Genomic DNA, 67531 nt, shown 5'->3' with positions numbered 1-67531 from the left:
TCCCATCTTGGAAGGCCAGAGGGAAATGAGGGGCACCACAAGCACTGCTGCAAAACGAAAAACCTTTTATTTTTAACAAAACAGCGGATGGCAGGATCAGAAGAGAACTCTCAAGGTGAATACTTGTCCCTCGGCTTGATTATTCCCTTCCTTTTGACCAGGTGTCTGGTCTGCGTTCCCTCGCTAGTTCTAGGAGTGAGTGAGTGGGGGGGGGGCAGGAAAGGAGGCTGGTGGTGTTGGGGGGTGGGGGTCTGAGGAGTGGTGGGCTGTGGTGGGTTGGCCTGTTCCCATCTCTCCCTGGCCTCCATGAGGACCACAATCCTCTTCACAGGTCTCTCCTCCTCCTCCTCCTCCTCCCTTGACAATTCATCTGCAAATCAAACAAAGATTCTATTGGGTTGTGTGTCTGCGTCTTTGTGTGTGTGTGTGTGGGGGGGGTGGAATCAATACTCCACACAGCAACCCCCTCACTGAAAAAGCTTGCCCTCACTCACCACACATTCCTTGCCCTCTTCCCTGAGGAGAGACGGCCACATTCTCAGTGCCACGTCCTGGATGACCTCCTGGTTTCTGTGGGAGGCGTTAAAGGCATTTTGAACCTTCTCCTTTGCAAAGATGGCGAGAAGGTCCCTGACCTCAGCATCCTTCCAAGGAGGTCCCCTGCCAGGGAAGTCTGCTGTGAGGGGACGCCATCTCATCCTGGGCTCGAAAGCCAGAAGATGGCCGGCCACGGAAGCCGCTTTAATTTTTCTTGCTTCCCACCTTGGTGCACACAAAAAAACGTGCTGCTTTCGTGATGCCGTGAGAAGTTTAAAATGCTTTAGGATGGTTAGGGCTGACCCTGCGTTGAGCAGGGGGTGGACTGGATGGCCTCCATGGCCCCTTCCAACTCTGGGATTCTGTGATTCTAAAATGTTCATCGCTTTGTGAAGCAAAAGACGTTTGAGAACCAAGCCTTGTGACACGTCACCGAATAAAATGTGCTTCTGTGTATCGCTAGCCTCTCCTTGTGCATATTCGCATATTTGTTGCTCCAGGTCCCATTTTTAAAAAGAACTGATGCTGAGGAGGACCCTGAAATAAGCGGAGGGCAAGTGGGAGTGCTGCTGCTGCTGCTGCTGCTGCTGCCGTTCCGGCATCATCTGGGCTCCTCAGAGTCTTTTGAGTGAGACTATTCTGAGGATCCTGCTGGAGATCTGCTTGGTTTTGATGCTGTAGATGACAGGGTTCATCATGGGGGGGAAGAGGATGTAGACGTTGCCCATGATGATGTGGAGAAGGGGAGAGGCATGCTGGCCAAACCGGTGCACAATGGAGAGGCCGAGCACGGGCACGTAGAAGACCAGCACGGCGCAGAGGTGGGAGACGCAGGTGCCCATTGCCCTGTGGTGGCCTTCGTCCCCCGAGGTCATGCCCAGGACGGTCTTCAGGATCAGGCTGTAGGAGACGAGGATGAAGAGGAGATCGGAGCCCATGGTGAGGAGGATGAGGGTGAGGCCATAGTAGCTGGTGATGGTTGTGTTGGCGCATGCCAGCCGAATCACGTCTTGGTGCACACAGTAGGAGTGAGAAAGGACGGCAGTCGGGCAGTAGGGAAACTGCAGGAGGAAGTACAGGGAGGGGATTAAGAGCAGGGTGCTTCTCAGCAGGAGGACCACACCAATCCTGGCCACTCTACTGGTGGTCAGCAGAGATGCGTACCTCAGTGGGAAGCAGATGGCCAGGAAGCGGTCCAGCGCCATGGCGAAGAGCACCGCTGACTCCATGAAGGAGAAGGTGTGGATGATGAAAATCTGAGTGAGGCAGCTGTGTCTGCTGATCTTCTGCAGTTGGAACCAGAGGACTCCCATGACGGTGGGCACGGTGGTGAGGCAGAGGCCCAGGTCGGTGGTGGCCAGCATGGCCAGGAAATAATACATGGGCTGGTGCAGGCCGGGCTCCGTCCAGATGATGTACAGAATGGTGCAGTTGCCCAGCATGGCAAACAGGTAGGCGGAAAAGATGGGGATGCCGATCCAGCCGTGTGCCGCCTCCAGCCCTGGGAAGCCACGCAGGGTGAAAAGGACGGTGCTGTGGTTGGCAGGAGCTAACAGGGCCATGATGAGTCCCAAGCTGCTGTGATTGGTTTTGCTGCCAAGTCACCGCTGGCACAAGGCGACCCCGTGTGGCTTTCAAGGCAAGAGATAGCCAGAGGTGGTTTGCCAGGGCCTGCCCCTCTCTAGGGAGCTGCACGTCCTCTGAGGTCTCCCATCCATGTACCAAGCAGGACCGACCCTGCTTAGCTTCTGAGATCTGACCTAACCAGGTCAGGGTGAGCCACAAGTGGTACTTCCAAGTTATGTGAAAGGCAAAGATGTACTGAAGCCCCAGTCACTCTGGATTTCAGTGGGGCAGGGGTCTCACCCTCGGCACTCCAGGGACCTGCTTAGATGACCCTTAACACTGGTGACCTGAAGAGAGTCCGTAGATGGTGACAGAGAGGCAGGGCCCCTTGAGGCCACTGGGAATCTCTCTTCCAGGGAAGGGAGTCTCCATTGAGTGGTATTCCACTTTCAAAGGAGCCCAGACCCACTCGCCTGGTTGGAAGGTCCACTGGAGAGCTGACCTGAAGCTCTGGGTGCTTCATGGGCCTTCACAGGAACAGGCAGAAGAGACGGGGACGCTGATCCAGTGGGGCACCATCTCCGGCCCTGGGAAGCCGCTCAGGCCCAGCAGTGGGCTGCTGACATTGGAAGGGGTGAAGGGGGCCGTGCTGGTTCACACAGAACGCTTCCTCTCAGTTACTCTGTGGAAGGCAAAGACAGGGGGGGGCATGGAGGGAAAAGTCACCTTCAGAAACTGGAACCCACCAGGGCAACCCCCAGCCAGATATTCACATTCCTCTCTCTCAAAATCCCTCTAGTGGTACAGAGCTCTTGACCTCAGGAGAGGCTGGTTCTGAAATGCCAGAGAATCTGCATAGGCCTTGAAAAGGCAACGATGAGGACCAGAGAAGGGAGACCGGCTTCTGTCTGGGGCAACCGCCCGGTTTAACATTGTGTGTGGCTCAAAGGCAGTAATGCCCATTTGGGTGGGGGCATATTCCCTTTTCTTGGATGGAAATCTCTTTTTTCGAGTGTTCAGTTTTCTCTCTCTAGGGAAGGAGGCCAGGGGAGTTCCAGATGGGCTTATGAAAAACCCATCTGGAGATCCACTGGCCGAATGACCCGGAGCACTGGTTGCTTTGGCTGGCTTTTCCCAGGGGTGCCTCTTTTCAAAGAGAGCCAGGTCCTTTTGAGCTCCACCCCTGCAAATCTGTTTCCAGAGAGTCCAGCTTCCACCGGAATGGAACTCGCCCTTCCGTAGCGCCTGCAAGATGGAGCTCTTCCGCCAGGCTTAACGTTGAGGCCCAGATAACATCCTTCCCCCACCCCCACCCCCGAATCCCTGGCCAGTCGGACCTGGAAGAAATCCGCCTCCCAACCCCAAAGTGGCGATCGGCATTTCCCTGGGCGTGTCAGTGAAGGACACAAGAGCCCAGCAGGGACACAACCCCTTCTGCCCACCCACTCACCATCTGCCTAAATTCACAGATTGAGCATTTAATTATTGTCTTAATTATCTTCACTGATATTGTGTTTAGCAATGTTGTCAACTTCCCCGAGGCGGCAGGGCCGATAGAGGCAGCAGTCTAGAAATGCAGAAGTAAAAGCCAGCAAGCAGACCGGGGGAGCTGCTTTCCCTGCAAGGCCTTCGACTCGGGCGCAGAGGCTTAGCATCTTCGGGAGGGGCCCTCCAGTGGTGGCCCCACGGTGGGACTCCTGCTCCCCGGTGTTGAGCGCTGGGAGAACTGCCCCAACTGCCTTCTTCCAGGAAGGAGATGAACTGGCCTTTCTTCCCCTGGATCTGCCCCCTCCTGGGAAATGGGGGCTGTTTCATGGAGATGGGGACAGGGTGGTCCAGGCGGGAAGGTGCAAGGAAGCTTCCTTGCAAGACAGAAAGAGCCTTGAACAGTCTGGCCTGGAGGATCCTTCTGGCCACTTCTGCAAGGATCCTGTCTTTGCTGAGGAAGGCCGCTCTCTTACCTGGAACGATGGAGAGATCCTGCCAGCCCAGGGCAGGTCCCTTCTCGCCATGCTTCCTTGACCCGTTCTGGATGGCTCTGAGACGCGCAGTCAGTGCTGTCTGTGCCGGCGGCTTGAGTCCCTTGGAGAGGGGCCGGCTCTCGCCAAGCACCGGAGGACTGCCTCAGCTGAGCTGCCGGGAGCTGCCTGGGAGGATTTATGGACTGGGGCCCCTGGAGAGATGCTGCTGTTGGGGGAGGCTCAACTAGCTGGGGAGGCAGAAAACCCGCAAAAGTGACTGCCCCCCCAGAGGAGTCTCATCTGAGCAAGCTGCCTTGCCCACCAGGGGCTCCTTCAGACGCCCTGGACAGGGACTGGGCCTCCGGGGGCTGGGTGGCCCTTCCGCCCCCAGAGATCAGGGGAAATGGACCTTCAGGGCCAGGGCCAGGGCCAGGGGCAGAGGCCTCGCTGGTGAGAGGGCTAGAGCCATTCTGACCGCAAAAGGGAAGGGGATCCTTCTCAGGCACACACACACACACACATGTGGGAAGACACATTTGTGATGCACACTTGTTTTATTTAGTGTTTAGATATGTTTGCCCAACTTTCCCCAGTGGGAGCCCAAAATGGCTTGGAATGTTCCCCTCCCCCCACCTGCTGTCCCAGCCTTGTGAACGCCTGGGGAAGTGAGGTTGCCGCCTCCGGATGAATTTCCATTTGCCGTGGCTGACCCCGTGTGCACTGAGGGACAGGAGAGGAGAGATTTGGAAAGGTTGCTTGTGCAAAGAGGGACAATTGATACATTCAGACTTAACACCACATGGATTCAATAATTAAACTGACTACCCTTGCTTTTTGTAACTTTGCTCCTGAAGAGCTGCACCTGAGCTGTTCCCAGTGCCTTTCTGAGCTGGCTCAGGGCTCTTTCTGGCATTTTAGAGCTCCAGAGCACATCCACAATAATATGGGATTTGACTTGCAGGAGGGCCTCTTGGGTTCAAGGAAGACACACACACACACTTCGACTGGCTTAGACAAGGCCAGCTCTATTATTACTCCTCAGGTGTGTTGGTGCAGCATGGGGGAGGGAGCCTGAGTTGCAGTCGGCTGATCACAGGAGCCCAGACTCCAGCGGCACCTGTAGCCCTCTCAGTTCCCCCACTGGGGACTCGGGTCTCCTTGCAGCTGGATTCCTACCAAAGGGAAATGTTCACCTGGGGTGCCAAGAGGAAGCACTTGCCTTGATATCTCCACCCCAGACCGTCCAGCACGGTAAACCCTGGGGTGCCAAGGAGAGGCCTTCTTGGTCCCACCCCAGGCTACATGGCACTGTGAGCCCATGCCTCCTCAGCCGGACATCAAAGTAAAATCAGCTGTACTGCTTGGTTAGCCAAATAAGAACCCCCTACTGCTGTATTTGGGGGGGGGGGTTTGGGGGGGAGGGGGATTTGCAATTGATATTCAGTATTGTTGTGATGCTCATTGAAGAAGAAGAGTTGGTTCTTAGATGCCGCTTTTCTCTACCCGAAGGAGGCTCAAAGCGGCTTCCAGTCACCTTCCCATTCCTCTCCCCACAACAGACACCCTGTGGGGTGGGTGAAGCTGAGAGAGCCCTGAGATTCCTGCTCGGTCAGAACAGCTTTATCAGTGACGTGGCAAGCCCAAGGTCACCCAGCTGGCTGCATGTGAGGGAGTGGGGAATCAAACCCAGCTCACCAGATTAGAAGTCCGCACTCCTAACCACTACACCAAACTGGCTCTCATTGGCCCCAACCAAATGACTGACAGAAGAGCTCCATTTCCTGCTGAACTGGTTCAGTTCCATCGGGGCCCTGATCTCCTCCTCCTTCCACCAAGTAGGGGTCGGGCTTGAAAAGGTCCTGGCCGTGGTGGAGGCCAGAGATACTTCTGTTGGGCCAGGGAAATTAGACTAAGGTCCTTTTGGGGGTATAGTCAGTCAAGCGGTCCCTCAGATATGCTGGGCCCAGGCTACATGTTAGCACCAGTCTCTCAAAGCAGATCCAGAATTCAACTGGGAGGCAGAGCAGTTGCCTCAGAGCGGGCTCTCCACAGTATCTGTGTGAGGCCTCATGCTGCATTCTGGACCAGTCACAGTTCCTGGATCGCTGTCAAGGGAAGGCCCACATGGAAGGTGTTACAGAAATCTGATTTGGAGGTGACCACTGCCGGGGTCACTGTGGCCAGGTGCTTGTGGCCAAGCAGGGTGCTGGTAGCTTTACCTGGCAATGATGGTAGAAAGTCAGTCGAGCTACCTTGGTGACCTGCATCTCCATTGACAGGAAGGCATTGACGATTATGCCCAAATCCCTAGCAGGCTGAGCAGACGTAATCCGAATACCATCTAGGCAGGGGAATTGTGCTTCCTTTCCCACCCAGCCATCGTGGAAGGAGAGTTTTAGATGGCTCTGCTTGATTCTCAACAAACTCTTGGATGCTGGCAGATATGGTTTCCTGTTTTTTCAGTTTTAATTAATATATAGCAAATAGGTAGGCAGTGTGCTCATTAATTTTATATTGTTTGATTTCCAAATATTGCAGTAGGTTCTGATAAGGAATTAATTTGAAAACAGTTTTATGCTGGATGCTGTTCAATTGGCTTTTGAAAATGCATTTCTTTCCATTCTGGAACAGGAATGATATTCTTATTGGATTTCCAGAGGGCAGACAGGTTGGTCCGTGGGAGAAGAGCTCAATACGAGTCCAGAAACCACTTAGTAACTGAGAAGTGTTACCCCAATAGCCAGTCTCCTCTTTAGTGGGGGGGAAATTAGCTTCACGGAGACAAAGCAAGAGAGGATAACTGCGATTCTCCTCCTATGTGTACGGGGAGTGTTCCATCAAGACCGAACTGAACCAGGCTAGGTGCCCTGGAGTGGGTTTATTGAAAAGAAATATAAAAGGACAAAGCACACACAGAAATACTGAAAACACACACATGGCTAGCTGAGAGGAAATCAGGGAGGAGAGGGGAGAAAGCCGTTTTGGGGGAGGGAATATTGAACAATCTCAACAATGAGAGCCAGACTCAGTCACCATGCAGGTAGATAGGTGTGAGGCTGGGGTAGCCCCCCCTGCTGGCTTGGTGGGGGGCAGTGTCAGAGGGGCACCCCCTATTGATCAAGGGCTACTACTGAAGGGCTCAAGGATGAAGCTGACATAGTAAATTGGGGCTGCCACCCCCGTGGGTCTTTCCTTTTTGTTAAAGTTGCAGGAGGGGTTACCGAAGAAAAGAAGGGATGAGGGCCTGGGCCCTTTATCACGCTCCCCCTGGAGCTCTTGAGGAGCCTTCTGCCATACCATCGTCTTCCTCCTCCTCCTCCTCTGGACCGATGCTTCCCAACTGTGTCTTGGCCCTCTGCCTGGGCTGTCTGTCTGTCACTCTGCCATTCTGCCTCTTGGCCTCCCTCTTCCTTCTCCTCCGTCCTGCTTGAGCTCCATGTGGCCCCCCTCCTCCCTCACTTGCTTGTCACCACCCAACCCCCACGTAGACTGGGGCCTCCCTCCTTCTCTCTCCTCCCTGCCACCACCTCCAGTGACTTGGCTCCCCTTTCGTCCTTTCTTTAGCCTCCCGACACCCCCCACCGGTCAGCTCCAAGAGAGGTGGTCCATGCCCATGTCTTGTCCCCCACTGCCAGCCTCACTCATCCTGTGTGCCGGGAGCCAGGGCATCCACTCTGCTCCCGGGCTCTCCCTGCCTCCAGCCTCACTCCTGTCCACTCGATGTCGTTCTTTGGCCCCATCAGGGGTGCCCGGGTAAGGCTGGTGTCTGGCGGTCGGTCTGTGCTGGTGCTTGGTTGAGTGTTGCTGCTGAGTTGTGTGTGTGTGTGTGTGTGGGGGGGGTGCCGGCTGACCAGTCCTCTGCCTGCCTGCATCTGATGCTGCAGTGGGAGCTCTGTGGCCCACTGTGGCCATGCCAAGACCAGTTCATCTTCGGGGACATTGGAAGAAGCCTCACCCCTCAGCCCCCTGGGAGCCCAGTGCCCTGATGTGGGGAGAACAGGGGGTGACGGGAGGTCCAGGCTCCCAGTCTGGAGGCCCAGGAGGGTCACCAGGTCCTGGTGGTCCAGACAACATGAGAGAAGATGGCCTAGTCCTAAACCATGTGAAGTTCAAAAACAACACCAGTCAAGACTTCTGAATCACTCTGATGGCTTCTTAAGACTTTCATTCCTATTTAACCTTTTAACAGAACTTTTACAAAATCAACTCCGAATTTCCTTTCGCTGGAACATTTTGCGTATCCTTTGCCGAATCTGCTGTGTTTTCACGCTGTACACAATGGGATTAAGGGTGGGCGGGACAACAATGTAAATGTTGGCCATCATCATGTGTAGGAGGGGAGGGAGGTGCCTTCCAAACCGATGAACTACGCTGGCACCAATCATTGGGACATAAAAGATCAAGATGGCGCACACATGGGAGGCGCAGGTGTTCAGAGCCCTGGAACGCTCCTCACGGGAGGCGATGCTCAGAACGGTCTTCAGAATCAGGATATATGAGACTAGGATGAGCACGACATCTAGACCTAATGTGCAAATGACGGCAACCAATCCATACAGCATACTGATGGTGGTGTCTGCACAGGCCAAATGCATCAGGTCCTGGTGGAGGCAGTAGGAGTGAGAGAGGACGTGGCACCCACAGAAGGGCAGGCGTCCAATAAGGAAGGCGGGAGGGAAGCAGACACAGAAGCCTCTGGCCAATATGCCTAGTCCAATTTTTACAATGACTGTATTTGGGAGAAGTAAAGTGTATCTTAGAGGGTTTTGTATGGCCATGAATCGGTCAAAGGCCATGGCCACGAGGATCCCAGACTCTGTCCATTGAAACAGATGGATGAAGAACATCTGAGTGAGGCAGGAAGTGAATGAGATTTCCCGGTAGTCAAACCAGTAAACGCCCAGCATCGTTGGCATGGTGGAGACGGCGAGTCCCAGGTCTGAGCAGGCGAGGATGGAGAGGAAGAGGTACATGGGCTCGTGGAGGCTTTGCTCGGTCTTGATGACAAAGAGGATCATGAGGTTTCCAACGATGGTCAGGATGTAGAGCAAGCAGAGAGGAAAGGCCATCAAAGAGTTGTGCTCCTGCATGCCGGGAATGCCAACGAGGATGAAAGAATGGCTGTCATTGAAGCTGATGGTTGATCTCATCCTCCAAAGGACTTATGGTTCTGTGAGGATGTGGGATTTAAAAAAACTGTGAATATGAACATAAGAATATGAAGAGAGCTGGATCATACCAGTGGTCAATCCAGTCCAGCCTCCATTCTCACCCAGGAGCCAGCCAGTTCCTCTGCAGGGCCAGCAACAGGGATGACTAGAATCTTAAAAAGCCCTACAGGTTCAGACCAGGGAGGGTCTATCTAGTCCAGCATCCAATCTCTCACAATGGCCAATCAGTTCCTCTGGAGGGCCAACAGCCGGGCAGAGAAACCAAGGCCTTCTCCATACTAGAACCTCGGAAGAGCCCTGTTGGATCAGACCAGGGAGGGTCCCTCCAATCCCATCTTCCACTGGGACCAAACAGGGAACCAATGTAGAGGTTTCGTGTCTGACTGCAGAGGTTCCCCTCAGACCCTGTGGCTAGTAGCCACTGAAGGACCATCCTCCATGAACCTATCTAGTCTCCATTTAAAGCAGCTTATTCTCGTGGCCATCACTACATCCTCTGGCAGTGAATTCCACATTATAACCACTCTCTCTGCAAAGTAGCATTCCTTGAACCTACTGATCCATCAGAGTTGTTCTGATGTTTGTATGTTCCAGAGGGGGGTCTTACTCTGTTTTCAGTGAGGCAAACCTGTCCCTCTCTGAACAAGTAAAGAGTTCTGCAGTGTTTTCAGTCCCACATTATGTCTTCAAGAAGCGGGTCCAGATAGTATCTAAAAGTGCCTTTTGTTGGATACATATGAATAAAATAATTTAGACTAGGTCTGTCTTTCTATGCTTATCCTCCTTTTATTGGATTAGTGCCGTGGGCTTGGTGGGGCTTCACTTGAGGACAACTCAGAAGCTTGAGACATTTTGGGGCTGGCTGTGGCATCCATCTAGCAACCTTGGCAAAGGGGATGGGCTCAGAAAGGTGAGGGTTTAATAGAATCATGGAATCCTAGAGTTGGAAGGGACCTCATGGGTCATCTAGTCCAACCCCCTGCACTAGGCAGGACACTCACATCCCAATCGCTCACCCACTGTCACCTGCCACCCCCTTGAACCTTCACAGAATAAGCCTCTCCATCAGATGGCTCTCCATCAAATAGCTTCAAAATCTCCAAAGATGGAGAACCCACCACCTCCCGAGGAAGCCTGTTCCACTGAGAAACCGCTCTAACTGTCAGGAACTTCTTCCGGATGTTGAGATGGAATTTCTTTTGAATTAATTTCATCCCATTCGTTCTGGTCCGTCCCTCCGGGGCAAGAGAGAACAACTCTGCTCCATCCTCTACATGGCTGCCTTTTAAATACTTGAACATGGCTATCAGATCCCCTCTCAGTGGCTATCAGATCCCCTCCTCTCCCGGCTGAACAGACCCAGATCCCCCAGCCTTTCCTCATCCACTCCAGACGTGTAGCCCAGGAGCCCACTCACCGCAGTTAAGTCAGAGCAAGGGAGGGTCTCGTGGCCCTTCCCCCAGCACTCCTTGCCTGTTCTGCTACTTTCGGTCTTGGGCACCTTTCCCTCCCTAGCCTGGCACCCTTTGCCCCGAGGTGCCCATTCCTCCTGCTCCATCATGGAATGTGTTCCTGGTGTGGGACCATTCCTGGACTGAACACAAGGAAGAGGAGAGAGAGACTTCCCCAAAACTCTTTCCTTTCATTCTGCTGGCTGCAGGTTTTGGTCAGTCCAGACCTTCCGTGTTCCACTCCTGATGAAAGCCCACGAACCCGAGCATTTTGTCTTCCTGATGCTTCCTGATGCTCCTTGCGCTTACCTGGCTTTGCAAGCCTGCCTTGCCGTCCCTGGGTGGCAGAAAGTGACTCTGCTGGAGCTGCAGCAAGGGCGATCCTGGACAGGGCTGTTTATGGCCCTTGAGCTTCAGCCCACACAGGGCTGTTTCTCATGCAGGGAGGGAGTTGGTCCAAACTACTGAAAGGAAAGCCCCAGTGGGAGGAGGCTCCTTCAGTCCCAGCAGTGGGGCCAACCAACCTCCAGGAGAGCTTTCCTTCAACAGAAGAATCACCAAGAGCCAGTTTGCTGTAGTGGTCAGGAGTGCAGACTTCTAATCTGGTGATCCAGGTTTGATTCCCCGCTGCTCCCCCACATGCAGCCAGCTGGGAGACCTTGGGCCAGTCACAGTCCTGATAGAGCTGTTCTGGCCGAGCAGGAATCTCAAGGCTCTCTCAGCCTCCCCTCCCTCACAGGGTGTCTATTGTGGGGAGAGGAAGGGAAGGTGATTGGAAGCCGCTTTGAGACTCCTTTGAGTAGAGAAAAGCGGCATCTAACAACCAGCTCTGCAAGCAGGCAGGGAGGCAAGCGAATGAGGGGGGGCAGGGGAGGCAGGCGTTTCACCTGGGGGGCGGGGAGCGAAGATGAACAGAAGAAGAAGAAGAGTTGGTTCTTCTATGCCGCTTTTCTCTACCTGAAAGAGTCTCAAAACTACTTACAGTCGCCTTCCCTTCCTCTCCCCACAACAGACACCCTGTGAGGGAGGGGAGGCTGAGAGAGCCCTGAGATTACTGAAGAAGAAGAGCTGGTCCTTATATGCCACTTTTCTCTACCCAAAGGAGTCTCAAAGTGGCTTCCAATCGCCTTCCCTTTCCTCTCCCCACAACAGACACCCTGACAGGTGGGTGAGGCTGAGATAGCCCTGATATCACTGATCGGTCAGAATAACCTTATCAGTGCTGTGGGGAGCGCAAGGTCACCCAGCTGGCTGCATGTGGGGGAGTGCAGATTCAAAGCCGGCTTGCCAGATTAGAAGTCTATGCTCCTAACCACTACACCAAGATGGCTCTCACAGAATGAGGCAAATCTCTGCTGTAGTGAGAAGTGTGGATTCTGGAGCACAGTCACCTTAAACCTTAAAAATAAATCTTGCAACTGGGAACTATGAATTATTTGAACTGGCACCCAGCCAATCAGGGACAGACTGCCTTGTTACAGCATTGGATTCATGAGGCAGCAACAAGTTATTTCAGGGAACGCAGACAGCTGCATGCGTATTCATGCCGATTTTTCAATAAAATCAGAGTCCAGTAGCACTTCAGACCAAAATGGCTACTCATTTGAATCTGCCGATTTTTCAAATATTGAGGGGATATTCCCTCAGGGTAACATTGGGAAAAAGTAGGGTCACTTTGGCTCAATCATGCTTGTTTCAGATGAAAAATTTAAATTGCTCAAAGTCAAAATGGAAATTGCATTCAAGGTAGATGAGAGCCAGTTGGGTGTAGTGGTTAGGAGTGCGGACTTCTAATCTGGCATGCCGGGTTCGATTCTGCACTCCCCACATGCAACCAGCTGGGTGACCTTGGGCTCGCCACGGCACTGATAAAACTGTTCTGACCGAGCAGGAATATATCAGTAATATCAGGGCAATCTCAGCCTCACCCACCTCACAGGGAGAGGAAAGGGAAGGTGATTGTGAGCTGCTTAGAGACTCCTTTGGGTAGAGAAAAGCGGCATATAAGAGCCAACTTTTCTTCTTCTGTTCTGACCGAGCAGTGATATCAGGGCTCTCTCAGCCTCACCCACCCCACAGGGTGTCTGTTGTGGGGAGAGGAAAGGAAAGGCAACTGTAAGCCTCTATGAGCCTCCTTTGGGTAGGGAAAAGCAGCATATAAGAGCCAACTCTTCTTCTAGATGGCAGGGATTTAATCGACCTGGGATTGTAATAAAAGCTCTATGCAGATTCAGCAGTGGTGACCCCTTATTGCCTCTTCTAATGCAACATCTCACCAATACACACTTTTCTTGGATGCTTTAGGATACTTTGGGCTGATCCGGCGTTGAGCAGGGGGTGGGACTAGATGGCCTGCATGGCCCCTCCCAACTCTGTGATTCTATGATTCTATGATTCAATGTCCCGGAGTGAGACGTTTGCCCTTTGAATCTTGTGTGACATTTGTCCCTATACTCAAAAAGGAAGACCCCGGACAAAATGCATGGGTTAAACAAGGGGCTTATTTATTAGAATGTACTTCCCGTTAAACTCATGCTCTGCCTCCCATTGTGGGGATGGCCAGAAAGGTTTCCCATCGTGGGGACATGACACGAGGGGAAGAGCCCTAAGAGTGGAACGTCTTTTGGGGGCACAGCCTCTGGAGTATGCGCCCCCGGATCTGCTTCGTTTTGATGCTGTACACAATGGGGTTCATCAGAGGTGGGGCCAGCAAGTAGACGTAGGACATGAGTATGTGGACGATGTGTGGGGCCCGTTCCCCGAAGCGATGGATTAAGGAGAGCCCAATCATTGGGATGTAGAACAAGAGGACAGCACAGATGTGGGAGATGCAGGTGTTGAAGGCCTTCTGGCGCCCCTCTGGGGAGGCGATGCCCAGGACCGTCTTCAGGATGAAGACGTAAGAGATGAGGATCAGGAGAGAGTCTGTTCCCACGGTGAAGGCGACCACCGTGAGGCCGTAGATGTGGTTGACGATGATATCCGAGCAGGCCAGCTTCATGATCTCGAGGTGCAAGCAATAGGAGTGTGAGAGGACGGTTGTTCGGCAGTACTGGAACCGGCGGAGGAGGAAAGGCAGGGGGAAAATCAGCGCAAAGCTCCGGGAGACGAAAGCCAGACCCACCTTCAAGATCCTCCGCGTGGTCAGGATGGAGGCGTATCTCAGCGGGTTGCAGATGGCCACGAAGCGGTCAAAGGCCATGGAGAGGAGCACGGAGGATTCCACCAGGGAGAGGGAGTGGATGAAGAACAGCTGGACGAAACAAGCATTGAACGGGATCTCGCGGGAGTCGAACCAGTAGATGGCCAGCACCGTGGGGAGGGTGCTGAGGCACAAGCCCAGGTCCGTCAGGGCCAGCATGGCCAGGAAATAGTACATGGGCGCATGCAGGCTTGATTCTGTCCGTATGACGTGGAGGATCAGGCCGTTCCCGAGGAAGACGGTCACATAGATGAAGCAGAAGGGGAGGGAGATCCAGCGGTGGGCGTATTCCAGGCCCGGGAAGCCCGTCAGAAGGAACGTTGTGGGGCTGAGGCTGGTGTTACCCGAAGGCGAGAGGCTCATCTTGCTCCCAAGAGGGTGGTCTTGTGGGATCCTGAAAGGCCACAGATGCAATAAGCCTTCCTCGGCTGGCTATTAAGGCTTGGGGATCACTGGGCTGCCTAACGTCTTTCATCTTTATAGGAAGACTCTGGTTTGTCTTCAGCCGTTGGTGTGTGAAGGGAAGGCTTTTTCCCTTATGGCTCCCGCTCGGTAGCCCTTCCTGCCCCCCTCTGCCCTTCCCATAAGCATTCAAGGCCGCTGGACCCACAGGGAGGAGCAGTGACACGGTTGCTACCCTGGGACAAGGGGTGACCTGACTCCTGTCCCTCTGTTCTGGGAGCGCAGCCTGGGAGGGGGGGGGGTGATGTCAGCTCATTTCCTCTCCTTTTCCAAGGCCCCTGATTCCACCAGCAAGTTCTCCCTATAGATTCCAAGATGCCAGGAATGGCCTTTCTGGGGGCTGGAGGGAGAGAGGAGCACAGGAAAGGTCTGCCTGCCTTCCATGCATGGATGCAAGGCCTGAATTATGGGATGCCTTGTAAAATGCCTTGGAGCACTGTCCAGGAGCAAGTGGGAGACCAAACCAACCCTGTCTCTTGAGCACTCCTAAACGCTATTCACTACCCTCCCTGAAAGATTTCCCCTGCTTCTGTGGGTGTCTTTCTGACCTCCTCCTCTTAGAAGAGAACCAGAGAGTGAGAAGGGGCAATCGAGACCCCCTAGTCCCCCCCCCCTGCTCAGTGCAGGATCAGCCTCAACCATCCAGGTGAAGGATCTGTCCAGCCGCTGCTTGAAGATGGCCAGTGAGGGGGAGCTCCCCACCTCCTCAGGCAGCCCCTTCCACGGCTGAACTAGACTCCTAGAATCCTAGAGTGGGAAGGGGCCATGCAGGCCATCTAGTCCCACCCCCTGCTCAGTGCAGGGTCAGCCTCCAGCATCCAGGAGAAGGATCTGTCCAGCCGCTGCTTGAAGATGGCCAGTGAGGGGGAGCTCCCCACCTCCTTAGGCAGCCCCTTCCACTGCTGAACTGGACTCCTAGAATCCCAGAGTGGGAAGGGGCCATGCAGGCCATCCAGTCCCACCCCCTGCTCAGTGCAGGATCAGCCTCCAGCATCCAGGAGAAGGATCTGTCCAGCCGCTGCTTGAAGACCCCCAGTGAGGGGGAGCTCCCCACCTCCTCAGGCAGCCCCTTCCCCGGCTGAACTAGACTCCTAGAATCCTAGAGTGGGAAGGGGCCATGCAGGCCATCTAGTCCCACCCCCTGCTCAGTGCAGGGTCAGCCTCCAGCATCCAGGAGAAGGATCTGTCCAGCCGCTGCTTGAAGATGGCCAGTGAGGGGGAGCTCCCCACCTCCTTAGGCAGCCCCTTCCACTGCTGAACTGGACTCCTAGAATCCCAGAGTGGGAAGGGGCCATGCAGGCCATCCAGTCCCACCCCCTGCTCAGTGCAGGATCAGCCTCCAGCATCCAGGAGAAGGATCTGTCCAGCCGCTGCTTGAAGACCCCCAGTGAGGGGGAGCTCCCCATCTCCTTAGGCAGCCCCTTCCACGGCTGAACTAGACTCTTAGAATCCTAGAGTGGGAAGGTTTCCTGGATAAGAGCATTTGTAATGGGAATTAACATGTTCCCCTAAGCAGAGAAGGTGCAAGGGAGGTGTGGATCTTCAAGAGCAAAACGAGTCTTCCTGCCACTTTCCCAGTAGCTCTATGACAAATGGTTGAGACGGAGCTGACCCCACAGAGCCAGCGAAGGAGGAAGAGCCCAAGTGCATCATGGCGCATCTCTGCTTATTCTGCCTCTGCTGCCAGTGGGAGGGGGATGCAGACCTTGCCTCTCCTCCGCCCCACTCGGACGAGCATAACCCACTCCTGCCCCCACATTGCCCGGGTGCTCACGCCGAGGCCGTCTCCACCACCATGAAACTCACCACGGTTCTTCAGTCCCTCCACTCTTCCACGCAGGCAAGCCCCTCTACAGACACCGCCCGGGCAAGGACGCCAGCCTCCCCCAGCAGGGCTTCTGGGGACCGATCCTCCCCACTTACTCATGCCCAGGAGAGAGAGATGGGGAGCAGCTGCACACAGATCCTCCCAAATGGAGGGCGGGAGAGCAAAAGAGAGCATGTGGGAGGGCATCTTTATGGAGGCGGCACGGGAGGCCCTCTGGGAATGCAGGGCTGGATGGGAGGCTCCTGGGGCCGGCGGACGGGGGACTTGGGGATTACTGTGGCTTGCCTGGCGGAACCCAACCACGGCTCTTTCAGAAGTCAAACTGGCACAGTCTCCTCGGGAGCCAGGGCTTCCCAACCCCAGGGGAGACCTGCTGTTATCCCGCTTGCTGCCCATTCTGAAACTGATGCCAAATTCTGTCCAACCTCTGCCAGGGACTTGGTATGAAAATGTGGTGCCTTCTACAAGTCATTTAGAAATTCCCCAAGGGCTTGATCCTGATTGGACCCCTCCCTCCCACAGACACTGTGATTCTCTTCCCCTCCAGCTCCCTTCCAGCACTGCAGAGGGAGAGCCTTTCAGCACTTGGTAGGACATGGGGGGTCCCTCAGCCTGGACGCTCACTGCCCAGTCAGGATCAGACCTTCATGGCATTTCTTAATAACTTTAAAATGGCGAAGGCATTGCATCTAGTTTGGCCTTCAGACTTGCAGAAGATTCTTAGAACAGGGAACAACGCCTTCAAATAATGACCTTCTAGGATTGATTGTGTGGCTTCACAGCCTCCACCCCCCTATATTTCTATAAGTGAATGTCGGTCACTGTAGAATCCTAGAATCATAGACTTGGAAGGGGACATACAGGCCATCTAGTCCAACCCCCTGCTCAACGCAGGATCAGCCCTAAGCATCCTAAAGCATCCAAGAAAAGTGTGTATCCAGCCTTTGCTTGAAGACTGCCGGTGAGGGGGAGCTCACCACCTCCTTAGGCAGCCTATTCCACTGCTGAACTAGAATCATAGAATCATAGAGTTGGAAGGGGCCATGCAGGCCATCTAGTCCAACCCCCTGCTCAACGCAGGATCAGCCCAGAGCATCCTAAAGCATCCAAGAAAAGTGTGTATCCAACCTTTGCTTGAAGACTGCCAGTGAGGGGGAGCTCACCACCACCTTAGGCAGCCTATTCCACTGCTGAACTACTCTGACTGTGAAAATTTTTTTCCTGATATCTAGCCTATATCGTTGTACTTGTAGTTTAAACCCATTACTGTGTGTCCTTTCCTCTGCAGTCAATGGGAACAGCATCCTGCCCTCCTCCAAATGAGAACCTTTCAAATACTTAAAGAGGGCTATCATGTCCCCTCTCAACCTCCTTTTCTCCAGGCTGAACATTCCCAAGTCCCTCAACCTATCTTCATAGAGCTTGGTCCCTTGGCCCCAGATCATCCTCGTCGCTCTCCTCTGTACCCTTTCAATTTTATCTACGTCCTTCTTGAAGTGAGGCCTCCAGAACTGCACACAGTACTCCAGGTGTTGTCTGACCTGTGCCGTAGACAATGGGACTATGCCATCTTGTGATTTTGATGTGATGCCCCTGTTGATGCAGCCCAAAATGGCATTCGCCTTTTTTACCACTGCATCACACCGCCTGCCCACACGTTTAGTTTACAATCCACAAGTACCCCAAGGTCTCATTCACACACAATGTTACCTAGAAGCGTATCCCCCATCCAGTAGGCATGCTTTTCATTTTTCTGACCCAGATGCAGAACTTTACACTTATCTTTATTAAATTGCATCTTGTTCTCATTTGCCCATTTTTCCATTGTGTTCAGATCTCATTGAACTATGTCTCTATCTTCTGGAGCATTTGCCAGTCCTCCCAATTTGGTGTCATCTGCAAACTTGATGAGTAGTCCTTCCACCCCCTCATCTAGATCATTAATAAATATGTTAAAAAGTACCGGACCGAACACCTGAGTTACCCCGCTACTCACCTCCCTACAATCTGATGAAACACCATTGACAACAACCCTTTGAGTGCGGTTCTCTAACCAATTCCCTATCCACCTGACTATCTGAAAATCCAGATTGCAGTCCTTCAACTTATCCATCAGAACATTATGGGGAACCTTGTCAAAAGCTTTACTAAAATCCAAGTAAATGACATCAACCGAATTTCCCTGATCCAGCAAACCTGTTACTTGGTCAAAAAAGGAAACCAGGTTGGTCTGATAGGACCTGTTGGAGACAGATCCATGCTGACTTCCTTGGATCACCAAATTGTCCTCCAGATGTTTGCAGATCGCTCCCTTTAATATCTGCTCCATTATTTCCCCCACACCAGAGGTCAGACTCACTGGTCTGTAGTTTCCCGGGTCATCCTTCCTCCCTTTTTTGAAGATTGGAATAACGTTTGCTCTCTTCCAGTCCTCTGGGACATCTCCTGTCCTTAAAGAGGTTCCGAAGATGATGGAAAAGGGTTGTGCAAGTTCTCCGGAAGTGAGGCAGGATGCTGGACTAGATGGACCACTGGTCTGATCCTCTTCTGAGGTTTGTATCAGGAGAAGGACTGCTCTGCCCTGTTCTTGGCCCTGCAGAGGAACTGGCTGGCCCCTGTGTGAGATTGGAGGCTGGACTGGCCCTTCACTGGCCTGACCCAGCAGGGCTCTTCTGAGGGTCTTCTCGGGGGAAGGCCTCGGCCTCTCTGCCCTGTAGCTGGCCCTGCAGAGGAACTGGCTGGCCCCTGGGTGAGACGGGAGGCTAGACTGGAGGGACCCTCCCTGGCCTGACCCAGCAGGGCTCTTCTGAGGGTCTTCTCAGGTGAAGGCCTCGGCCTCTCTGCCCTGTGGCTGGCCCTGCAAAGGAACAGGCTGGCCCCTGGGTGAGACGGGAGGCTGGACTGGAGGGACCCTCCCTGGCCTGACCCAGCAGGGCTCTTCTGAGGGGCTTCTCAGGGGAAGGCCTCGGCCTCTCTGCCCTGTGGCTGGCCCTGCAGAGGAACTGGCTGGCCCCTGGGTGAGACGGGAGGCTGGACTGGAGGGACCCTCCCTGGCTTGACCCAGCAGGGCTCTTCTGAGGGTCTTCTCAGGGGAAAGCCTCGGCCTCTCTGCCCTGTGGCTGGCCCTGCAGAGGAACTGGCTGGCCCCTGGGTGAGACGGGAGGCTGGACTGGAGGGACCCTCCCTGGCCTGACCCAGCAGGGCTCTTCTGAGGGTCTTCTCAGGGGAAAGCCTCGGCCTCTCTGCCCTGTGGCTGGCCCTGCAGAGGAACTGGCTGGCCCCTGGGTGAGAGGGGAGGCTGGACTGGAGGGACCCTCCCTGGCCTGACCCAGCAGGGCTCTTCTGAGGGTCTTCTCAGGGGAAGGCCTCGGCCTCTCTGCCCTGTGGCTGGCCCTGCAGAGGAACTGGCTGGCCCCTGGGTGAGACGGGAGGCTGGACTGGAGGGACCCTCCCTGGCCTGACCCAGCAGGGCTCTTCTGAGGGTCTTCTCAGGGGGAGGCCTCGGCCCCTCTGCCCTGTGGCTGGCCCGGCAGAGGAACTGGCTGGCCCCTGTGTGAGGTGGGAGGCTGGACTGGAGGGACCCTCCCTGGCCTGACCCAGCAGGGCTCTTCTGAGGGGCTTCTCAGGGGAAGGCCTCGGCCTCTCTGCCCTGTGGCTGGCCCTGCAGAGGAACTGGCTGGCCCCTAGGTGAGGCGGGAGGCTGGACTGGAGGGACCCTCCCTGGCCTGACCCAGCAGGGCTCTTCTGAGGGGCTTCTCAGGGGAAGGCCTCGGCCTCTCTGCCCTGTGGCTGGCCCTGCAGAGGAACTGGCTGGCCCCTGGGTGAGACGGGAGGCTGGACTGGAGGGACCCTCCCTGGCCTGACCCAGTAGGGCTCTTCTGAGGGTCTTCTCAGGGGAAAGCCTCGGCCTCTCTGCCCTGTGGCTGGCCCTGCAGAGGAACTGGCTGGCCCCTGGGTGAGACGGGAGGCTGGACTGGAGGGACCCTCCCTGGCCTGACCCAGCAGGGCCCTTCTGAGGGTCTTCTCAGGGGAAAGCCTCGGCCTCTCTGCCCTGTGACTGGCCCTGCAGAGGAACTGGCTGGCCCCTGGGTGAGAGGGGAGGCTGGACTGGAGGGACCCTCCCTGGCCTGACCCAGCAGGGCTCTTCTGAGGGTCTTCTCAGGGGAAGGCCTCGGCCTCTCTGCCCTGTGGCTGGCCCTGCAGAGGAACTGGCTGGCCCCTGGGTGAGAGGGGAGGCTGGACTGGAGGGACCCTCCCTGGCCTGACCCAGCAGGGCTCTTCTGAGGGTCTTCTCAGGGGAAGTCCTCGGCCTCTCTGCCCTGTGGCTGGCCCTGCAGAAGAACTGGCTGGCCCCTGGGTGAGAAGGGAGGCTGGACTAGAGGGACCCTCCCTGGTCTGACCCAGCAGGGCTCTTCTGAGGGTCTTCTCAGGGGAAGGCCTCGGCCTCTCTGCCCTGTGGCTGGCCCTGCAGAGGAACCGGCTGGCCCCTGTGTGAGACGGGAGGCTGGACTAGATGGACCCCTGGCCTTACCCAGCATGGCTCTCCTGATCTTCTTATGCCTCTTTGTTTGTTCTGGTTATACATGACTTGCTGTGTGTCCTGAGGTGTACTTAACAGCCATTCATACCCCTCAGTTCTTCTGAACATGCTTGTTGAGGTTTTGGTTGCTGCGGCTATCCAGTTGACAGACTCCACCTTTGTCATGAAACCTTTCAGGGAGAAGCACTCCCCTCGTTCTATGTTGGCTTTCTGCATGGCTACGTCAACACTGAGATGGTGCAAGTGAAGAAGAACAAACACTTAAAGGACTAACAAGATTTTATTGGTGGATTACGGCCCGTGAATAGAGAGAGTGCTTTCAAAGCACACATTGCCTCTTTCATGGATCTTCACATAAAAGAAATTACGTAAATAAAGACCTTGCTTGAGAGTCAGACCTGCACAATTAAATTAACCTGTGATGCTTACTTTTTATTCTGCCTTTCTCCCCAACACGACAGAAAACAGCTTACTATGTTCTGTGTATCTGAAGAAGTGTAAAGGTAAAAAGGTAAGGGTATCCCCTGGGCAAGCACCGGGTCATGTCTGACCCTTGGGGTGACGCCCTCCAGCGTTTTCATGGCAGACTCAATACGGGGTGGTTTGCCAGTGCCTTCCCCAGTCATTACCGTTTACCCCCCAGCAAGCAAGCTGGGTACTCATTTTACCAACGTCGGAAGGATGGAAGGCTGAGTCAATCTTGAGCCGGCTGCTGGGCTTGAACTTCCAGCCTCATGGGCAGAGCTTCAGACTGCATATCTGCTGCCTTACCACTCTGAGCCACAAGAGGCTCTTCTGAAGAAGTGTGCATGCACACAAAGCTTATGATAACACCCCCCATTGAAACAGGAAAGTTTTCTCCATGTGGTTAGGGTAGTTCAGAAGGGGGGGGGGCAAGCCTCTTTCTATCTTTTCTTGAAGTGGGGGGGGGGAGAGGAGCCAGGCAGGGAGCCTCTTTCTCTTCTTGGAAGGGGGGGGGGCGAGATGATAAAAAAAGGCAGAGAAGGGAGAAAAAATCCAGGACCGACAGAAGTTGAGAGAAATTAGGGGCTTCTCCTTTAAGGCAAGTTTGTCACTTGACCACCTGTAGCCAATCACGGGTCCTCTACCACGGAAGAGAGCCCAGATTCAAAACAGCCTTTAAATATTGAGGTTTAAAAGCACTCCAAGATATTGCACAATAAAGGTAGGGTCACTCCGGATCAATCCTTCTTGCTGTAGAAGGAAATTTTAAATCGCCCCAAATCCAAACGAAAATCGCATTCTGTGTAAAGGGCAGGGACTGAATAGATCTGGGGTTGGAATAAAATCTCTGTGCAGTTTACACCCAGGACTCCCAGCTTCCCTTCTTCTAGCCTCTGTCCTATCCATGACCCAGTGCCTCGGTCACACTGGAGTCAGTTAACTGCTGGTGCATAGCTGCTTGGCCATCTCCCTCCCCTTCCCTGGGTCTCCCCTTTTAAATAGCAGTTCCGAGATGGTGAGGGTCTATGTGGGCCTGAGAAATGCTGACAGCATTAAAAATTAGGAAAAAAATTATAAAGAGAAAATGTCTACAAACATACTTTTAGCGGTGCACAGATTTAAGCAAGAGAGTACAAGAAATCAGGGGGAAATCACAAATCCTCTGTTCCTCCACTAAACATACTTCCCTTGAGGTTAGCTTACTCTAGTGGCGCCCTGGGTCGCCCATCCCAGACCCCTGCTGGGCTCTGGGATCCCCTGCCACAGGGTATTCCAGCAAAAGAGGTGAACCTGGAATGCTTCAGGAGGCATAGACCTCCCTCAGCCTACTCTAGTCCATCTGTGAGTATTTTGGGACTTTCCATCCGGGTCAGCCTCACACAGAATTGTTGCCTCTTCCCAAGGCCTCCAATATGGGGAATACAAAACACTCCCCTGGTTAATCTCCTTCCCCTTGACCTCCATCAGCTGTGACTATTTGTTATATAAGCAGTACAGAAGCCTCCACACCATGCAATCTCCTAATTAAACCAAGACCATGAACCATTCCCTGTACCCTCCGTACTACAGTGTGGGAGGGAGGGAGGGAAGGAAGCTGCTCGCTCAGCTGTCTGGGCAGAAGAAGCCAACCAGTGAGCACGTGGTGCCTTATAAACACTCTGTGTCCTCACACCCCTCCCCTGATGGGGCACGTCTGTGTTCCATTTGCCCGGCCTGACTCCCCACGCTCCATCATGGGTGACTTCAATTTCCCAGATGTGTGCTGGGAAACAAACTCTGCGAAGCGTCCTCAGTCATGCAAGTTTCTGACCTGCCTGGCTGACAATTTCATTTATCAAATGGTAGATGAACCCACAAGAGGTTCAGCCATACTGGACTTAATACTGACCAACAGGCAAGAGTTGGTGGATGAGGTGAAGGAGGTGGGGACCCTAGGGGGAAGTGACCATGTCCTCATAGAATTCCTTTTGAGATGGGGAGCCAAGGAAGCTTGTAGCCAGATGCAGATGTTGGATTTTCGTAGGGCAAACTTTAATAAACTCAGAGACATGATGAGTGTCATACCATGGACGAGAATGCTGGAAGGGAAGGGAGCATGTGAAGGGTGGGCGCTACTCAAACAAGAGCTATTGCATGCTCAATCAATGACTATTCCAGAAATACGAAAACACTGCAGGAGCTCTAAGAAGCCTATTTGGATGAACAGAGAACTTCAAGAGGAACTAAGAAAGAAAAGGAAAATGTTCAGGAAATGGAGGGAAGGACAGAGCTCTAAAGAAGAGTACCTACAGGTTACTAGGCACTGTAGATCAATCATCAGAAAGGCCAAAGCTGAGAGTGAGCTAAGATTGGCCAGGGAAGCCCATTGTAACAAGAAAAGATTTTTCAGTTACGTGAGGAGCAAACGTAAAGTAAAGGAGGCAATAGGCCCGCTGTTGGGTGCGGATGGACAAACTCTAACGAAAGATGCAGAGAAAGCAGAAAGGCTTAGTGCCTATTTTACATCTGTTTTTTCCCACAGGTCAAAGTGTTTAGGCACATCTAGAGATGGCTGTAGCCAAAGGATAGTGTCTGGGTGGCAGGTTAACATGGATAGAGAGGTGGTCGAGAGGCATTTAGCTGCACTGGATGAGTTCAAATCCCCTGGTCCAGATGAAATGCACCCGAGAGTACTCAAAGAACTTTCCAGAGAACTTGCACAGCCCTTGTCCATCATCTTCGGAACGTCTTTAAGGACAGGAGATGTCCCGGAGGACTGGAAAAGAGCAAACGTTATTCCGATCTTCAAAAAAGGGAGGAAGGATGACCCGGGAAACTACAGACCAGTGAGTCTGACCTCTGTTGTGGGGAAGATAATGGAGCAGATATTAAAGGGAGCGATCTGCAAACATCTGGAGGACAATTTGGTGATCCAAGGAAGTCAGCATGGATTTGTCTCCAACAGGTCCTGCCAGACCAACCTAGTTTCCTTTTTTGACTAAGTAACAGGTTTGCTGGATCGGGGAAATTTGGTTGATGTCATTTACTTGGATTTTAGTAAAGCTTTTGACAAGGTTCCCCATGATGTTCTGATGGATAAGTTGAAGGACTGCAATCTGGATTTTCAGATCGTTAGGTGGATAGGGAATTGGTTAGAGAACCGCACTCAAAGAGTTGTTGTCAATGGTATTTCATCAGACTGGAGAGAGGTGAGTAGCGGGGTACCTCAGGGTTCGGTGCTCGGCCCGGTACTTTTTAACATATTTATTAATGATCTAGATGAGGGGGTGGAGGGACTACTCATCAAGTTTGCCGATGACACCAAATTGGGAGCACTGGCAAATACTCCGGAAGATAGAGACAGAGTTCAACGAGATCTGAACACAATGGAAAAATGGGCAAATGAGAACAAGATGCAATTTAATAAAGATAAGTGTAAAGTTCTGCATCTGGGTCAGAAAAATGAAAAGCATGCCTACTGGATGGGGGATACGCTTCTAGGTAGCACTGTGTGTGAACGAGACCTTGGGGTACTTGTGGATTGTAAACTAAACATGAGCAGGCAGTGTGATGCAGCGTTTAAAAAGGCAAATGCCATTTTGGGCTGTATCAACAGAGGCATCACATCAAAATCACAAGATGTCATAGTCCCATTGTATACGGCACTGGTCAGACCACACCTGGAGTACTGTGTGCAGTTCTGGAGGCCTCACTTCAAGAAGGACGTAGATAAAATTGAAAGGGTACAGAGGAGAGCGACGAAGATGATCTGGGGCCAAGGGACCAAGCCCTATGAAGATAGGTTGAGGGACTTGGGAATGTTCAGCCTGGAGAAAAGGAGGTTGAGAGGGGACATGATAGCCCTCTAAGTATTTGAAAGGTTGTCACTTGGAGGAGGGCAGGATGCTGTTTCTGCTGGCTGCAGAGGAAAGGACACGGAGTAATGGGTTTAAACTTCAAGTACAACGATATAGGCTAGATATCAGCAAAAAGTTTTTCACAGTCAGAGTAGTTCAGCAGTGGAATAGGCTGCCTAAGGAGGTGGTGAGCTCCCCCTCACTGGCAGTCTTCAAGCAAAGGTTGGATACACACTTTTCTTGGATGCTTTAGGATGCTTAGGGCTAATCCTGCGTTGAGCAGGGGGTGGGACTAGATGGCCTGCATGGCCCCTTCCAACTCTATGATTCTATGATTCTATGATCTTAGAGCACCGTCCTTCCCTGACCTGCTCTGACGCAGCTGCAGGAGGTTGTGGCCACTCTTTCTGCAGGTGGCTGGGCTGGCTGAGCCAGGAGGTCCCTTCCATCTCTATGACTCTATGGGCTAACATCCCCCCCCTTTTCTTTTAGACATTTTCCCCGCACAAAGGCATTTATTTACAAAGGGTTCAAATTCAGACCCTTTTGCCCACATTCACCCCGAGTCTTTTAAAGAAAGTGCAGAATAAAAATTGGAACATAAATAAATAAAATAAAAAATTATTGCTAAGAGTCATGGTTGGATGTGATCTGTGAGACCTTCATGTGTTGCATGCTCTGGTGTACTCCGGTGAGCACTTTTAATACGCTAACTACACGTCTCTGATGTTTCCTGCAGGACATTTGGGGTTTCAGTGTTTGAAATTTATGTAATTTTTATGGTTTTGTGTGGTTTTATGATGTTTTTATGTTTTTTATTGGATGTAAACTGCCACGAGCCGGTATGCTGGGAGTAGCGGTATATAAATGTAATGAATGAATGAATGAATGAATGAATGAATGAATGAATGAAGGAAGGAAGGAAGGAAGGAAGGAAGGAAGGAATGTTTGCTTTGGCCAGGGAGAATAAGTGATTTACTCAGTTGATCAAGGTGTCCAGCGGCCGAGACCCCAACAAACAGTTAATTTTGGCTTAGCCACACAAGCCCCACCCATTTATTTATTATTCTCTGCTGCCACCAGCTGGCCAGAGGACATGGGGGTGGGAATCAGGATCTCAGCCTGCAGCCAGCCAGTGTGGAGACGAGGAGTGGAGAGTTTTTGAAACCTCCTGTGGAAGATTCAAATGAGTCGCCGTGTTCATCTGAAGTCACACAATAAAACCAGAGTCCAGGAGCACCTTTAAGGCCAACAAGGAAGAGATATTCTCTGCTGAGCTGGCTTCCCCTGCTAGGTTTTGATCACCATGAGACAAAGCCCCGGGGTTTGATTGTTGGTGCTGAGACACAACTAACTCATAATTCAAAACCAGAAAAAATTTATCTCAAAGAATGTACAGAAGTACAGTGGAACAGCAAAAGACTACGATCAAAGACACATTCCTCCTTCCCCAGGCCTAAATTTGTCCCTCTGGCATTAGAAAGACAGGCAGAAATCTTGTAATAGTTTTAGGTCGTTGTTTGAGTTCAGATTAGCTTCTTCTCCGGGAGCCGTTCCTTTTCTCTCCTTTTTATCTGCTGCCCTCCCACACCTGCATGGGATCTCTAAGAATTGACAGCTTCTCCTTCCCACCAACTCCCTTGTGAAAATACACCAAAGCAAGAAAGGAGACAAGTAATCGCTGGGATACTTTCAGCTGCGTAGCAATGCTGGCCTGCAGGGGAAGGGCAGGGCCCAAGGCCAGGAGCTCCTCGAAGACCAAGGACGGTTCCAGGGTGTAAGCATGGAACAGCCTAAACAAAGCAACATTTTTAAAAAGCACACAAGAGACCACAATTTAAAACTACTTTCATTTGAGAAGAAAGTTCCATTCTAGAAGAGCCGCCCTCTGCAAGCTTCAGGCCAAACTAAATGTGTCAGTTGAAAGTTAAGAAAAATGCCACAAGGGCCTGATCCTGACTGGGCTCTCAGTGTCACAAGTTGAACCACAACCCCCCCCCCCCCCCCACACACACACACCATGTCTTGCTCAGCCAGCAAGGTGTAGTGGTTAAGAGTGGCAGCTTCTAATCCGGTGAGCCGGGCTTGGTTCTGACTCCTCCACATGAAGCCAGGCGGGTGACCTTGAGCTCATCACAACCCTGATAGACTAACCCTCCATTCACGTCATCTGCAGTAAAGGTGCCAAATCACAGGCCGTTTGAACATATAAAGTAAGCTTTCTCTCTGCCTTGGCTTCGATTAACACCATGTTATCCTCTCTTTCAAGGCTCTGATCGGCACATTCAAATCCTAACCGGTCCAGGACCCCTGTATTCACGGGACTGCCTCTTTCTCCCAACCTCCTCCTCTATACCAGCCGTTTGCAACCTGGGAGCTGCAACCCCTATGGGGGTAATCGACCCTTTTCCTGGGGAGGCCGAGTCCTCCGCCGCCACTGTGGTGGTGGTGATGGTGGCGGCCTCAACGATGCAAAGACTCCTCATGATGAGACGGAGTAAAAGCTGGGTGCCCCGGACAGATCGTCCCTCCTGGGGAGGCAGGGCACGGAGCACAGAGGACGAGCGGCTCACTGGCACCTGCAGTCAAGCAGTTGCTCTCCAGGGGAGGCTGCAACGATCCTGACCTCCGTGTCAACATTATGTCTGCAGTGGGGGTAGTCCACCTGTGGTCCTCCAGATGTTCATGGACTACAATTCCCATGAGCCCCTGCCAGCGTTGGCTCATGGGAATTGTAGTCCATGAGCATCTGGAGGACCACAGGTGGACTACCCCTGCAGTAGACAGAGATTAGATGTTCTTCAAAGTAACAGCTCTTTATTCAGTTCAAACAGCAACTAAACACCAGAGAGGAAACCTAGTCTGCACACAATAGATAATGCACTTCCAATGCACTTTCGAAGTAGATTTTCCTGTTCCGCACAGGAAAATCCAGCTGCCAAAGCACATTGAAAGTGCATTATCCTGTGTGTGCAGAATGGGCCCAGGAAGAACCACAAACTTCTCTACGGTTTGCTGCGCCCACCAAAGAGCCTGACGGGTTCTGTTGTTGTTATGTGCGAAGTCGTGTCCGGGTTCTAAACAGGCCCAATTCCTGGGTCCATAAAATCTCCTAATCAGAGTCTCTGACTGGTTGATTTACAATCCCTCGTTTGCATCGTGGTCTGAATGAGCCGCACGTGGCTTACATACACGACCGTGGGCAGGTCAAGGCCTGAGAGCCAGGAAAGGCAGCACCTTGCTGAGAAAACAGCCCAGAAGAGGGGCGAATCCAGAGGTCCTTTGGGGGCAACATTCAGGTTGCCTTTATTTCCCAGTTCTGGTGTCACGAGGAGAGGGGAACCTGAAGACCCTCAGGGCAGCTTCTCGGATCTTTTTTGTCCTCACTCCGTAGATAACGGAGTTCATCATGGGTGGGACCAGGACGTAGATGTTGGCCACAAAGATGTGGACAGAGGGAGCCACGCTATGAAAGAACCGGTGGGTCAGAAAAGAGAAGAAAGCCGGCACGTAGAACACGAGGATCATGCAGACGTGGGAGCTGCAGGTGCCCAGGGATTTGAGCCGGGCCTCCTTCGAAGGGAGCCGGAAGACCGTCCGCAGGATCAGGACATAGGACAGGATGACCAGGCTGAAGTCCAGCCCTCCGGTCAGGAAGGCCACGGTCAGGCCATAGGCCCTGAGCCCCCGGGTGTCTGCACAGGTCAGCCTCACGAGGGCCATTAACTCGCAGTAGGTGTGGGAGATGACATTTCCCCTGCAGTACGGGAGCCCTTTCAGCAGGAAGGGGTGGGGGGAGAGTAGCACAGCTCCACGGATCATGACCAGAAGGCCTATCTTGGCAATGACGGATTTGGTCAAGATGCTGGCGTGCCTCAGTGGGTTGCAAATTGCCACATAACGGTCAAAAGCCATGGCGGCAAAGAACCCAGACTCCATGGTGGAGACGGAGTGGATCAGGAACACCTGGGCCAGGCAGGCATTGATGGGGATGACTCGGCGCTGAAACCAGAAGATGCTCAAGATTTTGGGCAAGGTGGTGGTAGAGATCACCAAGTCAGCCACGGCCAGCATGGACAGGAACAAGTACATGGGTTCATGGAGGCTCGGCATGGACCGGACAACCAGCAGGAGGAGGCAGTTCCCAAGAAGGGAGAGGATGTAGATGGAGCAGAAGGGGATGGAGATCCAGACATGGAAAGCTTCCAGCCCTGGGATCCCTGTGAGGATGAAGATGGAGGGGTGGAGAAAGGTCCAGTTAGCAGCAGACATGGTTCGCTCAGGGCGGGTGGTTCTGTCAGCTCTGAACTAGGGTCGTTCTCTTGGATCCTGGAAACAAGGGCATGGTTAGAAGAGTTACTGATCAGCTGAGGGGAGCAGCCATATTGGTATCCATCAGAGGAGGGAAGACGCCTAGAAGGGGGGTCCCAAGAACTGCTGTCGCTTACCCCTTGGGCCTGGAAGCCAGCCTATGCTTTCTGAGAGAGGTCTGAGTCCAGTCAGGCACCTGTAAGGCCAAGAATGTTTCCTTCAAGGGGGAAGCTTTCATGTCAGAAATCAGAATTTCCTCAGCCATTACTTATTGCTAGAGCACAGGATGGGGTGGGACCAATTGCCAGGCAGGGCTGGCTGGAGTGAAGATGGGCGAGATCCTGCGCCATCAGTGCTTCGGGTGACATTCGTGGCACCTCAAGCTTTCTGCGAAAAACCTTCCAGAGAATACTGTTTTGGCCACCAGGATCCCTGCCTCCCAACATCCCACACAAGGAGGGATCATAAGCGATGAGGAATAAGATCTCTGTCGACACCGCAGCTGACTTTGCCGTCAAACTCTGCCATTCTGCCTCTACCCATAACCCCTTCAGACGTGGCAACACCTTTAGGTGAAAAGTACAGCCATGGGTGGCATGCGCATGGCCCGGTATATGCTCACATCTTCATGGTTGACTTGGAGCAGTGCTCCCACCCGCTTGCACCTCTCTTAGACCTGCAAATCACTGATGACATTTTTATGGTTTGGCCACATGGTACAGAAGCCCTGGGCAGATTCCACCAGGCATTCAATGACTCTCTCCCCACAACCATCCCGACAACAAATCAGTCTATGCAAGAAAGACATTTTCTGGACACTGCTGTAAAAATGCACAATGGATGCAGAGAGACCACCTTATACCGGAAACCTACCGATGGGCAAACAGACCTGCTTGTCCCCAGCTATCACCCTAAGTACACCAAATGAATACAGATAGGCTCCAGACCACACCCGCTTCTGCTCCAGTCCCGCAGATAGAGATTTTTATCTGCGGGTTCTACAAAAACCTTTTTGGAACTTCCTCAAGAGGTGGTGGGTTTTTAAGCAGAGACTAGATAGACAGAAATGCTGGTTTTGTGTATGTGGTTGGTCAGAAGGGACTGCCTCTGAGCATGGCTCTTGCGGCCCTTTCTTGCTTGCCCAGGGAAATGCCAATTGCCACTTTGGGGTCAGAAGGCAAATTTCCCACAGACTAGACTGACCAGAGATTCTGGTTTTTTTTGGGGGGGGGATCACTTGGGCATGAAATTGGGGTCACTGTGGGTGGGCAGGTAGTTGTGAATTTCCTGCATAGTGCAGGGGGTTGGACTAGGTACCTTCCAACTATGATTCCATGATTCTATTAAATACCCATCTAATGAAGTTAAGAAACAAATTAACAAAGCCAGACTGGTACCCAGAGAAAACCTGTTACTGGACTGGCCCAAAAGGGGGTTGGACTAGATGACCCAGGAGATCCCTTCCAACTCTATTATTCTATGATTCTATGAAACAATCACAGAACACCACTAATGGTTACCTCCAGCTCTCGACTCAAAATAGTTCAATGAATCATCAGCGACTTACAACCTCTACTGGATAATGGCTGAATGATAATGCTCAGGAAGATGGAATTCCCTGGCCTTAACAGGGATACTGGCTTCTTCTCTCACTAAAAGTGCTAAGTCACTCAGTCCTCACCTATACCCAGAAATAGAATTTTGCCTTGTGGGGGGCACTGAACTTGGACCCAGTTCTCATATCTGTTGTTAATTCATGGCAATTTGCTGCTATTTCCATGTCTTACCAAATGTGATGTTCCAGTCTACGCTGTATTTATTGCTCGTTTACTTGTGCATCTTTGTTCTAATTAGACCTTCCAGAAGAAGAAGAAGAAGAAGAAGAAGAAGAGTTGGTTCTTATATGCTGCTGTTCCCTACCCGAAGGAGGCTCAAAGCGGCTTACAGTCGCCTTCCCATTCCTCTCCCCACTTCCAGGCAAGTTACCTCCAGGCAAGTAACCCCCCACGGATATGTAACATTTAAGGAAACATGTCCCAATCAGAAGGCGTGCGCTTCTGGATGTGCTGAGTGTCCCAGTTCCTGCTGAGGAGCTGAAGTTTGTTGACCTTTGGGTGAGGCTGGACTCCAACTTCTCCTCATGTCTGTTCCCTCCTGTACTTGTGTGCTTCTTCGGTTCCTGCCAATCTCAGCTTCTTTACATCTTTATGCATCTTTACAAGAGCCGGCTGGGTGTAGCAGTTAAGAGAGGCGGCTTCTAATCTGGAAAGCCGGGTTGATTCTCCCCTTCTCCTCCCCATGCAGCCAGCTGGGCTAGTCAAAGTCCCCTCAGAGCTGTTCTCACGGAGCAGTCTCTTTCAGAGGTCTCTCTCATCCGCACCTGCCTCACAGGATGTCTGTGGTGGGGAGAGGAAAGGGAAGGCGACTCCTTCAGGCAGGGAAAAGCGGGGTGGAAACCCCAACTCTTCTTCTACTCCAGCTGGCCCTTCCTGCCCACTGACCCCATCTCAGCCTCCGCCTGTGTGTAATGCTTGAGGATATGCTGTCTCTCTGTGTCTGAAAGGGTGTCTGTGCACCTGAATGGGTATCCTGGGAATAACACTGTTTGGTCTTACAGGACTGGACTCGAACTCTTTTCTGCCACTTCCCACCCACCTGGCTGCCAGCGTGAACCTCTCTTCTGGTGGGGTCTCAGGGGTGGCCTCCTGAGGTTTCCCTGGCGTTTCCTCCTGCCAGCAGAGCCACTGAGGGGGGCAGTAGGTGCTCGAGGTGGGAGACTCCCCAGCTCCTGTGGAAAGGGGGCAAGCCCACCCGAAAGGCATGTTCTAATGGCAGGACTGGGGCCACCCTGCTCAGCAGCACTCCCCGGAGGGGGCTCAGTGTGACCACAGGCACAGAAGCCGGGCATTCCCCCCTCCCAGTTTGCCCCCCACCCTACTGCGGAACCTGATCTCCCCCCCTTCTGCCGAGTGATGCTGGGCCTGCTGCAGACTCTCAGCTGGACCTACCTCACAGGGTGTTTGTGAGAAAGTGGGGAGGAAGAGGTTCTAAGCCATGTGGAAAGCCACCTGGGGAGAAAAAGAGAGTCTAAATAAATAAATTCCAGTGCAAGCAGCAGGGCCTCTGGATGCACGGAGGAGTCAGCCACTGAGTCTCCCTGGTTCTGTTCATATTTCCAAGGCTGCTCAGCCGACACGCACCCCTTCCCAGAACAGCAGCTACACATGGAGTACTCCCTCCCCCGTTAAGGGGGGCTGGGAGGGTCCTTCTCCTGCTCTCACCTGCTCCTGTGTCAGCAGAAGAGGAGAACGTGTCCTCCTGGCCGCGGCCAGATCGATGGCAGGAGAGAGTCCAGGGAAACAGGTGGGCAGCTGTTTTGTAAGGAAGCTTTATGCCTATTGCTGGGGCAGAGGGGAATAGCCTGCAGGATGGCACAACTGGCTGAGAATAGCCACACACACACACACACTGAATGCAAGTAGGCATTCTGGTTGGAGGGGAGGGGAGAGAAGAGCTAGCAGGAAGAGATCCTGACCTAGATGGGTCACCCCCAGCCCCACCTCTTCAGGTCTTGGGAGCTGAGCAAGGCTGAGCCTGGCTAGGACTTGGATGGGAGACTCCAAGGGAGGAGATCCAGGATGCACCGAAAGTCATAGTAAACTACCTCTGGCCATTTCTTGCCTTGAAAACCTCTGCAGGGTCTGCCACTTTATTTATGTATTATTTCATAATTTATGTATTACTTCCCTATCAGAGAAGCTGTTCAAGGGGCACCTGCTGTCACAGCTGAGCAGGAAGGGACCTCTGACCTCAACTGCCGGCCTCAACCAAATGCCTGGCCAAAGAGCTCCTTCTTGCAGGCCCTCAGCTCGTCCTGGAGCTCATTCCACCAGGCCTGGGCCAGGACCGAAAAAGACCTGGATCCGGTCAAGACCATGTATGTCTCCTGAGGACCTCCAACAAATTAGCACCCACAGAGCACCAAGCCCTGCAATGGGCATAAAGCAGTAGGAGGTCCCTCAGATATGTGGGGCTCAGACCGTGGATGGCCTTAGAGGTCAGAACCAGAACCTTGAGCTTGATTTGGAACATGACCGGCAACCAATGCAGCTGCCTCAGCACAGGCTGGATGGGGGCCCTCCACGATGTCCCTGGGAGGACCCTAGCACCAGCTGCCATTCTGGGTCAAGGCCAAGTAGAGCGAGTTACAGAAGTCAATCCTGGGGGTGACCATTGCAAGGATGACTGTGGATAAGTGCTTCGGGAACAGAGAGGGTGCTGGTAGCTTCACCTGGAGTAGATGGGGAAACATGGGGGCTACTCTTGATAAGGAGGTGTCAGGAATCACCCCCAGATTCCTGGTAACCCAAGTCAAGGGGCCCCACCAGAGTAAGCCTGATGCCCCCAGGGATGTGCCTCAACTGAACTGAGCTCCGTCTTGCAGGCTCTGTGGGACTGAGACAGTTCTGTCAGGGCCCTCGGCTCTTCTGGGAGCTCATTCCACCAGGCTGGGGCCAGGACTGAAAAGGCCCTGGCCCTGGCTGAGGCCAAGCGCACTTCCCGTGGTCCAGGGATCACCATCCTCTTTGAATCCACAGAGCAGAGTGCCCCGCAAAGGGCATAGGGAGATAGACAGCCCCAGACTACAAATGGCCTTGAAGGTCAAAGCCAGAACCTTGGACTCGATCCGTCATACAACCGGCAACCAGTGCAGCTGCCGTAAAACCAGCTCTCCATGACTGATTGATATATTATTCGTTTATTTTGTTACAATAATATACCGCCCTCCCCTGGGGTTCATGGCGGTTTACATGGAACGTGAGGAATTATACATTGAACTCAGTTTTGCCAAGGAGCTAGAATACAACAACGCTAACGGAACGGTCAAGGACAGGAAGGCCTGGAGGATGGGGTTGTCCATGGGGTCGCGATGGGTCGGACACGACTTCGCATCTAACAACAACAAAACGATAACGGCAGTAACAAAAGACAACAGTTCAACAAACTCCTAATCAGACAGGCCCATGGAGTAGATTCGGATACATGGATTCCAGGGAGGGGGGGTTCAGAGGCCCAGCAGGTGGTGTAGATTCTGGCTGACCCAGTGGAGGAACTCCCTTTTGCAAGCCCTGCAGAACTACTGCTTTAGGTCCCGCAGGGCCCTGATCTCCTGGAGCTCATTCTACCAGGTGGGGGACAGGAGAGAGAAGGCTCTGGCCCAGGTCGAGGTCAAGCGGGCTTCTTTTAGGCCAGGGATCACCAGCCGGTTGGTGGTGGTGGAGTGCAAGGCTCTTTGAGGGGCATAGGCAGAAAGGCCGTCCCTCGGGTACACTGGGACCTGACCGTGTATGGCCTTGAAGGTGATAACCAAGACCTTAAGGCTGACCCGGAATTCGACCGGAAGCCAGCTCAGCTGTTGGAGGATGGGCTGACTGTGGGACCTCCATGGTGTTGCTGTGAGGACCCTGGCAGCTGCGTTTTGGACCACCTGTCGTTTCCGGGTCAAGGTTAAGGGCAGGCCTGCGTAGAGCGAGCTGCAGAAGTCCGGTCTAGAGGTGACCATCACATAGATCACAGTGGCCAGGTGTTCCGGGGCCATATAGAAGTATGGCTTGGCGAAGGTGGTAGAATGCCAGCCTCATGACCTGGCCTTCCATTGAGAGGGAAGTTCCTGTGAGAACCCTCACCACTGCATCCTGTTCCAGTTGCAACTTCCAGGTCAAGGACGAGGGCAGGCCCACATTAGCAAGTCACAGCAGTCTAGACTGGAGGTGACCATTGCATGGATCACTGTGGGTAGGTGGTCCTGAGAGTAGCCTCGCTTGCCAAAGGTGGGAAAACACCACTTGGGCTACTTCTGTGACCCCATTGTTAGGGAGGTGTCGAAGGGATCACTAAGAGTTTCCCAAGGGAATTCCTACATGGAAACACCAACTGGGCCATCAAGAACAAGGCCCTCCTTAATGCTCAACCATCTAAATGTTTTAATGTGAACATTTGTTTGTCATATGATTGGACTATTTTATTGACCAATGACACCCGCCCCAAGCTTCACTGGAAGGGCAGGTCATAAGAACACAGCATCTTTTTATCATTTCTTATGAACAGTGTGGTTATATTTATACTTTAATGTATATTGGCTGCCACAGCATATATCAACAAGAAAACATCTTTCAAACACCGTTGAAAGCATCCCAGTGAGGAAGCCAGTGGATCACCGTTTCAGTCAGTCCTGGCTCTGGTGGCCTTTTTGTTAGGGAACTACAGTGGGGCGATCTTCTCAGTGCTAGGAGTAGCTGGTGTGGCTGGAGAGGAATATTGCGAGGGGGGAAACGGAGGAGGCCCTCGTGCTTCCTCTTCCATCCTGGCCTCAACACCCTTCTGCATATCCTGACAGGGCCCGGATCTCAGTCAACTGGGGTCAACTGGATTTCTCTGGGGTCGGGGATTATAATATTGGTGCATAAAACATTGGATTTGGATTCAAGGAATCTTGAAGTATTATTAACCACTCTCTGTAGCAAACTAATAGGAAGATATTCCTTAGCAAAGTGTACTAAATATATTATTGTTTGTTTTAGAGTAAAAACTGAAGGAGTGTTGTATGTTTTCTTCAGCACTTCCTTTTCTTTGGCTGCTCCGTGAAGCAGGATGCTGGGCTAGATGGACTATTGGTCTGATCCAGCAGGGCTCTTCTGAGGTTTTTAGGCTATTGAGATGGTCCCAGCATCTTCCTTCAGGCACGCTACGGTTCCCAGTCCCTCCATTAATGCAGCTAGAGACCTCTGGCGCTCACTAACGAATCTGTTGAATTCCACTTTGGAGAAAAGTCAGCTCTGGTCTCATGACTTTGAGCCTGCCTCTCTGGGTCCAGGAAGGAATTCTTAGGCAGGCCTCCTTCCCTTGGAGAAGCTCTGGATGATCCTGGCCCGTATCTGCTTGGTTTTCACACTGTACACCACTGGGTTCATGAGGGGGGGCACCATGAGGTAAACGTAGCCCATGAGGACACGGACCAGAAGCGGGGAGTTCTTCCCGAACCTGTGAATCACGGACAAGCCAATCATGGGCATGTAGAACAGCAAGACAGCACAGAGGTGGGACACGCAGGTGTTCAAGGCCCGCAGGCGCTCTGCCCGCGAGGCGATGCCCAGCACGGTCTTGAGGATCATGCCGTAGGAGAAGACGATAAGGACCGCGTCTGCCGCTACGGAGGCCACAATGACAAACATGCCATAAATGACGTTGGCGGTGATATCTGAGCAAGCCAGCTTCATCACTTCCTGGTGCAGGCAGTAAGAGTGGAAGAGGAGGTTGGCCTTGCAGTAGTGGTGCCTTCGGAGGAGAAGGGGCAACGGGACGATCAAGACCATGCCTCTCAGCACGAAAGCGAGTCCCATCCTCCCTATCCTTGGCAGGGTTAGGATGGAGGCATACCTCAGAGGGCTGCGAATGGCCACCATGCGGTCAAAGGCCATGGCCAAGAGCACTGAGGATTCCACAACAGAAAGCAGATGGATGCAGAACAGCTGGGCAAAGCAGGCGTGCAGGCTGATTTCTCTGGCATCGAACCAAAAGATGCCCAGGATGGTCGGCATGGTGGAGAAGGACAGGCCCAGGTCTGTGAGCGCCAACATGGAGAGGAAAGCATACATGGGTTCATGGAGGCTTCTGTCTGTTCTAATGAGGAACAAGATCATGGTGTTCCCCAGAACTGAGACCGCGTACATGGAGAAGAAAGGAATGGAAACCCAGATGTGGTTGCCTTCCATGCCGGGAATACCGGTCAAGCAGACGACTGAAGGGCTGGCATGGGTGGTGTTGCGGAGTGACATGAGGGGCAGGGAGGTCTGAAGAGAACCCTGTAGGTTAGGGCCCCAAATAACCTGAACTCTGGATATCTAAAGGTCAAGAGATGCCAGGCGTGGAAGCGACTGCCTTGGAGGCCGCGGGGTGGAATATTCAGAGTAAAGCAGCAGCCTCTAAACTGGAAAACCTGGTTGGATTCCCCACTCCTCCTTCGCATGCAGCCAGCTGGGTGACCTTGGGCAAGTCACAGTTCTCTCAGAGCTCTCTCATCCTCACTTACTGCACAGAGCTCCTGTTGCATGGGGAGAGGCAATTGTAAGCCACTCTGAGACTCCTTCAAGACTTAAAAAGCAGGGAATGGGTCTTCTTTGGACGAGGTGGAAGCTCTCAGAAGCCGGTTTATGAGGTCCAGCCTTCCTTAATTTCTCCAGAAGATATTAACCCTGAAAGAGGAATACAAAAGACAGGAAATACAGACCGATATGCCTGGACTGAAAATGTTTTAAACATTGACTATCAGAAAATTTGCTGCTGTCTGTTTAATGTTTCGTCTCATATTTAGGTTCAATAAATCTCATTTTCAGAGAATCAAAATAACACACAGCACCTGTGCAGATTTTGTGCAGGTAAAGCAGGCTTCTATCCCTATTGTGCAAATTACGCAAACTGGCGCATTCATCGGGACACAAGACAAGGAGCTCTGTGGGACAACCACGTGCCGCCTCCTCTTCCCTTTGGACTGTGCATAGACTGTGGGCTGAGGCACATGTGGTAGGCCAGGCAACCACCAGAGTCCTGTCCAAGGAGAGTGGACTGAAACGGTCCAAAATCGGGAGATTTTCTCTACAAAGAAACTCACCCAGGCTCCACAGCTAATATCCAGTTGAGTAATTTTGGATGATCCTTTGCTCAAGTATGTCAGGAATCAAATCATCATCATTTTAAATAATTGAACTACTGTCATGTCATAAGCATTCAAAAGTTTCTTCTAAGATGCTCTTGATGCCTTGTCACGGGTTTTCTACCAAGCTTGCTCTAGCTGTCTCAGCTCCCGTTTCCATTCATGCAACTCTGATGCATCCCATGGAGCTGTCTTGGACAGGAGTGGAGGGGGCTTGGCACATCAACTGAGCCATGGGGGGGGGGGGGTTGGATCCTGCAGAGCATTCCAGGAACCAGTCAGATCCATGATCCATGAATCTCCTTGGGTGAGCATAAATCTGTTCTCTGCCTGTACAGGGAGGGAGAGGGGTATTGTTCCGAGCCTTAGGGGCAAAGTGGTCTAACCACGGCACGCAAAAGAACAGAGAACCTAGGAGAAGCCCTGTTGGACCAGGCCAATAGCCCATCCAGCCCAACACACTGGGTTTAAACTACAAGTACAACGATATAGGCTCGATATCAGGAAAAAAATGTTCACAGTCAGAGTAGTTCAGCAGTGGAATAGGCTGCCTAAGGAGGTGGTGAGCTCCCCCTCACTGGCAGTCTTCAAGCAAAGGTTGGATACACACTTTTCTTGGATGCTTTAGGATGCTTAGGGCTGATCCTGCGTTGAGCAGGGGGTTGGACTAGATGGCCTGTATGGCCCCTTCCAACTCTATGATTCTATGATTACACAGGGGCCAAACCCCAGGGGCCATCGGGAGGCCCACCAGCAGGGCCAGAACTCCTGGAGCTCTCCTACCAAGCCCTTCCAAGCACCAGGAAGACAGAGCATCCCTCCCCCAAACATAAGAGGAGCCCATCTGGGTCAGGCCAAGGGCCCACCCAGTTCAACATGCTGTGCCACTTAGGGGCCAAGACCCAGGGGCCATCAGGAAGTCCTCCCAGTTTATTTATTGATTGATTACATTTTTAGATCACCCTTCCAAGAAACTCAGGGCGGGCAGTTTACATACTAATAGAAACACACAATATATTTCTAGCTACAAATATTCCCCTAGGAATTTAAAATCAATAAAAATTTAAAACCATTTCCTATTTGTTCCTATCCTTTATTGGCCAGCAACATCCCCTTTCTTTTCACAGTGAGGGTGGAAGAAAATGCCAACATTTTGGATATTTTGGCATTGCAGATGTATGTTTGAATGTGGAGGGAGGCCAGGCATGTTAATGGCTCCTGGGGGTCAGCCGTGGGTCCAGCAGAAGAACTCCCCCTCACCAAGCAGGTGTGGACCTGGCCACTACTTGGAAGTCCAGGACAGCCATGCAGGGGCAGGCAACGCCCACCCACCTCTGAGGGTCTCTTTTTTACCTTGAAAACTCCTTCTCCTTGAGGCGGCTGTGATGTGAGGGCACTTTGCAGCCCCAAGGATAGAGACGGTGGGCGTGGACGGCTGGGCTTCCCGTAGCTAAGGCTTTGGCTCAGCACCTGCAGGCATCCATCGCCGAGCAAGCAGTCCAGGGCTCTCCATGGTGGTTGCAGGAGGCAAGGTGGGGCTTCAGCACCCTCGAAGGTGGAGAGGGAGGGAGAGACGCAGCACAGGCCTTATGAAGCTCCCCCTTGGTGGCTGCGCAAGCGTCAACTCTCCCAGCAGGCCGCTCAGTCCGTGGACTGCCAGCCTCCCCGGGGAGACAGAGAGGCAGGATGTATAATTGTGGCACCTGTGACCCCACAGACAAAGTTCACTCTAATTCCCCCCCCCCCCCCCACACACACACACACACACGCTGAGCGGAGCAGGTCACATCCTGAACACAATAGAACCGTTAGATTCAAGTGGGTAGACCCTGTTGGTCTGAAGGAGCACAATAAAATCAGAGTCCAGGAGCACCTTTAAGACCAACAAAGATTTATTCAGGGCGTGACCATTCTTAGTCTGACGAAGAGTGCTTGCATTTGAAAGCTCACAGCTTGAATAAATCTTGGTTGGTCTTATTAAAGGTGTTCCTGGACTCTGGTTTTACAATATGACCACTGTAAGCTCAAAATGGGCCTCAGGCACTGCAGGACCCTGCGTGGCTCCAGACTGCGGCCGAGTTGGCTGGGCAGGGGGAAGGTCTAAAAATTGAATGAATGAATGAAAGAATGATCAATTAATTAATTCATCAATCAATCTTAATTAATAACTATGCAAGCCAACTTAATGGTGTTTCAGCTTCATCACACCCTATGTGGCTGTTAAAGACAATGGGAAATATTTGTTGTTGTTAGGTGCGAAGTCGTGTCCGACCCATCGCGACCCCATGGACAATGATCCTCCAGGCCTTCCTGTCCTCTACCATTCCCTGGAGTCCATTTAAGTTTGCACCTACTGCTTCAGTGACTCCATCCAGCCACCTCATTCTCTGTCGTCCCCTTCTTCTTTTGCCCTCGATCGCTCCCAGCACTAGGCTCTTCTCCAGGGAGTCCTTTCTTCTCATGAGGTGGCCAAAGTATTTGAGTTTCATCTTCAGGATCTGGCCTTCTAAGGAGCAGTCAGGGCTGATCTCCTCTAGGACTGACCGGTTTGTTCGCCTTGCAGTCCAAGGGACCCACAAGAGTCTTCTCCAGCACCAGAGTTCAAAAGCCTCAATTCTTTGACACTCGGCCTTCCTTATGGTCCAACTTTCGCAGCCATACATTGCAACTGGGAAGACCATAGCCTTGACTAGACGCACTTTTGTTGGCAGGGTGATGTCTCTGCTTTTTAGGATGCTGTCTAGATTTGCCATAGCTTTCCTCTCCAGGAGCAAGCGTCTTTTAATTTCTTTACTGCAGTCCCCATCTGCAGTGATCTTAGAGCCCAGGAAAATAAAATCTGTCACTACCTCCATTTCTTCCCCATCTATTTGCCAGGAATTGAGAGAGACGGATGCCATGATCTTTGTTTATCCGCTACCTTGATATTGTGTTTTAATTATGTTTGTAATTGGTTTTATGGGATTTTATTGTTTTTATGAATCTCTGTAAACTGCCTCAAGACGTTTGAGAGTGGCAGTATCTAAATATAAAAATAAATAAATAAATAAATAAATAAAGATGTATTATGAGAGCGGCAGGTGGTAGATGGATGGATGGATGGATGGATGGATGGATGGATGGATGGATGGATGGATGGATGGATGGATGGATGGATGGATGGATGGATGGATGGATGGACCCCACCTGGAGTACTGTGTGCAGTTCTGGAGGCCTAACGTCAAAATGGACATGGTCAAAATTGAGAGTGCGCAGAGGAGAGCAATGAGGATGATCCAGGGTTAGAAACTATCAATGAAGCAGACTGAAATAAATGAAAATAATTTTTATTAGGAGAGCAATTTAACAAATTTGCACACAAAATTAAACTAAACAGAAACACGAGATCAGAAACAGTAGTGTTGAGAGGGTGTGACAGGGAAATATAAGGGGGAAAGTATCAAGTATAGCTACCATCTCAATGTAAATAAGTTTGTATAAGAAACAACCAGCATCTCTGGGGAAAGCTGAAGGCTACAAGTACACAGGATTGTGCATATTGGATCCAAGAACAAAGGCACACAGAAGGTTTCTGAAGGTTTGCTTAAATAGCCAGAAGAGTATCCTGACATTGAGGTTGGGTGGTTAGCCTGTAAAACAATATACTTGAACTGTATAATGAAGAAGCTAGAAGGCGTGTGATGGTCTTGTTCGGTTGGAACAAAACCTTGGGTGAAACTCTAGTGATTTCTCAGAACAGAACAATACCTGTGATTGCCCTGAGTGGATCCTTAATTATTTTCCCAGGAAAGGAGATCAAGCCCTATGAAGAAAGGCTGAGGGATTTGGGAATGCTCATCCTGGAGAAGAGGAGGCTGAGAGGGGACAGACTTGCACTCTTTACTGGTCTGTAGAAGGATAAGGTCCCCCCATGTAACAGAGACACAGAGCAAGGTCTCTTGACACTATGGTTGCCTGTGGGTGGAGCCAACTGATTGCCCCTCCCTTCCCCATGTAAACATGAGCTGTCCAGAGCTCCCAGAGCTTTTTGTGGCATTTTGAGCTTCACAAGATGAGAGTAGAGAATATATGGTTTTTGTACCCCCCTTTTTACTACCAGAAGGAATCTCCAGGTGGCTTACAATCATCTTCCCTTCCTCTCCCCACAAGAGACATCCTGTGAGCTTGATGGGGTTAAGACAGCTCTCTGCCTTGCCACAGCATCACCCAACTGGCTGCATGTGGAGGAGGAGGGGAAAATTGATCCTGTCTCTCCAGATTAGAGGCTGCTACTCTGTGACGCCAAGCTGGCTGTCTTCATGGAGATGAGAGCAGGAAACAGGAAGCCATGGCCAGCTATCACAACATGATGCAAGCAGAACCATCCCAAGGCCTCTCCCTGGTGTGTGTGGTTTTTAGCAACACAGAACTCTTCTTAACTCAAGATTCTGTTTCTGTACAGAACTAAGCCAGCAGTGGATTATGCAAAAGTTCCATGAGGGCATGTTGGAACACAGAAGTTTCAATTATGGGCATAAAGGTACTTGCTAGATATTAGGATTTTATTTATTCATTTAACAGTAAGAGTAGTTCATCAGTGTCTTGGGAGGTGGTGAGCTCCCACTTACTGGCAGTCTTCAAGCTATGGCTGGACAAACACTTGCCAGGGATGCTCTAGGCCGATCCCATAGTGAGCAGGGGGTTAGATTGGATGACCTTGGTGGTCCCTTCAGCTCTATGATTCAATAGTTTTAAGTAATTACACTTCCACTTTGGGAAGACAGAATGGATCAACGCTGCTCTTTCAAGGCCTGTTAGAATCCAGGGCTTCTCCTGGGCTGGGAAGACACCATCCCTGGGGATTCATCAGTGACTGAGGTAATGCCTCCCTCCAGGGATACTCCTGAGACCATAAAGCTGTCCTTCTGGAAAGCTGCTCTGCTGCTGCAGTCACTCTGTGGCTCAGGCTGGCCATCTCCACAGCCACTGGGAGGATCTCGGGCCAGGGCCTGGACTGGATGGTCACTTGCTGCCACGCTTGGCTCAGAAGGTAAGGAGTAGAAAGCTGCCCACTCGCCTGCCCAAGACACTCAAAAAGCCTGAACAAGCCTTGTTTTCAGCTGCTACTGCAGATTGGTCTTATAGGCTGCCTCCAGGTTTCCCCTGAGATGTGATGTCACAAATCAAGGGTTGAGTTTATGAGATGTTTCTGAGGCTTCTGAATTGGAATTCTGAGTGGGTTGCATCTAGCTGAACCCCCTGCTCAAGGCAGCCTCAGCCAGGCGTCCTTGACAAATGTTCGTCCAGCTTCTGCTCAAAGACAACCAGAAAGGAAGGGGGAGCTCACCTCCACCTGGACAGCCGATCCCACTGCTCAGCTACTCTTATCATACAAAAGAATTCCCTAATATCCTGCGACTACCTTTCTGCGTACAATTCTGCTTGACTGTATAAATATATAATTAGAATTTATAAAGATATAAATACAATAAATAAATTTATTAAATTTATTAAATAAACAGATTTAACTAATATAATTATAATGGTTGGCTTTAATGCATTTCTTATGAATTATTGTATTGTATTTTATAAATCATTGTAAGTGGTATGTCGAAAACCACCCCAAGCTGTCATGTGGAGGGTGGGGAGTAGTCATGATATCCCAATAATTAATAAACAATCAATCAAACAAACAAAATGAAATAATTTTGTGAGTCCTTCCCTTTGCTATCAGCAGGACCAGCTCCCTGTCCTCCTCCAAGGGACAGCCTTTCAAATATTTCAAGAGAAGGATTAAGTTCCCAGCTGCTCTTCTCCAGATTGAATGTTCCCCGGACCCTCAGCCTTTCCTCCTGGATCCTTCTCCAGGCCCCTGATCATCCTCGTCACCCTCTTCTGCACCCGCTTCATCCTACCCCGTCCCTGAGGCCTCCAGAACTGCACCCAGGGTTCCAGATGTGGCCTGACCCATGTGGCTCACAGCTAGGACTACGACCTCTTGTGATCTGGATGTGATGCCTCTCTTGATGCCCTCCAAGATCACGTTAACCTTTTCTTGCTGTCGCATCACACTCATACCCCAAGACCGTTTCCACTGGCACATGCATGCGCACACGCACACCCACTGCTACCCCGACGTATGCCGCCCAGGAACACATGTATATATGAAGAAATGAAGCTGCCTTATACTGAACTAGACCCTCAGTCCATCAAAGTCAGTATTGTCTGTTCAGACTGGCAGCTGCTCTCCAGGATCCCACACAGAGGTCTTTCCTGGTCCTTTTAACTGAAGATGCTGCCGGGGATTGAACTAGAACTTCTTCTAGTTCTTACAAAGTAATCGGTATCTTGCATGAAATCATCTATATTTCTGTTTCTGTATTTATTAATGGCTAATTTGTGTTAATATTTAGACTAATTTACCCTTTGGCCACATAAATGTACCCCCCAAAACCCCTCTTTTCTTTGGCTGCTCATCTGCAACATGAGTGGAGTTGGGCCAACGTCTACATGGTGTTGACTGAATCTCCATTTGCTGTTGGGTTCTGCATTTCAATGAAGGGGCCATTGTTTTTCTGTCCAGAATTCTGTGCCTCTAGTTGACCGCTGGATCCCTCCTGGATCCCAGATCATGCCGCCCCTTCGCAACGGCAGCGACCCGGTCTTCCTGCTGACGGGATTTCCTGGGCTGGAGACGTATCACCCTTGGATCGGCATTCCTTTCTTTTCTGTCTACCTCGTCGCACTGCTGGGAAACAGCGCCATCCTCTGGGTCATCAAGACCAACCGCCGTCTTCACGAGCCCATGTACGTCTTCCTCTCCATGCTGGCCACGACGGACTTGGGCTTGTCTCTCTCCACGTTGCCCACAGTGCTGGGCCTCTTCTGGCTCAACCTCAGGGAAATCGGCTTCGGAGCCTGTGCCGTGCAGCTCTTCTTCATCCACACCTTCTCCTTCATGGAATCCTCGGTGCTGCTGGCCATGGCCCTTGACCGGTACATCGCCATCTGCAGGCCGCTGCAGTACACCAGCCTCCTGACAGATTCAGCGCTGGTCAAGATTGGCCTGGCTATTGCAGTAAGGAGTTCAGCCATTGTGTTCCCAACACCCTGGCTCCTCAGGAGGTACAGGTACTGCAAGAGCAACTTGCTTTCCCATTCATTTTGCTTGCACCAAGATGTCCTGAAGCTCTCGTGCTCCAATTCCAGGGTCAGCAGCATCTACGGCTTGTGTGTCGTCCTGTCCACACTGGTTGTGGACTCTTTGCTCATTCTGCTCTCCTACGTGAAGATCATCAGGACTGTCACGGCCATCGCCTCCAGGGAAGAACGGACCAAGGCATTCAACACTTGCATCTCCCATGTCTGCGTGGTCCTGATTTTCTTCATTCCTGTGATTGGGGTGTCCATGGCACACCGATTTGCAAGGCACAGTTCTGCCATGGTCCACATCCTCATGGCTGATGTTTACCTTCTCATTCCACCTGTCCTCAACCCCATTGTGTATAGTGTGAAAACCCAGCCCATCCGCAAGGGGGTCTGGAGGGCATTTGGCAAGAGAAAGGCCACCCGTTTCCCGTGAGTTTAACCCTCTCAGTTTCCATGGGCAAATTCGGGCCAGGTTTCAGTGAACTAACCTTCCTCCCTTCCTCCCTCCCTCCCTCCCCTCCCCTCCCCTCCCTCCCGCCCCCCTTCCAGTCTCCTTCCTCCCTCCCTTCATTTTCCCTCAATCCCTTCCCAATTTTGCTTGTTTTGCAAAAAAAGATCCTCTGCCCGTTTCCTCTTTTTGTAGCTTGGTCAAGATAAGGTCTCCTGTGTGACTCATCAGCTGAAGTACTTGGAAAATCATCAGCCTTTTCTCAAACAAAGGAGCCAATGGGTCTGCAGTGTGACTCGGTGGCTAAAAAGGCAAATGGTAATTGAGCCAGCTTGGTGTGGTGGTTAGGAGTGCGGACTTCTAATCTGGCAAGCCGGGTTTGATTCTGCGCTCCCCCAGTCTTTATAAGATGTCTTTATAAGAAGGAGGGGAAAAAAACAGTCTTGGGTATAAGCTTTATTTTCTTGGGCATTACTGCATGTACTAAATGATCTCATTTTTTGTAGAAACTTTTAATGTACTTTGGAATGCTGTTTTGTGAGTGTAGGAAAAGCTTTGCTTTGTATGGTGAGTTGTTCCTTGTAAAGCTGCTTCCGATGTATTTTCATTTGATTTGATATTTTGTTATAATATTTCTATATGTCTTGTAGAATTATCAATTGAGAAAAGTCATTTTGAGAGCAATGGTCATATTGATTTTCCTGTGAACACTCAAACAATAAATTGAAGTAAGATACTTTGGACAACAGGAACTGGGGTCGGAGTCCACAGAGTCCCTCTGCAGTGAAAAGTGAGTGGGGAGGAAGGGCTATTTCAAGAGGCCTCAGGAAGGCCAACTCCAGGATGGGAGAAACGGTCAAGTTGGCATGAGCCAGGCGTGGCCGATGATACTTGCCTCTGGGCTTCCCTCTCCTCCTTGCACTGTTGCTGCTGTAGCTTCAGTGTCTGAATCTCTGCCTCCTTGAGCCGGACCTCATCCTGCTGGCCTGGACACTCAGCGGCAGACACCTCCACTGACTAGCCACAGTTTAGCAGGAGAGCCTTCATCTCAGAATCATGCAGGCTCCGGGCAGGGACCTCAGCAGCCCTGTTCTCCCAAGCTATCTGCTGCTTCTGGCCTTCTTCCTGCAGCTTTAGTCTTCTCACTTGCTCTTCCAACTCCATCCTAGCCAGACTGATCTTACCCCACTCCGAGCAATCCAACCCCCACTACACAAAACTTCCTTTGCTCTCTCTGTGTGTGTTTGTGCCAAATTCACAAGCCATGGCCAGTCAAGTTCTCTGTTTGTCCTGACCCCCATTGCATCTCCAAATCGTGGCAGAACAGGCTGAAGCCTGAAGGCCCAATTCCACTCCGCCTACTCCAATATGTTCCCAACATGTAGAGAGACTTCTCTCTCAGATAAGTATCTTCTTGAAAGATTGGCCTTTTCTGGTGACGTCGTTGAGCTTTGGAAGTATCTATTCCGTGTAGCAATGGCCTCTAGCTCTTCCTCGCCACGTGGCCACCCTCAGTCCTGAGCTGCAAGAAGAAAGTCCCCGTTTCACTTCCGCTGTGAAAGTCCTTGGAGAGCTGCTGCCAGTCGGAGCAGACAAGACAGACCTGGATGGACTGAGGGCCTGATTCTGAAGAAGTTACTTTCACGTGTTCCCGTGACATTGGAATCACATTAGGGATTACTTTTTTATGGAAGGGGGGGGGGAATCACACGTGTATTTTATTTATATTTTAATGTATATGCTGCCCTTTTCCGAATGGTCTTGTGGCAGCTTACATCATTGAATAAATTAAAAAATAAACATTAAAACCAACTTATCTTAACTCCAGCGGCCCTACACACCTGGCCGTTAAGATGTCCAGTGACTGCCCAGGCACAGAGTGGAGGCGACTGGGGGGGATCGGCTGGGGGCCACATGGGGTGGAGATGGTAGTCCTCAGCCTCAACCAAAGTCCTGGTGGAAGAGTCCGATCTTTCAGGCCCTCTGTGAGGGTTTGCCCTTCTGACAGCAGCTCATTCCACCAGGTTGGAGCCAGGAGATGGCAGGTGACAGTGGATGAGCGATACGGTTGTGAGTGTCCTGCATAGTGCAGTGGGTTGGACTAGATCAGTGGTCCCCGACCTTTTTATCTTCTGCCGAGGGAGGTTTCCACCGCTCTGCTTGCTTTCCCGCTGGCGGCCCTGACTTCGCGTTGCACGTGGGAGGGGGTACTGCCAGCAGCAGCTGCGCAGTACCATGCCGAGGGGGTGCCCCAGCCATAGCGGCTGCTGGAGAGCACCAAAGGTGAACTGTCGGCAGAGTAGCAGGGCAGCCCCTGAGGCAGCAGCCAGGGAGGAGGACGAGGAGGAGCCGCAGCCCAGTACCGACTGATCCATGGACCAGTACTGGTCTCCGGACTAGGGGTTGGGGACCACCGGACTAGATGACCCAGGAGGTCCCTTCCAACTCTGTTAGTCTAGGACCGAAAAGCACACCTCTCTGGGTCTGGAGATCACCAGCCAGTTGGAGTTGGCAGAATGGAGAGCCTTTATGGGGACCTTTTCAGAGAGGTGGTCCCTCAGGTATGCACGAGGCCTTAAAGGTTAAAACCGGCACCTTAAACCTGATCTGGAGCTTGGTGGGTAACCAGCGCAGCTGTGGGAGAACTGATCATGTGGGGCCCCAGGTGGGAACGGTGCAGCCATCTTCTGGACCTCTGCATTAAACCTATCTGAGGCACAAGACACCACCAAAACACAAATGTTATGTATTATTACCCCCAGATTCCATAATTTGAAAGCCCTACCAGAATTTTAGTGTTTTTATGGATTTTGTAAACTTCCTCGAGACATTTGAGAGTGGTGGTATATAAAAATAAATAAATAAATAAATAAATAAATAAATAAATAAATAAATAAATAAATAAATAAATACATACATACATACATACATACATACATACATACATACATACATACATACATACATAATTCACTGGACATCTTAAGCTAACAGCTTTCAGACGAAAAGCATACTGCAAAATGGTGTTAAAAACCAACCCCTTAATTAAAAGCCGATTCCCCCCCCCCCTGGCTGGTTCCCCACAGAGGATTGTAAACAACAGGGGAGGGGCCAAGGTGCTACTCTTGACAAACCCCCCTCCCCTCACCATTGACGGGTGAACAGGGTGGCCACTGGTGGAAATGTCTGGGGTGGGGACATGGCTGAGCAGCATTCTGGGCATGCTAATATTACTTCCCAGAAGAAAATCAGAAGCGAGGGCGGGTATCTCTAGATTACTAGAGCTAAAACTGCACGGTTCGTGCCATGGGGAAAGATGCTGCGAGGCAGACTGTGATGCAGCTCTCAGCTCCTGCAGAATATCAGAACTTGAGTGTAACCAATAAAGGCAATGGGTCTGCAGGCCCTTTCCACCCTCCCCACCCCAAAATCTTCCCAACACCTGGAGAAACCTTGCTTTCTCTCTCAGGTAACCCACCATCACCACATGACATTTGTGATGAATCAGGACTCCCAGCTACCCTTCCCAGACCTGAGGCTTGCCCAGGCATCTCTGACTCCTCAGTACCTGGTCGTGTGGGTGGAAATAACGGCTTGCCAACTGACGGCCTTCCCCTGGGTGTTCCCCGTACAATGGTGAAGGTCTGTGTGGCACAGAGAACAACTACCAGAATCAAAAGTTACAAAGTATTTATAAAAAGAAAAAAAACATTCAGAAGCATAGTGCAGCACCAGATTGAGCAAGGGACTCAAAATAAATGGGTCTCTGTCATTCTATACATGACCTATATAGGACAGGCTCCTTAGCTTAGGAAATTGCAGATCTCTATAGAGTTTCCATTATCCTGAAGCTTCCTTCACCTGTCCTGGCCATAGATGCTGCCTACCTCCTCCAGACCTCAGTTAACAGTTCTCTGTTATGATTGACTCAGCAGCAAAGAGACCTTCTTCCTTGCTTCCAGCTGGAGTCTTATCACTTCTCTTGTCCCACCCACTGACAGGTCAGGCTGGGTCCAAGATGCTTGTTCTGAAGTCTCCATTATTTTCCTTTCAGAAGTTTCTCTACTATTTAATTTCTCTGTTCCCTGCTTGGTAGTGGGGGGGGGGGGTTGACCAACAATTAGCACTTGTATGAAAGTAAACTGAGGCAAATCTGGAAGGCAATCAAACTGACTCCCCCCCCCCCCCGTTTCCTGCCTGTTCTGTCACCTGGGAGGAGGAAGAAACGTCAGAGTGAAGGTTTTGCTCATTTCAGCATTCAAAGGAGAAAATGCATTTCTTCACGTCTCTCCCTCCCAAGATGCCACACAGAAGAGCATCCTTTTACAAAAGGGTTACTTTGCAGCGAATCCTAAGAAATCAGTTATGAGAACTGTACAAGATAATAATATATTTCATTCCTGAAAATGAATGTCATTCCTGGAAAGGAAACCTGCAGCAGCAATAAGATCAATCTTGATGCACCTGTACCTTTCACAACAGGTGCCGATTATCTACCACTGTAACCAGGGCAAATGTATACACAGTGATCTAGGGGAGGGTCCCTCCCAGCTTGGAGTACTAATTAGGAAAAAGAGTCTGAGGTTCTGTAACTCTGATAGTTCCTAGAACAATGTCTTTATAATGAACAATTCTACTGTCTATGAAGCTGTAACAGCTAGGTGTCATTTTGTGGCAAGTTACAGATCCTTTGGGTAATGGAATTGTTAAGAAATTTAATGTTATGATTAGTTAACTGTGCTCTTTTAATTGCAATGGTATTTGTATGGCATTTGCATGACATTTGTACTCATTGGGAGCTTGGAAAATGATTCCCCCTCCCCTCTTGGTGCCTGCTGCAGAAGACTTCCTTTCAAAGGGATGGCTACTCTACAGCGATGTACAGATTCAACGGATTGGACTAAAGTTGAACAATTTGACAACAATGTATAAATCTTCCATAAAATAATGTTGGAGGTAAACCACCCATGATGGCTTTTTTAATTAGACAAGATCAACAACAGAAGACAAGACAAGATCAATAACAGAAGCAAAAAAAAGGGAAATTCTACCCAAAGGACAGTGGTCTAACAGTGGTCTGCTTATGGTGTTAACCAAGACAACAGGGGCTACTTTGAGGAATGGGATTCATTGCTTCGTGGCCAGGGCTGGCTGTTCACTGGATTAAACCCAATACGGAATTAGGCTGCAGAACGGACAAGACGGACTAAATCTCCCTACATCTGTGTGATTTCAGAAGTGGGACAGACCTGACTGGAGAAGGACACAGATGCATCAGATCATTTTGCTTGGTCAAGATGTGGGTTCTACGTCTAAGAGGGCTCCTTCCTCAACTTTTTAGCAATCCGTGTTCTAATCTGTTTAGTTTTCACGCTGTACACAACAGGGTTCATCAGTGGGGGCACCAAAAGGTAGACGTTGGCCATGAGGATGTGCACAGCTGGTGGTGCATTCTTCCCATACCGGTGGATCATAGAGAGGCCAATCATGGGGGTGTAAAAGGTGACAACAGCACAGATATGGGAGATGCAAGTGTTCAGGGTCCGCAGGCGCTCCGCCTTGGAGGCGATGCTCAGCACAGTTCTGAGGATCATGATGTAGGATGCAATGAGCAACACAGAGTCAATAGTCATGGAGCTGAGGACCACCATCAAGCCATAGATGCTACTCATTCTCCTGTCCGAGCGCACCACCTTCAGGATGTCCTGGTGCAAACAGAACGGATAGGAGAGCACATTGGTTCTTCCATACCGCATCGTCTTCAGGAGGAAGGAACAGGGGAATACAAGGAAGGCAGCCCGGAGGAAAACCCCCAGCCCGATCTTGATGATCGCTCCGTTGGTCAAGATGGATGTGTATCTCAGCGGGTTCCGGATGGCCACCAAGCGATCAAAGGCCATGGAGAGAAGAATGCCCGACTCAATGATAGAGAAGGTGTGGATGAAGTACATCTGGATCAGGCAGGCGTCAAAGTGGATCAGGCGGTGGTCGAACCAAAGGACACCCAGCATGGTGGGCAACGTGGCAGAAGACAAGCCCAGGTCCGAGAGGGCCAGCATGGAGAGGAAATAGTACATGGGTTCGTGGAGGGTTCGGTCTGTCTTGATCATGAAGAGGATGGTGCAGTTCCCAGCGATGGACACAAGGTACACGGAGCAGATGGGGATGGAAATCCAGAGGTGGGCTTTTTCCAGCCCAGGAAAGCCAGTCAGGAAGAATGCTGGGGGCTCAAGGGATGCATTGGGGGACAACATGATAGTCTTCCCAGGATTTTTCTCCTTACCTCTTGAAAGAAAACAAAATATTTTTGTTATTTTGCAGCCTAGTACTATCTACTGGATTTCATGTTCTAGCCAAGCAAACTCCCCCGTTGTTAGCATCTGAGCCTGTTCCCTAGCCCCAATGTGTATATGTCTTTGTGGGAGGGGGACCAAGTGGTCAGTGGGAGAGCATCTGCTTGGCCTGCAGAAGGTCACAGGACCAGTCCTTGGCATATCCTGTTAAGAGGACTAAATAGGGGGTGATGAGAAGAACCTTCACCTGAGATCCTGGGCCGCTGCTGCCGCTCAGGTCATAGCAGATAAACTCAGTATAAGGCAGCTTCAGGTGTTCAGGTATTCTTGTGTCCTGGCAGAAGAGTGCTGTCTTTCAAGCCCTCTGTGACCTGTCAGAAAATATACAACAAAACCACCGTTGCAATTTGGGTTGTGATCCTTCCTTCCTGAGCCAGAATGCTGAAAGGGGTGGAGTATGAATTGAAAAGAAATAAAATAAAGGGAGAAACTCTTGAACCCATTTGAGAGGGCTTCCTCTTTGGCTGGGAACATGTCCCAGGAACGCAGTTCCCCTGCAGAGGTGGGGAATGATAGGACTTTGCTCTACAGGATGGGAAGAGAGAGAGAGAAACAGCTTCGTTGGAGACTGCAGGGTGCTTCTCCTCTTTGAAGTGAGGGCGGGTCAAACGATTTGCCCAAGGCCATTCAGCAAAGCCATCTGCCCTCGAGCAGTACTGCCTGGGCCCTGTGGGTCTCTCCATCGCTGGCCCTCTGCAATGTGAAGAGGGGGGAGCAGCTGCACAGATGACGATCACATCCTGGTTGTTTTCTTTCAGACTTTGAGGGGCATTGCTGCACCCCTTTTGTAACATCTAGTTCAGCCATCAAGGAGCAGAGCTTCCAAAGTGAGGCCCCCAGGACTGAACCTGGGTATTTTGTAATCAATTGCAAAACCATTCTGAATGTTGGGGTAGAGCAATATGTCATGTACAGAGGAGGAGAAAGTGGACCCTCAAATAGAATCCTAGAATCCTAGAATCCTAGAATCATAGAATCATAGAGTGGGAAGGGTCCATAGAGGCCATCTAGTCCAACCCCCTGCTCAACGCAGGATCAGCCCAAAGCATCCTAAAGCATCCAAGAAAAGTGTGTATCCAGCCTTTGCTTGAAGACTGCCAGTGAGGGGGAGCTCACCACCTCCTTAGGCTGCTATTCCACTGCTGAACTAGACTCCTAGAATCCTAGAGTTGGAAGGGGCCATACAGGCCATCAAGTCCAACCCCCTGCTCAACGCAGGATTAGCCCTAAGCATCCTAAAGCATCCAAGAAAAGTGTGTCTCCAACCTTTGCTTGAAGACTGCCAGTGAGGAGGAGCTCACCACCTCCTTAGGCAGCCTATTCCACTGCTGAACTACTCTGACTGTGAAAAACTTCCTGATATCTAGCCTATATTGTTGTACTTGAAGTTTAAACCCATTACTGCATGTCCTCTCCTCTGCAGCCAGCAGAAACAGCATCCTGCCCTCCTCCAAGTGACACCCTTTCAAATACTTAAAGAGGGCTATCATGTCCCCTCTGAACATCCTTTTCTCCAGGCTGAACATTCCCAAGTCCCTTAACCTATCTTCATAGGGCTTGGTCCCTTGGCCCCAGATCATCCTCGTCGCTCTCCTCTGTACCCTTTCAATTTTATCTACGTCCTTCTTGAAGTGAGGCCTCCAGAACTGCACACAGTACTCCAGGTGTGGTCTGACCAGCGCCGTATACAATGGGACTATGACATCTTGTGATTTTGATGTGATGCCTCTGTTGATACAGCCCAAAATGGCATTTGCCTTTTTTACCGCTGCATCACACTGCCTGCTCATGTTCAGTTTACAGTCCACAAGTACCCCAAGGTCTTGTTCACACACAGTGTTACCTAGAAGCGTATCCCCCATCCAGTAGGCATGCTTTTCATTTTTCTGACCCAGATGCAGAACTTTACACTTATCTTTATTAAATTGCATCTTGTCCTCATTTGCCCATTTTTTCTCATTTGCCCATTTTAATAATACAGCTCATCTTGCTTCTCCTCTTTCCTAGCCAGCATCCTAGTTCACGAGTGAAGCTTTCTCTGCTATTAGTCAGTCCAGTGTCCCTGCAGGCCCAACACCCGTTTTATTGCACAGCTAAATCCTCAGTGCTGAATCTGCAGTTGAGACATGCACAACCATACCTGTGAAACTGAGGATGTGGGATGCAAAGCCAAGAGAACTCATGGACTCCCCTCCAGCAAGAGGACCAGGCCACCTCGATTCAGGAGGTGTGGAGAGGATCGGGACTCAATCTCAGATTCTCCAAGGAGGAGGCCTCCGCCCACCCATCTCTGCACACGGACACTGGCTGTGATTCGAGGAGTGCAAGATCCTTTATGTGTTCCTGGGAGCCCTAACCAGGACTTCAGGGCCTGCCTCCCCTGGGAGCCCCCCCCCCTCCCCCAGGAGTTGCTAAGTGGGAAACATTTGTAATGTGCTCCAGACATACACCTGGGATTTCCTATGTGTTGTTCTGTACTCCTGCCCAGAATAGGTGAGTTTAAACAATACAGTTTTTGAAATAAAATATAAATATACAAAAATAGCAGCCATTAACGTTGGGCCAAAGTAACTCACAACTTAAAATACCTTTATATACAATTTCAGGCAAGTATTATACAGAATTCATCATACTCCTCCCTATTTTATTGGTAAATATATATCCCCTGGCTACACACCCAGACTGAAAACATCCAATAAAGTTGATGGGCAGTGTGTTGGGACAGGTCTATTCCAACTCCCAGGTCCTATTACATCCTGCTCACTCCAAGGCATTCCCAATACTTTGACAGGCCTTTCTTTCTTTCTTTCTTTCTTTCTTTCTTTCTTTCTTTCTTTCTTTCTTTCTTTCTTTCTTTCTTTCTTTCTTTCTTTGAAACCTTCCACCACTTCTTGACCTTTTTGAGGAATTGTCCCCTCAGCGGGTCAGGACTATCAGCTTCCCTTCCAAGATCTCAGCCCTTGCCTCTGCGTCTCCAGTTGTTCAGTGCCTGGTCACAAAAGGGACTTTTTACAGCCTTGTGTGACCCAGAGGGACAGCTGCTTGCCAAGTGACTGCCCTCCTCCTGGTGCTCCTTTTAAAATAGTGTGTCCAAGATGGCGGAGATCTACGTGGCACAGAGAACCACTCCCAGCCTCCAAAATTATAAAATGATTCTTAAAAAGAAAATGTTCTTTTGAAATAGGAATATGCAGTTCTTCTGTTTCTCTGTATATGCATGCCCTATTAGATGTTAAAATATAGGACAGGCTCCTTAGTTTAGGAAGTAGCAGATCCCTGCTCATTAAATTTGCAGATGACACCAAATTGGGAGGAGTAGAAACACCCTAAAAGATAGAAATAGAGTTGAATGAGATGAACATGCTGGAAAAGTGGGCAAATGAGAGCAAGATGCAGTTGAATAAGGAGAAGTGCAGAGTTCTACCTCTGGGTGACAAAAATGAGAAGCGGCCTACTGGATGGGAGAGACACTTCTGGGTAGGATTCTATGATTGCAGGGACTCATTTCGATGTGTGGGATTATGCTGGGTGATTTACATGCATGTTCTCGAATGTGAGATATGTTAGCTTGTATATTTCTCATAATTTTCTAGGAAGGGGGTCTTATTATTGTGCCGCCATGCTGTGATGTTTTAAAGTCTTTTAATGGGAGTTTAATGGGGTTTTAAGACACTGTCATTTGGGAGTGGTGGGAAATAAATCGAAATAATAATAATAACAACAACAACAACAACAACAACAACAAATTTGTTAGGATTGGCTGCAAAGTAACCCTCTGTAAAAGGATGTAACTCTGATCGCTCTTGGGATGATGTATTTTTCACCAGCTATGAAGGAAGCCATCTACACTTCTTGAGTCCCTTTTTTGAGTTTGCTTCCTTCCTGGAAAGGAGACCTGCAACTTTATTGTTGTCCATCAATCTGCTCAGTCTTGATGTTGAACTCCTGAATCTTTCACAATCATCTCTGAAGTCTGGGGCTGATGTTCTTCACAATTTGCAGCCATGGTAGAGAAGGATGGTCAGTTAAGAGGGTGGAATACTGTGCCCATATAGAAGGTCTGACCAGTGCCCACACAGTGATGAAACACAGAAAAGCCCCAAGTTGCTTAGCGGTCTTTAGGGGTTCTCTAGTCTTTATGGTCTCTACCTTGTCCCTCGTTGGTGGAATGTCCCCTCTACCCACTCACGAAGAGTGCCTCTGGCATTCCAAGCCGCCATTTTCCCAGCTGGATGCTGAGACCTGCCCACTGGATGGCACCTAGGAGCCCTGCTAACTGCTCCAACCGCAAAGCCAAGTCCTTGCAAAAAGCTGCTATGCAACTGATGGAAGCCACTGCAGATTCTGACTTGCCACTCCACGCACAATTTGCCAGCTTGGGAAAAGATGCCCCTGCTCTCCTAAGTCTAACGTGCCACACAGGAATGTCCTACAGGCCATCCCGAGTGATGAAGGAAGATGATGCCTGGCGTCTTCCACTTGCCAGTACCCCTCCCACCTGCTCTGCGAGGGGGCCCAGGCATTGATTTCATGTGTAGTCAAATCCATTCCCCCTTGTTTCTCAACTGGCTTTCACGACAGCCCTGGAAGAGTATAGCAGGTTGAGGGGGAGTTAATTCTTTATATATTTTTAATTTAAAAACAAACCATTAACAAATCCTGCGTTGAGCAGCGGGTTGGACTAGTTGGCCTGTATGGCCCCTTCCAACTCTATGATTCTATAATTCTATAATTCTATGATCATTATTGAGCTATGTGACCATATATTTTTGTGATGTGACTTCCAAGGGTGTGGCAGGAATGGGTGGTCTGCTGACATCACTTCCAGGGTTTCTGAAAGCCTGAAGAATGTTTCAGGGGTTTCTCAATGGTAAAAAAAAGTTGAGGAAGGCTGACCTATGGAGTTAACCGAGGAAACAGGGGCAAGTTTATTTATTTATTTCTTGCATTTATATACCGCCTGCCCCTGAGGCTCAGGGCAGTTTACATAAAACACAGAAAAGAGTACATGGAATTTAGTTTTTCATAATAATAATAATAATAATAATAATAATAATAATTATTATTATTATTATTATTATTATTCAAATACTTTGGCCACCTCGTGAGAAGGAAGGTCTCCCTGGAGAAGAGCCTAATACTGGGAGCGATCGAGGGCAAAAGAAGAAGGGGACGACAGAGAATGTGGTGGCTGGATGGAGTCACTGAAGCAGTCGGTGCAAACTTAAATGGACTCCGGGGAATGGTGGAGGACAGGAAGGCCTGGAGGATCATTGTCCTTTGGGTTGCAATTGGTCGGACATGACTTGGCACCTAACAACAAATGATAATGATAATGATAAGTAACAGAGTATAACAATGCAAACAGGTCCAGATCAGGACACATGGGTGGATTTCTGGTAGGGAGGGAAGGAGGGAGGGAGGGAGGGATCAGGGGCCCTGTAGATGTTGCTGGTCACCTGGTCTCAACCAAATACTTGTTGGAAGAGCTCCCTTCTGCAGGCCCTGTGAAACTGTTTTAGTTCTGTCGGCTGTTTTAGCTTTGAAGAATGGGATTCATTGCTTCATGGTCAGGGCTGGCTGTTCACTGGCTTAAACCCAATACGGAATTAGGCTGCAGAACGGACAAGACGGACTAAACCTCCCTACATCTGTGTGATTTCAGAAGTGGGACAGACCTGACTGGAGAAGGACACAGGTGCATCAGATCATTTTGCTTGGTCAGGATGTGGGTTCTACGTCTAAGAGGGCTCCTTCCTCAACTTTTTAGCAATCCGTGTTCTAATCTGTTTAGTTTTCACGCTGTACACAACAGGGTTCATCAGTGGGGGCACCAAAAGGTAGACGTTGGCCATGAGGATGTGCACAGCTGGTGGTGCATTCTTCCCATACCGGTGGATCATAGAGAGGCCAATCATGGGGGTGTAAAAGGTGACAACAGCACAGATATGGGAGATGCAAGTGTTCAGGGTCCGCAGGCGCTCCGCCTTGGAGGCGATGCTCAGCACAGTTCTGAGGATCATGATGTAGGATGCAATGAGCAACACAGAGTCAATAGTCATGGAGCTGAGGACCACCATCAAGCCATAGATGCTACTCATTCTCCTGTCCGAGCGCACCACCTTCAGGATGTCCTGGTGCAAACAGAACGGATAGGAGAGCACATTGGTTCTTCCATACTGCATTGTCTTCAGGAGGAAGGAACTGGGGAAGACAAGGAAGGCAGCCCGGAGGAAAACCCCCAGCCCGATCTTGATGATCGCTCCGTTGGTCAAGATGGATGTGTATCTCAGCGGGTCCCGGATGGCCACCAAGCGATCAAAGGCCATGGAGACCAGAATGCCTGACTCAACAATGGAGAAGGTGTGGATGAAGTACATCTGGATCAGGCAGGCGTCAAAGTGGATCAGGCGGCGGTCGAACCAAAGGACACCCAGCATGGTGGGCAACGTGGCAGAAGACAAGCCCAGGTCCGAGAGGGCCAGCATGGAGAGGAAATAGTACATGGGTTCGTGGAGGGTTCGGTCTGTCTTGATCATGAAGAGGATGGTGCAGTTCCCAGCGATGGACACAAAGTACACAGAGCAGATGGGGATGGAAATCCAGAGGTGGGCTTTTTCCAGCCCAGGAAAGCCAGTCAGGAAGAATGCTGGGGGCTCAAGGGATGCATTGGGAGACAACATGATAGGAGTTTTGTCTTTCTAGCTCTCTGTTGAAACAAAGCAAAATATTTTTGCTATTTTTGTAGCTCAGTCCAACCTACTAGATCTTATGTTCCAGCCAAGCAAACACTACAGTTGTTAGCATCTGAGCCTGTTCCCTGGCCTCAGCAAATACCTGTTTCTTTAGACTTTGAGGAATGGGGATCGCAGATCAGTGTCCGTTTCTGCATTAGGAAACATACCTTGTTTTAGGCTCACTTTGGCTTTCCTTTAGGTGCTGCGAATTGACTCTAGCCTTTCCACATTTGGCCTTTCCTCTCCTCATTTCCTGAAAATCGGGATATGCTTTCCTCACTGGGTCTGACAGTGGCAGCATCCCATCATGCTTTGCTCCTTTGCCCTTAAAAAAATGTGGGTTGTTTTGCAAAATAGTGCTTGCTTGCTCCTTTGTTTTCATTGCACCCCTTAAGCTCACCATTTTGCACCCTTGATTGCCTCCCCCTTCACCCTGACAGCCTGAAGGTTAAAAAACACACACACACACACACACACACATGTACACCTGGGTCATAAAGTTATGATGCTGCTTTGCAAGACTGCATTTTTTAAAACTAAGTAACAGCACCATAACAAATTCATCCCCCCTTTTTCAGGAGGGAGGGAGGGAGGGAGGGAGGGAGGAGGAGAGTGATGAGGAAATGGACGTGCCCAAACTACTCAAAAGGGCAGGCTCAGTGACCAGCCAGAATTCACACACTTCAGTTCCAAGAAGATTCGTCTTGAAATGCAGACCTTCTTGCAACTGAAGTCCTACAAAGAAGACGGTCCAAAGGAAAAGCACTTCTGTGAATCTGACCTAATCACGGATCCTGGGGAAAAGGGCTTGGAAGCACCTCTCACTCACAGGAGGACATGTTTCGGGATGCTGGGAACCCTTTTCCTGGAATGTAGTTCACCTGCAGAGGTGGGGGGGGGGATAGGACTTGGCTCTATAGGGCGGGAAGAAAGAAACAGTGTAGTTGAGGTCTGAATTTAGACCAAGGAGTTCATTGCATCTTGGGTAGAGTTCATTCCCAGCTTTCTGGCAAGGTGCATCTTGTGGGTCAAACAACACCTCCACTTCACTCTGCTCATATGTCCAGCTGCCTTTGCAATGAACTCCTGCAGCATTTCCTCACTGAGAGGTGGTGAAATCTGGCAGCTCAGCTCCTGGAAGGACTCCACACTGTATAGAAGTGCAAGGAGGTGCCGTCACCAAGGTTGACTCTGTGGAGCCAAGGAGCAGAGGGGGAGCCAGGCATGGGAAGGTGTGGAGCTGCCATGCAGTGGCCCAGGGGCCCAGCAGGGTCGGTCTTGCCTGCTCAGACTGGCCGTTGTTGTCACAGGTCTCAGGCTGAGGTCTTTCACATTGACTCCTGCCATATCTTTAGAATGCTTTGGGCTGATCCTGCGTTGAGCAGGGGGTTGGACTAGATGGCCTGTATGGCCCTTCCCAATCTATGATTCTATGATTCTATGATCTTTTAACTGAGACCTTCTGTGTGCCAAGAAGATGATCCTGCAGAGCCAAACCCTTCTCCTTGTGGCGCACAAGAGGCTGCAGAAGGCTTATCCTTCAGGAGAGGGCAGTTTGGGGAGGACGGATCGAGCCATTTGCCCAAGGCCACTCAGCAAAGAAATCAGCCTCTCAAGCCATACCGCAAAAGAAGGCATGCCTTTGCCCTGTGAGTCTTCCCATCACTGGCCTTCAGGGTGATGAAGAGGGGGACGCAGCAGAAAATCACATCCTGCTGGTTTTGTTTCAGACTGTGGTGCTCCTTTTATAACAGCTGGTTTCCCCATCAGGTTGCAGAGCTTCCAGGGGGGCCCAGGACTGAACCTGGGAATCTTGTAACCAATTGCAAAACTTTCCTGGGTGTTAGGTTAGAGCAACATCTCATGAAAGAAGACATAGGAGAGGAGGAGGGACAGAAAAAGGTCCCTAAATGGACCGCAAGCCCCAGCTAGAAGAACTGTAGGAGGAGAGCCATATTGCCTTGTCTGCCCTCAAAATGCTACTCTTCAGCTTTCCCTCGAGAACAGCCCAGAACTCTCTCCCCACTAATAATACAGCTAATCCTGCCTTTCCTCTTTCCTAGCCAGCATCCTAGTTCACGAGTGAAGCTTCCTCTGCTGTTAGTCCAGTGTCAGTCCAGTGTCCCTGCAGGCCCTCTCCCAACACCCGTTTTATTGCACAGCTAAATCCTCAGTGCTGAATCTGCAGTTGAGACACGCACAACCATACCTGTGAAACTGAGGATGTGGGATGCAAAGCCAAGAGAACTCACGGACTCCCCTCCAGCAAGAGGACCAGGCCACCTCGATTCAGGAGGTGTGGAGAGGATCGGGACTCAATCTCAGATTCTCCAAGGAGGAGGCCTCCGCCCACCCATCTCTGCACACGGACACTGGCTGTGATTCAAGGAACGCAAGAGCCTTTATGTGTTCCTGAGAGCCCTAACCAGGACTTCAGGGCCTGCCTCCCCTGGGAGCCACCCCCCTCCCCAGGGAAGTGAGAAACATTTGTAATGTGCGCCTTACCTACACCACATTTCAGGCTTCAAAATTCTGGGGTTTCCTATATGTTGTTCAGTACTCCTGCCCAGAATGAGTGAGTTTAAACAACACAATTAAAAAAAAATTACAAATATACAAAAACAACCATCATTAACATTGGGCCGAAGTAACTTACAACCTTCTTTATAATTCTACCAATTTTGTTGCAAAAAAGGATTCAGAGCCCAGGTCCATCAAGGCCAGGTTGGACTGCTCTGACTGTCAGCAACTCTCAGGTGGAAATATTTAATATCACCTGCTGTCTGGTCTTTTTTAGAATGGAGAGAGACTTGGGGATTAACCTGGGACAGCAGATGCTGTGGGCCTCATCCATAGCCACCGACCCAGTGCCTGCCCCCAGTAGAGTCCTGAGCTTCACCAAGATGGTGAAGTTGAAGGATAAGTTTCTGATGGATAAGTTGAAGGACTGCAATCTGGATTTTCAGATAGTCAGGTGGATAGGGAATTGGTTAGAGAACCGCACTCAAAGAGTTGTTGTCAATGGTGTTTCATCAGACTGGTGAGAGGTGAGTAGCGGGGTACCTCAGGGTTCGGTGCTCGGCCCGGTACTTTTTAACATATTTATTAATGATCTAGATGAGGGGGTGGAGGGACTACTCATCAAGTTTGTAGATGACACCAAATTGGGAGGACTGGCAAATACTCCGGAAGATAGAGACAGAGTTCAACGAGATCTGAACACAATGGAAAAATGGGCAAATGAGAACAAGATGCAATTTAATAAGGATAAGTGTAAAGTTCTGCATCTGGGTCAGAAAAATGAAAAGCATGCCTACTGGATGGGGGATACGCTTCTAGGTAACACTGTCTGTGAACGAGACCTTGGAGTACTTGTGGATTGTAAACTAAACATGAGCAGGCAGTGTGATGCAGCGGTAAAAAAAAAAAAAAGCCGGGGCTGATAATAGATCTATGCCTCCCCCGGGGACTCGGGTTCTGGACCCGAAGCAAAACATCATCAGGACCTCCTCTCCACCTGCTAGTAGTAGGAGGGAGGGAGGGGGGGGAGTTGAGCTGCCATTCTTGCCATGCCAGCAATATTGGCAAAGTTATTATTGTTTTATGGGGTTTTAATGGGGATTTGCGATATTGTTACTCCCTTGCGGCTCGTGGCGGGCTATAAATCTAATAATAATAATAATAATAATAATAATAATAATAATAATAATAATAATAATAAAGGTGAATGCCATTTTGGGCTGTATCAGCAGGGGCATCACATCAAAATCACAAGATGTCATAGTCCCATTGTATACGGCACTGGTCAGACCACACCTGGAGTACTGTGTGCAGTTCTGGAGGCCTCACTTCAAGAAGGACGTGGATAAAATTGAAAGGGTACAGAGGAGAGCAACGAGGATGATCTGGGGCCAAGGGACCAAGCCCTATGAAGATAGGTTGAGGGACTTGGGAATGTTCAGCCTGGAGAAAAGGAGGTTCAGAGGGGACATGATAACCCTCTTTAAGTATTTGACAGGTTGTCACTTGGAGGAGGGCAGGATGCTGTTTCTGTTGCCTGCAGAGGAGAGGACACGCAGTAATGGGTTTAAACTTCAAGTACAGCAATATAGGCTAGATATCAGGAAAAGTTTTTCACAGTCAGAGTAGTTCAGCAGTGGAATAGGCTGCCTAAGGAGGTGGTGAGCTCCCCCTCACTGGCAGTCTTCAAGCAAAGGCTGGATACACACTTTTCTTGGATGCTTTAGGATGCTTAGGGCTGATCCTGCGTTGAGCAGGGGGTTGGACTAGATGGCCTGTATGGCCCCTTCCAACTCTGTGATTCTATGATTCTTACATTCCCGCTTGCAGGTTGTAAACTGCCAGGGCATGGCTCCGATTCCTTGGCCTGTCAAAGAACAATGGGCAGAATTGCCCCATTGGTCAGAATTGGTAAGCAGAGCCCTAGCAGGACCCACATGCTGGGCTGAAGAGGTGTCATAACCAGTCTGGTTCTGTTAAACTGTTGTGGTTCCAATGTGTATCATTCTACCACCCCACCCCTATTTTATTGTATGTACAGTCACGGTTATCGGCATCTGAGAGCAACCAACTGACGTGTTAATTGCCTCGCCTTCCTGTGGACAATTGCTTTTGTGTTGTAAATCATGTTGGGACTCATTGATGCATTGTCAGACCAACCTGGTTTCCTTTTTTGACCAAGTAACAGGTTTGCTGGATCGGGGAAATTCGGTTGATGTCATTTACTTGGATTTTAGTAAAGCTTTTGACAAGGTTCCCCATGATGTTCTGATGGATAAGTTGAAGGACTGCAATCTGACCTTCAGATCCCCCCCGCCCCCCGCAGAACGGACTACCTGAACCGTAGACGTGAGGGTGAGCCGAGAGCCATTCTGAGGCATTCTCCTTCTCCTTCTCCTCAGCCGCCACGCCGCCTTCCCCCTCAGAGCGCCATCCCGCCGACTGCCCTGGCTGCTCCTCGAGGGCTCCTCAGACTCTTCTTCCCGCCCTCCGGAGTGGGTGCGCAGGCCGCGCGGCAGGCCCAGCGGCCTGGGCGAGCGGGCGGAGGTTGGCTAGCTGACGGGTAGGCGGAGGAGGAGGAGGAGGAGGAGGAGGAGGAGGAGGAGGAGGAGGCCTCGGTGCAGCGGCGGGCGGAGGAAGCGGCAGCAGCAGTGCTCGTCGCAGGAGCAAGAGGTGGCGGCGGCATAGCTGCTGGCTGCGGTAGCTTCGCCGCCGCCGCAGAAACCTCCACCAGCTGCATCCCCACCTCGTGAGAAGGAAGGACTCCCTGGAGAAGAGCCTAATGCTGGGAGCGATCGAGGGCAAAAGAAGAAGGGGATGACAGAGAATGAGGTGGCTGGATGGAGTCACTGAAGCAGTCGGTGCAAACTTAAATGGACTCCGGGGAATGGTGGAGGACAGGAAGGCCTGGAGGATCATTGTCCGTGGGGTCATAGAATCATAGAATCACAGAATCCTAGAGTTGGAAGGGGCCATACAGGCCATCTAGTCCAACCCCCTGCTCAACGCAGGATTAGCCCTAAGCATCCTAAAGCATCCAAGAAAAGTGTGTATCCAACCTTTGCTTGAAGACTGCCAGTGAGGGGGAGCTCCCCACCTCCTTAGGCAGCCTATTCCACTGCTGAACTAGAATCACAGAATCCTAGAGTTGGAAGGGGCCATACAGGCCATCTAGTCCCACCCCCTGCTCAACGCAGGATCAGCCCTAAGCATCCTAAAGCATCCAAGAAAACTGTGCATCCAACCTTTGCTTGAAGACTGCCAGTGAGGGGGAGCTCACCACCTCCTTAGGCAGCCTATTCCACTGCTGAACTGCTCTGACTGTGAAAAACTTTTTCCTGATATCTAGCCTATATCGTTGTACTTGAAGTTTAAACCCATTACTGCGTGTCCTCTCCTCTGCAGCCAGCAGAAACAGCATCCTGCCCTCCTCCAAGTGACAACCTTTCAAATACTTAAAGAGGGCTATCATGTCCCCTCTCAACCTCCTTTTCTCCAGGCGATGGGTCGGACACAACTTCACACCTAACAACAACAACAAAGCTTCCCGACAGAAGCATCTGTGAGAAACAGCACAGCAGAAGTATCCCCACAGGTGTAACTCCCAGGTGTGCCAGGTGTCTGCCCCTCCGAGGGATTCATGAGCGCATAATGACCCTGGTGCCTCTATATGGGGGAGTCACATGGACAGAGCAAGGAAGACATCTGCTCTGGTGCTCCAGCAAAGCTTCCTGCAGAATGGATGGGGGGAACTGAGGTAAGGGGATGGGGTCCACAGGGTACCATTCTGTGCTGTCCCAGGGAGGAACAGAGCTGCCTTTGACTTTAGGAAATGATACTATCAACCCCCCCCCCCCGCCCCCGAGATCAAGCCCCTGTTGAGGTCAGTGCTGCAGCCCCTGCTCTGGGCGCAGAAGTTCTCTGGTTCAGATCATGTTCAGAAGGAGATCTCTGAACCAACATGGTGTATGTCAGAATCCAAGGTATTCTGCATATGGTTTGTAATTGATTTCTGTGATTGATGCCTGAAGCTGCCTGGCCTGCCTGGCCTGTGATGTTTTCCAGTTCCTGTCTTGGTTTGCACCTCAAGGCCGAATTCTCTAACTTGTGTTTTATGGCTTGGGATTGCCACAACAATGCTGTGCTGTGACACCATGCCCCCTATAAGTCTCTCACCTCCCTGTGCCTAGCACATGTTGCCTAGCACATAGATTATACAATTGTTTGGTCTTCTTTTGAAACCCAAGTCATCACCTTCCAATGGGAGGGAGAGAAGGGGATGTGCCAGTGTTTTATATATGTGAGTCCTTGTGTATATCTTTAGTTCAGCCTATGTCTTTGCTTGAGAATAAAGAAACTTTCCAGAATAGAAGTTTTAGAATCATAGAATCATAGAATCCTAGAGTGGGAAGGGTCCATAGAGGCCATCTAGTCCAACCCCCTGCTCAATGCAGGATCAGCCCAGAGCCTCCTAAAGCATCCAAGAAAAGTGTGTATCCAACCTTTGCTTGAAGACTGCCAGGGAGGGGGAGCTCCCCACCTCCTTAGGCAGCCTATTCCACTGCTGAACTAGAATCATAGACTCCTAGAATCATAGAGTTGGAAGGGGCCATACAGGCCATCTAGTCCAACCCCCTGCTCAACGCAGGATCAGCCCTAAGCATCCTAAAGCATCCAAGAAAAGTGTGTATCCAACCTTTGCTTGAAGACTGCCAGTGAGGGGGAGCTCACCACCTCCTTAGGCAGCCTATTCCGCTGCTGAACTAGAATCATAGAATCATAGAGGTGGAAGGGGCCATGCAGGCCATCTAGTCCAACCCCTGCTCAACGCAGGATCAGCCCTAAGCATCCTAAAGCATCCAAGAAAAGTGTGTACCCAACCTTTGCTTGAAGACTGCCAGTGAGGGGGAGCTCACCACCTCCTTAGGCAGCCTATTCCACTGCTGAACTACTCTGACTGTGAAAATTTTTTCCCTGATATCAATCAATTCCTGATTTTCTTGCCTTCAAGTCTAGAACTCTGACAGTGGTTAGAAGTGCAGACTTGTAATCTGTTGAGCTGGGTTTGGCAGCTAATTTAATAGGGGTCACATCTTTCCCCCATAAGGCTAAGTTTCATTCCGTGTTTTTAAAGTTTTTGGACAGATAGGCGCAGTGGTGCAGTTGCCCCTCAGTCCCCCTCTGAAGCCCCATTGCCACATCACTAGAATTGACTTGTAAGAAGAATGGCTGTGTGGGGTCAGCATGATGGAGGATGGGCTCCATGGTGAACAGTCTTTTTAACTCCTCAAACGCCTGTTGCTATTCTGCAGTGCATTGGAGCTGCACACCAGCCTGCTTACACCCTGTCCCCCATCCTTTACTCTTTAATAAGTCTGTGAGGGGAAGGGCAACCTGCATAAAGTTCGGAATGAAGGACCTATAGAAATTTGCAAATCCAAGAAAACTTTGCAGCTGCCCTTGTATGAGGGGAGGAGCCCATTTTAATACCTCCTTAACCTTGTTTGGGTCCATGCTTAAACCTTGTGGGGAAACCCAATAATCCAGAAAGTCTAAATTCTCTTTATGGAATTCATGCTTAGTGATCTTAGCATGTCGGTCATTAGCCCGCAATCTCAAGATCTCCTGCTCCAACTGCACATTACTCCATTGTTTCAGCGTATAACAGAATATCATCAAGTTAAACCAGGGCCCCTTTGTACAACCACGTAAGACCTCATTTATAAGATTCATAAAAATTCCTGGAGTGCCTGCTAATCCGAACGGCATCAAGAGGTACTCAAATTGATCAAGTATAGAACCAATATAGAACCAATATAGAAGTATAGAACCAATCAAGTATAGAACCGTGGATTCCTCAATGTGGACTCAGAAGAAAAAAGGAAATCACGAGGTACAATGATACAGTAGTCTTCTCTATGTTTATAAGTGAAAAGGTTGTAACATGAAGTCTAAATGTTCAAACATAAAGAGTCAACCAAAACGGGATCCTAGGTTGTGACCCGCTTTCTGTTTTATCTTCATCAGTGGTTGCTCTTCCAATATACTGTCATAGTAGTAGTTGTAGTATCACATTGGCAAAATGCTCATAATCATCTGGGGATTTCATAAAGTGCATAGAGAAGACTACTGCATCATTGTGCGTAGTGGTTTCCTTTTTTCTTCTGACTCAAACTGACCCAGCAGAGTATTCCAAGCTGTGAGATATTCATGCCCATCTAATTGCACAAAATGTATGGGTCGTTTCAGATCCTCCAACCTAACTCCAAGTGCACAGACCATCTCAGGGTTAAGGAGAGTCCGTG

The 67531-nt window shown here is 50.7% G+C and overlaps 8 protein-coding genes across 11 annotated transcripts; 1 reads left to right on the top strand and 7 right to left on the bottom strand.

The window, feature by feature from the left end:
* Positions 1 to 1151: 1151 nt before the first annotated feature.
* On the bottom strand, positions 1152 to 2099 carry LOC143840578 (olfactory receptor 51V1-like). Its single transcript, XM_077344194.1, has one exon. It carries the CDS (start codon positions 2097 to 2099, stop codon positions 1152 to 1154), a length of 948 nt encoding a protein of 315 aa, XP_077200309.1.
* A 6167-nt stretch (positions 2100 to 8266) lies between these two features.
* Positions 8267 to 9214, bottom strand: LOC143840577 (olfactory receptor 51H1-like). Its single transcript, XM_077344193.1, has one exon. The coding sequence runs from the start codon at positions 9212 to 9214 to the stop codon at positions 8267 to 8269; it is 948 nt and encodes a 315-aa protein (XP_077200308.1).
* A 4077-nt stretch (positions 9215 to 13291) lies between these two features.
* On the bottom strand, positions 13292 to 20934 carry LOC143840576 (olfactory receptor 51G1-like). 4 transcript variants are annotated; one of them, XM_077344191.1, is made up of 2 exons: positions 20906 to 20934; positions 13292 to 14216 (listed from the first exon to the last, which is right to left on the bottom strand). In XM_077344191.1, exons 1-2 carry the CDS (start codon positions 20932 to 20934, stop codon positions 13292 to 13294), a joined length of 954 nt encoding a protein of 317 aa, XP_077200306.1. The 4 variants fall into 4 exon arrangements, with proteins under 4 accessions (XP_077200306.1, XP_077200307.1, XP_077200305.1 ...); XM_077344192.1 differs by lacking the exon at positions 20906 to 20934 and adding an exon at positions 17426 to 17442; XM_077344190.1 differs by lacking the exon at positions 20906 to 20934 and adding an exon at positions 17024 to 17046 and having other exon boundaries at positions 13292 to 14222.
* A 7391-nt stretch (positions 20935 to 28325) lies between these two features.
* On the bottom strand, positions 28326 to 29291 carry LOC143840530 (olfactory receptor 52K2-like). Its single transcript, XM_077344143.1, has one exon. The coding sequence runs from the start codon at positions 29289 to 29291 to the stop codon at positions 28326 to 28328; it is 966 nt and encodes a 321-aa protein (XP_077200258.1).
* Positions 29292 to 35788: 6497 nt separating this feature from the next.
* Positions 35789 to 37165, bottom strand: LOC143840575 (olfactory receptor 51G2-like). The gene has a single exon (XM_077344187.1). It carries the CDS (start codon positions 37163 to 37165, stop codon positions 36215 to 36217), a length of 951 nt encoding a protein of 316 aa, XP_077200302.1. The 3' UTR covers positions 35789 to 36214.
* A 7485-nt stretch (positions 37166 to 44650) lies between these two features.
* Positions 44651 to 45601, top strand: LOC143840529 (olfactory receptor 51L1-like). Its single transcript, XM_077344142.1, has one exon. The coding sequence runs from the start codon at positions 44651 to 44653 to the stop codon at positions 45599 to 45601; it is 951 nt and encodes a 316-aa protein (XP_077200257.1).
* Positions 45602 to 50928: 5327 nt separating this feature from the next.
* LOC143839278 (olfactory receptor 51G2-like) lies at positions 50929 to 51870 on the bottom strand. The gene has a single exon (XM_077341069.1). It carries the CDS (start codon positions 51868 to 51870, stop codon positions 50929 to 50931), a length of 942 nt encoding a protein of 313 aa, XP_077197184.1.
* A 5542-nt stretch (positions 51871 to 57412) lies between these two features.
* Positions 57413 to 58666, bottom strand: LOC143840574 (olfactory receptor 51G2-like). The gene has a single exon (XM_077344186.1). It carries the CDS (start codon positions 58650 to 58652, stop codon positions 57711 to 57713), a length of 942 nt encoding a protein of 313 aa, XP_077200301.1. The 5' UTR covers positions 58653 to 58666; the 3' UTR covers positions 57413 to 57710.
* Positions 58667 to 67531: the final 8865 nt, after the last annotated feature.

This window comes from Paroedura picta, chromosome 6, assembly GCF_049243985.1.
Source record: "Paroedura picta isolate Pp20150507F chromosome 6, Ppicta_v3.0, whole genome shotgun sequence".
NCBI classification, from domain to species: domain Eukaryota; kingdom Metazoa; phylum Chordata; class Lepidosauria; order Squamata; family Gekkonidae; genus Paroedura; species Paroedura picta.
The sequence above is the reverse complement of the archived record's forward strand: the minus strand, read 5'-3'. Positions and strand labels throughout refer to the sequence as shown.

Excerpts from the sequence above, each read along its gene's own strand:
- LOC143840529 (XM_077344142.1), top strand. The coding sequence starts at position 44,651 with ATGCCGCCCCTTCGCAACGGCAGCGACCCGGTCTTCCTGCTGACGGGA.
- LOC143839278 (XM_077341069.1), bottom strand. The coding sequence starts at position 51,870 with ATGTTGTCCCCCAATGCATCCCTTGAGCCCCCAGCATTCTTCCTGACT.
- LOC143840574 (XM_077344186.1), bottom strand. The coding sequence starts at position 58,652 with ATGTTGTCTCCCAATGCATCCCTTGAGCCCCCAGCATTCTTCCTGACT.
- LOC143840575 (XM_077344187.1), bottom strand. The coding sequence starts at position 37,165 with ATGTCACTCCGCAACACCACCCATGCCAGCCCTTCAGTCGTCTGCTTG.
- LOC143840530 (XM_077344143.1), bottom strand. The coding sequence starts at position 29,291 with ATGTCTGCTGCTAACTGGACCTTTCTCCACCCCTCCATCTTCATCCTC.
- LOC143840576 (XM_077344188.1), bottom strand. The coding sequence starts at position 14,251 with ATGAGCCTCTCGCCTTCGGGTAACACCAGCCTCAGCCCCACAACGTTC.
- LOC143840577 (XM_077344193.1), bottom strand. The coding sequence starts at position 9,214 with ATGAGATCAACCATCAGCTTCAATGACAGCCATTCTTTCATCCTCGTT.
- LOC143840578 (XM_077344194.1), bottom strand. The coding sequence starts at position 2,099 with ATGGCCCTGTTAGCTCCTGCCAACCACAGCACCGTCCTTTTCACCCTG.